Source organism: Moschus berezovskii, chromosome 21 (genome assembly GCF_049115385.1).
Source record: "Moschus berezovskii isolate FMDL1 chromosome 21, NW_MosBer_1.0, whole genome shotgun sequence".
NCBI classification, from domain to species: domain Eukaryota; kingdom Metazoa; phylum Chordata; class Mammalia; order Artiodactyla; family Moschidae; genus Moschus; species Moschus berezovskii.
The window spans coordinates 58,509,660-58,581,748 of record NC_142480.1 but is presented as its reverse complement, the minus strand read 5'-3'; positions in this window follow the sequence as shown (position 1 = coordinate 58,581,748).

Sequence of the window (72,089 nt, the reverse complement as noted above, 5' to 3'; positions counted from 1 at the left end):
GGCACATCTGCTTTAGTTTTTTCAGTTATGTATTTAAAGGGAAAGGCTTTCAAAGAAACCAGTCCTTTTTGTGCACTCACAAAATGCTGGACTCCTAAAGTTTATGTATTTATAAACTTTAAAAGGATCCTGGATAAACTTACCTTGTATAAAAGGTATTATTAGCATTTCCATGTGATAACAACAATCTTATTTGTATGTATTCGTATTGCGTTTATAATCATTTTGTTTGCAAATAAATGTATTTGCATTTCTTTGTAATTCAGACATGTACTGAGAAAGTATCTGATATGACTGAGACTTTATATTTAAGATGAGGGAACTCAAAGAGGTTAAATGTCTTGCCTTGTTAGAGGATAAATGCCCAGGGTGGCACAGTGACAAATACTATAGCCAGTGATTTGGGGTCCAAACCTCACCTTCCTTCCCCCTGTGCAATACTTCCTTTTAAATCTGGCTTGTTCAAATTTCGTTCTCCTTAATTCAGAAAACATGTTAAGTGATAAATAAATTTGATTGATTTAATACAGATGCTACTTGAAATCTTACAAGCAGGATTTCTTTTGGTCACTGGACTCACTGGGACACTTGAGCAAGGCAGACTGGATCCAATGTGTGTTAAGGAGGGTCTCTACAGAACCTGATACTTCAGTACTGGGATGGAGCTTTGAGGACTGAGAGGTCCAATGCTTACCATCTCTGGTTATTTCTGACTTAAAAGCTTTTTCTGACTGCTGCTGTTTAGTCACTAAATCATTTGCAACCCTTTGCGACCCCATGGACTATAGCCCACCAGGCTCCTCTGTCCATGGGATTTCCCAGGCCAGAATACTGGAGTGGGTTGCCATTTCCTTCTCCAGGGGATCTTCCCGACCCAGGGATTGAACCAGTGTTTCCTGCATTGCAGAAAGAATCTTTACCATCTGAGCCACCTGGGAAGCCTTTTGACTTTGAACATAACTAAAGAGATCCAACCAGTCCCTTCTAAAGGAGATCAATCCTGGGTGTTCATTGGAAGGAGTGATGCTAAAGCTGAAACTCCAATACTTTGACCACCTCATGCGACAAGTTGACTCACTGGAAAAGACTCTGATGCTGGGAAGGATTGGGGGCGGGAGGAGAAGGGGACGACAGAGAATGAGATGGCTGGATGGCATCACCGACTCAATGGACATGAGTTTGAGTGAACTCCGGGAGTTGGTGATGGACAGGGAGGCCTGGCGTGCTGTGATTCATGGGGTTGCAAAGAGTCAGACACGACTGAGCGACTGAACTGAACTGAACTGAAATAGTATTTAATCTTATTATCTTGTATTATAGAAAATATTATCAAGTATTTCTTTGCCAAGCTAGCATCTGATAGTAACTGCCTGTTTGTCTCTGGGACAGATTGAAAGAGTGGTCCAATTCCCTTCCCTCCCTTTGTCCATTCATTTCCCCCAAGTAAGTGTGCAGTCGTTTCCACAGAAGCAGAGTGTGCTTCTCCACCCCTGACTTTGAACTTGGCCAGATTACTTCTTTGTAAGTTATTTGACTCAGCACAAGCAGGGGATTGCACTGTGCCCATGTCCCTGGGCTCGCCAACTTGCGTTTCTGCCACACACATAACAGCTTCCTCCAGGTAATTCTTCTTGAGCTCCAGAAGGTCTTTGTGTGGAGCTCAGCGGAGCCCAAGCCATAGTAAGGTGAGAAGCCAAGTCCAGTCGGACCCACAGATTGAAGCAGGGTGGCCCAACTGACCCCCAGGTGACACTCAGCAGAATGACAGACACAAATGAAAATAAATACTTACCGTGTCCTCCATGATCTTGTGGTTGTTGTTCCATAGTAATTAATGATCAATACAGCCTCTGATTATATTTTGTTGATAAAGTACAATAGTACAACTGCAAAATGGATAGCCATCACTGATCTAATGTTTATAAATCTCAGGGTTTTTACAAATGAACAATTTCATTTGTAAACATGAATATTTATATTTATATTCATGTTTATATTTGAAATATATTCATATTTCATTTGTAAATATGAATATTTGTGTGTTACTGTTCTCTTACAGAAATTAGGCTCCCATTTTAAATAAGATTTAGAAAATATGACTCTTGGTTGAAGAGGTGGACTGAGAAGAAAAGAATTACTTTTTACAACATTATTATGTGTTTCATCCAAGTACTGAAAAAAAACTCTCATTTGTTCATTAATATATTCCACAAACTGTACTATTATGGGGCAGGTAGTAGCTTTATCCAGATGAGCTGCCCAGGTGCCAAAAAAGCTTCCAGCTTAAAAGGGAGACTGAGATTCAAAAGAACAATTGGTCTACAACCTGATAAAAGGCTAAAATGGGCACATGAGTTATAAAATTTGAAGAAAGCTTTTAAGTAACAATAGCTGAAATGAACTGTGTACGTATTGCAAACCCAGTACTGATCTGGTCCTTTATATCAATTTCTTATTTAATCTTTCAAACTCTCTGAAATAAAGTGGAAATAACCAATACTACTTCCATTTTACAGACAAAGAAATGAAGGTCCACAAAAGGTCAAGAACTTGTCCTGGGTCAGATAACCTATAATGGTAGTGACTGCATTGGAACTTGCACAGCCTGACTCCAGAGCCCAAGTTCATCACCAGTATACCACAGACTGAAGATCAGGTTATACCTAAGCCAATTCTTAAATGATAAATGAAGGGGCTGCAGCAAATAGCCACATTGTTTGGGGTGGTTTCTGGTAGACACAGCACGCTGGCAAAACTCAACATCCTAGGACCTGAGGAGACTCTTGATTCACCCTGATGTTCATATCTACAGGGGCCCAAAGTTCTTTCTTTTGAGAATCACGCTCAATAGTTAACCAACAAGCTTGTCTCGCCTTCCTATTCACAGAGAATTCTGACTCACATATTTTCCATCTCACTTTGTCCTACAAACTGCCAGTGTCCACAGGAATGACACAGTACATATCTTGACATGTAGCTCTTGACTTCAACTCCAGTTCACCCTCACCTCTATTTTATAGTTTGATGACCTTAACTTTGACTTATCACCATCAGGAACTGTGCTACCCATTAAAATATAACTATCCCATTCTCTGAACACAAGCTGTAATTACAACTCTCTAGATTCTCCAGTTCTATTCAATCTGCACACAATACCACATTCCTTAGAATCTTTCTTAAACTTTTTTTAGTCTCTTCTACTTTCGTCATTTATTTTAATATATCGCCTGACTTAGGAAGCACATTTCCTCAATCCTTTGGCCCTTTTAACACCTCGTCTCCCTATGATATCCATTCAAAACACTCACATCAGTGGACCAGTTACGGTCAGCTGTGTCCCACTACAAATTTGTGACTCTTCAACAGAACTAGATTGTGCAGCAAGGCAATTATCTCTATTTGTGTATTAAGTCATCTCTCCCTTCTTGACTGCAGTTATTCCAAAGTTTCATCTATGTTGTGGGTTGAATTATGTCCCCTCAAAATGTATGTATTGAAGTCCTACTCCCAGTACCTCAAAATGCAACTGTATATTACAGGCAAGAATACCTAGTGGATAGCTGATCTCTTTTCCAGGGGATCTTGCAGACAGATTCTTTGCCATCTGAGCCACCAGGGAAGCACATTGCTGACAGATTCTTTGCCACCTGAGCCACCAGGGAAGCCCATATATTAAGATAAGGCCTTTAAAGAGGTCATTAAGCTAATGTGAGTTCATAAGGGTAAACCCTAATCACATATGACCAACGTTTTGGTAAGAAGACTAAACTTGGACACAGATGTACACAGAGGGTAGAGCATACAGGGACTTAAGGAGAAGGTCTCCATCTCCAAGCCCAAGGGAGAGATCTCAGAAGAAACCAAGCCTTCCAACACCTTGGTCTCAGACTTCTAGCCTCCAAAATGTAAGAAGATAATTTCTGCTTTTGTAGCCACCCAATCTGTGGTACTATGTTAGGACAGCCCTAGAAAATTTATACAATTGTTATTGAAACTGACTTCATGTGCCCCATGCACAGTGATGCCAAACAAACCAAAACCTTGATGTTTGGAGCAGAGAAAGGCTCATTGTGAGGGCCAAGTAAGGACAATGAGCAACTTGTGCTTAAAGAGTCCAAACCCCCTGCTGGTTTCCAGGGAAGTGCTTGTAGAGGCAAAATTTGGGGAGAAAGCTGCTGGGTGTGTGATTTTCCTCTGATTGGTTACTGGTGGGTCACCGAGTGGAGTTTCTGGAGTCTCAGTCATCGCCTTCTAGTTCCAACCAGTCTAGGTTCCACTCGCGTGTGTGTAGCTTGAGGTTATCAGCACCCACTTGGGTGGAGGCATTAGTTCCTGTAGAAAAATTCAGAGGTCTGTATCAGATTGTTACAGGTATCTCTTGAGGAAGAACCTGGACTGTAGCTGATCATTCTTTTTTCTTGACTACTTTCCCTTTGTTTCTGCATTCCCCCAAACCCCTAATTTGTAACTCTTTGAATCTGCGCTTTGGAACTCAGCAAACATCTCAAAGGCTAAAAGCCTCTTCTCTACATATAAGAAACAGGGGACTTGGGAAGACTTTTGTACCCAAGAGGTTTCTGCATGGTTTCACAATCAGCCCCTATAAATCTCCCATTTCTTCTTCTCTTTTGTGTAGCAAGTAAGCTCATCTCCTATTTTGAGGGGAACATAGATGATTTCATGCCTGAATTATAACTGCCTACTGTTATACCTACAAAACCCATTCTTCTCACTTTCCGTCTCAAAGAAAGAACACCTTCTACCTCTTCTCAAAGCTGACCTTCTATTTTTCACTTTTGAGCATATGTCCTCTGGAGTGAGTCCAGTTAGGGAATTGTTGACCAAACCCACCTGCCTTGGCCAGGCATGATGACAACCACTCGCATGCGTTGTCTCAAAACAGGAGGTTCTGATAAGGACTATGGTGTTGCCACCAAAAACTAACTGGAATAATTCAGAATGTGCCAGGAGAAGGAAGGAGACTCCAGCCCATAATATTGTTTTACCATTTTCCCTCTGGAATTCACCTTGGCTGAGAGATGCACAACTGAAAAAGATACTGGGTCAGACCAAATATAGGTCAAGCAAGATGATTGACCAGACACAACCCAGCAGCTAACCCCATTACCTTAAAACCTATGACTGGCAGTCACGTGGCAGAATAGTTCTGGGTTCCCTCACCCTGCTGCTCTCTGCTCAGGCACCACTTCCCATGAAAGTCATTTGTCAGTATGTGTGTCTTCTCAAACAACTTATTTCTGAGTGTTAGACAAGACCACTCTCAGACCCTGGAATGGGTCCCCTTTCCTGAAACAATTCCATACATGACTACTGTTTCCCTCTCCTTTCTCCTAAACATTCCCATCTTTCTTGCCAACCAAGAATTATGCTAACATTACAGCTATACTTTAAACAGTGATATAAATAAAATCTTATTCCATCTTATAACACCCTAAAGAAATGATTATACATTCTCTTTCTTGTCCTAGTCAAACCAATTAAAAAAAGAAGTCAATATATCCTCCTCAGCCCATGACCCACTAAATCTAGCCAAATATCCATTTACTACACTGAAACTGCCTTGACAAGTCAACCTAGACTTCAAAAAAACTGGGTATGTTTCCATTTCAGTCTTTTCTGACTCCTCTTGTTCTCAAACTGTCCACTTTCTTTCCTTTTATGCTTTGTTTTTCTTCCTAACTTCCTAACAGACTGTTCTATCTCTACTTACTTCTAATGTCTCTTATTTCTTCTTATTTTTACATCTGTTGATATTCCCGTGAATTCTGCTTTTCTCCTTTTTCTTATTTCATTTTTATTCCCCTTTTCCCCTACTAATGTCTATCCTATATTCTACCAGAATTTCAACCCCTTGGAGCTATCCTTATGACTATTTTTTTTTTCCTCCAGTGACTATACTGTAGTGATTAAGAATGCAACTTCAAGAGCCAAGTTATTGGACTTACCTTATGGCTCCACTACTTCCTAGCCTTGCAACCATCAGGAAATCACCTAACCTCTTTTTTTGACTTTTTAGTCATCTTAAAATGGGTTTGATTGTTTTGAGGATGAAATGAGTTCAAATATGCTAAGCACTTAGAAATTTCTGGAACTTAACAGACCTCTAGTAAGTGTTATCTATTATTAAGTAACTGTCCAGAAATCCAATTCTATATTTAAAACCACAACCATCCCTGGATGTCCCATGAGTACCTCAGAATCTTATCAGAAGCTGAAGTCATCATCTCCTCACCACAATTTTTTTTTTTCCCCTGTTTTCTTTGAAAGATTTGTATCACTGTTTCCAGATAAGAAGCCAGAGTGTGGCTATCAGCTGAGATTTCTTCTGTCTCCTTCCTATCCATCTTCCAATAGTTAACAACTCCTATTATTTCTATTGTCAACTTTCCCTCCAGCCTGTCTCTTCCCTTTCAACCCTGCTACTGCTGCGATCACGTCTGCATCTTTGATGTGTGTGGTTATGTTGGAAGAGTGATCGTATAGACCATTACAACTAACATCCCTTGACTGGCTCCATTCTTCCAGAACGTTATTCACTTGGCACTCAGGGTATGCTTCTAACAACAAACATTCACGTCACTCCTCTGTTTGAATCCCTTCAACAGCTCTTCATCAGCTTCAACACAGTGTCCATCCTTTCAGGCTAATTTACAAGCCCCTCCACCCCATCCAGATTTAAACAAGGCTCTCAACCTTTCCAGCGTAAACTTGCGTCACCTCCCCAAAGTGCCCTACAGTTCAGTTAAATTCAACCACTTGCACCTGATGATTCCTGTTATCTTTCAAATACCTTTTTCCCACCTACAATATAGCTCTAATTAGAGACTAAGTATGAAGCTCAAATAAAAGTCCTAAATACGTAAGCAAAAATAAATTCAGATGAAAGGAAAACCCAGATGTAGTAAAACTATCTTGATGATATAATAATCTAATTATATAAAATCAAAAATATTTTGACTTCTTGTAATCGTCACTAATTTCTCTCCATTTAACAGAAAACTTCTTGTGAAAATACGTTTTCCTTTCCCCCTCTTTTTACAGCTTGATTCACACTATTATTCCATTTGGCAATCCCTCTCCCAAAACTAGGCTTTCGAGGTGGTGCTAGTTGGTAAAGAACCCACCTAACAATGCGGGAGACTTAAGAGATGTCAGTTTGATCCTCTGGTCGGGAAGATCCTCTGGAGGAGGGCATGGCAACCCACTCCAGTACCCTTGCCAGGAGAATCTCATGAACAAAGGAACCTGGTGGGCTACAGTCCATAGGGTTGAGAAGAGTCGGACAGACTGGAGTGACTTAGCATGCACGCACACACACTTCCAATACTAGGCTGAAAACACTCTGAATTTAGTTATAGCAGAAATGAATCCAATTCTGAAAAAAAATTAGAATCACATATCTTGACAGAAAGCAAAAACAATGAATAATATCATTGGAGTTGCCTTCATTTTGCCCTGTGTGTGTGTGCCTACATTTGTGTTCAAACCTATACATTTATTACATCAGTAATAAGAAAAATATGTCTAAAAATGAAATAATTACCAGGCAGTCAACAACTTATGTAATGGGATCCATATCCATGGTCCCTTAGCATAAAACGCTTGGAGTTAAGTGTTGCTGAATGCAAATGCTGAGACACCTGCTAGTTCAATGCGTACTTTAACACAGACCCCTGGGGATTCGCTATATTCTTGCCAGATGTAACTTTTAGATTTTCCCTCTGGTTTAGATAGCATAACGTAGTAGAAACAACCATATGACTTGGGGACTTTCTCAGTATCAGTGTTGATAGAATCACATTTGAACTTAACTCTCTTTAACAGGATTTGAGGAATCTTCCCACATCTTAGAGTGCACGATTCTAAGTGTTTCATTCTTGGCTTCAAGCACCCGGGCTTTCTCTGTCTTTTCTTTTCCCAACCAGTTCCCTGGCTCTGTCCCCACACATCTCTCTCTGTATCTCTATGAATGCTACTGCTTTGTTTATAGTATAGGTGACAAGACACAAACCAGGATTTGGAAAGAGTGCGTGGGATGGAACTGACTTTCAGTTGCCTTTTAGGAAATGTGCTATAATTGTAACATTTGATTCTGGCATTTTGCAGCCTGTAGCCCCCTCATCCTATGCTATGTGTGAATTCCAGGCGGGTGATTCATCCTGACATGGGAGTTCTTTGCTTCTTCTACTGCAAAAATGTGAGAGAATGAGGGGAGAAGTGTCTCATTCCTTCTGATTTCTCTAAGTAATCTTTATTTTTTTCCCATAGCTGGGAAAGAGATTTTCCGATGAGAAATCTTACAGTTATGACATAACAATTCCATGTTTCACAACCCAACTCACTTTTCTGGTTGCTCTTTTCTACCCTATTTCTCACAATTCAAAGTAAATTGTGAGATTACGAGGCTCAGGAAAGAGGAAAACTGCATATTACAGCCTTGATAACCCTTCATGGAGAACAAGTCACAACTGTGCCACAAATTCCAATTTTAGAGCTGGATTCAACAACAAGAGCGAATAGAAGAAACACAGGAAAGCAGATATGTGTTTTTAAATCATCCTGACCAGAAATGTTTATCTAGAAACATTGGGCTCCGACGAGATGTCTATCATGTCCTTCTTTGCATATATTCCAGTTTGGACAGAATAGTCCTTATCTATTATCTAAGTACTTTTACAACCTTATTTTGGAAAGGTCTCCCTGGTCACACGTACATTAAATTAGAGAGGAAGGCAGTTGATTGCATAGTTTTTTTTAACCGAAATAGTTTCTGTAAAACAATACAGAATTATATTTATACCATCACTTCCAAAGACAAAGATAAATGGAATTGTCACAGCTACTGGGATTGGGATTGAAAGCCTCTTTGTTTCATGGGAAATATATATATTTCATAACCCAGATAAAGCAGTGTGCTGAAGGTAAAACTAAAATTGCTAAGGCAAATAATCTATCCAGAGGTTAAATATTTTGAATTGGGATACTATACTTGTACACAGTCTGATTTCAAGCAAGTATTTAAAAGTCATAAGAATGTGCTGTCCTTCACTTTCAGAGATTCTGTAATAGATAAAAATATCACAAAGAAGTTTTCACAACCAGCATGTCACTTCTCTATACTTACTGGTAGATATCTTTCAAATCTATACCCCATTTCTATCTGTTTCCAAAATCACTGGTATAGGATTTCACTATTTTTTATTGGTAATGGTGATGGTTTAGTTGCCAAGTTCTACTCATTGTGACCCCATTGACCGTAGCCTGCCAGACTCCTCTGTACATGAAATTCTCCAGGCAAGTGTACTGGAGTGAGTTGCCATCTCCTTCTCCAGGGGATCTTCCTGATGCAGGGATTGAACCCTGGTCTCCAGGATTGCAAGCAGTCTCCTGAATTGCAGTCAGTTTCTTGACCAATTGAGCCACTGAGGAAGCTCATTTTTGATTTATTAGTCTTCTATCTTGTCTTCTTGCCTTCAAACTTCTCCAGCTCTTTTCTACAACCACCAAGCCTCTCCTTGTGCCTGAATTAATTCAAAAAATTAGTGAGGATTTTGTTGTTGTTCTTGTTGGAAGTGACAAAATGCTATTTAAAATTATCTAAACTGGGATAGTTTTGGCAGTTCAGTGGTTAAGACTCTGAATTTCCAATGCAGAGGGCATGGGTTTGATCCCTGGGAAGGGAACAAAGATCTCGCATACCTCATTGTGTGGCAATAAATAAATAAAAGTATCTAAACTGAAAAGGGAATTTATTTATTTATTTATTCCAGTGGGGAATGTGAATGGTTGATACAGATCTGGCTCTCAGATGATATTTTCAGGACTGTGTGGGTCTCTTAATTTCACGAGATTGATTAATTATTAATTAATTCTTTCACAGATAGAATTTCTCAATGTGATAACAAGATGTTTTCAAGAACCCTAACCTAAATTTCACTCTACCCAACCACACCATTAGAAAAAAATACGTTTGGTGGGGTGCGGGAGAGGGGTAAGCATACTTGGGAAAGTTTATGGCTAGTTTCACGTGGTTTATATTTCATTCTTAAGTAATCAGATGTTATGTCCATGAGCAGGGGGCTAAAAAAATGGATAAATCTGGATGAGAGGCCAGAATTAGAACTCTTATCAAATGTCCAATACACAATAATCAATGTAATAAATGAACAGACACATAGAGGAACTATGCAACATGATGAAAAAATAAAAAGTAAAAAACAACTAACAGTAAATGTTACAGGTATTCCCAATATTGGTATTATAAAATGTACAATTTAAACTATCTTTACCATGTTCAAAAGAGATAAAAGGAGATAAAAGACATAATGGAACACACAGGTAAGGAACTGAAAATTATAAAAATGAGTCCAATTAGAAATGTGAATTAGATTAATGACTTGATTGGTTTAAGAGGAGAGTGGACAAAACTAGAGAGTTTGTGAACTTGATACTGCTTTGAAAGAGCATGTACTCCCCATGCACCAGCCCCGAGCACGGGGATGACCCAGAGGGAGGATAAAGGGAGGAGGGAAATGGGAGGGGGGTTCAGGAGTGGGAACTCATGTACACCCGGGGAGGATTCATGACAATGTAAGGCAAAGCCAACCAATATAATATTGTAAAATAATTCAGTTCAGTTCAGTTCAGTCGCTCAGTCGTGTCCGACTCTCCGCGAGCCCATGAATCACAGCACACCAGGCCTCCCTGTCCATCACCAACTCCCGGAGTTCACTCAAACTCATGTCCACAGAGTCGGTGATGCCATCCAGCCATCTCATTCTCTGTCGACCCCTTCTCCTCCCGCCCCCAACCTTTCCCAGCATCAGAGTCTTTTCCAGTGAGTCAACTTGTCGCATGAGGTGGCCAAAGTATTGCAGTTTCAGCTTCAGCATCAGTCTTTCCAATAAAATAATTAGCCTCCAATAAAAAATAAAAAAAAAGAAAGAGCATGTACTGATTAAGAACAGAGAAACAAAACGTTATAAGAAATAATGAGATATGTACATTAGCGTGCATGCTCAGCTACTCAGTCCTATCTGACTCTTTGTGACCCCGTGGACTATAGCCTGCAGGCTCTTCTGTCCTTGGGAGTCTCAAGGCAAGAATACTGGAGTGGGTTGCCATGCCTTCCTCCAGGGGATCTTGCTGACCCAGGGATGGAACCCGAATCTCCTGCAGCTATTGCATTGCAGGTAGATTAATTGTCGCTGAGCTACTTGGGAAGCCCCAAAATATAGCATTTGAAATAAATTAGTTTCATCAGGTAAATAGTATAGGATAATCTTCATGCAAAAAAAGCAATTACATATGGAATCTCAGAAATGCAGAAACAAAAAGCAGTAGCTAAATGGTGAGCAAATGAAAATAATTATGGTACATATTAACAATGATAATTATAATAGTTTGTGGTTTTAAAATACAAATTATTAAATTACACAAAAATATTATATAAAAATTAGGAAATACAATGATCTAATTTCCTTTTACTGCCCAGAGTTCCAAAGAATAGCAAGGAGAGATAAGAAAGCCTTCCTCGGTGATCAATGCAAAGAAATAGAGGAAAACAACAGAATAGGAAAAACAAGAGATCTCTTCAAGAAAATTAGAGATTCCAAGGGAACATTTCATGCAAAGATGGGCTCGATAAAGGACAGAAATGGTATGGACCTAACAGAAGAGAAGATATTAAGAAGAGGTGGCAAGAATACACAGAAGAACTGTACAAAAAAGATCTTCACAACCAAAATAGTCACGATAACGTGATCACTGACCTAGAGCCAGACATCTTGGAATGTGAAGTCAAGTGGGCCTTAGAAAGCATCACTATGAACAAAGCTAGTGGAGGTGATGGAATTCCAGTTGAGCTATTTCAAATCTTGAAAGATGATGCTGTGAAAGTGCTGCACTCAATATGCCAGCAACTTTGAAAAACTCAGCAGTGGCCACAGGACTGTAAAAAGGTCAGTCTTCATTCCAATCCCAAAGAAAGGCAATGCCAAAGAATGCTCAAACTGCTGCACAATTGCACTCATCTCACACGCTAGTGAAGTCATGCTCAAAATTCTGCAAGCCAGACTTCAGCAATATGTGAAACGTGAACTCCCAGATGTTCAAGCAGGTTTTAGAAAAGGCAGAGGAACTAGAGATCAAATTGCCAACATCCGCTGGATCTTCAAAAAAGCAAGAGAGTTCCAGAAAAACATCTATTTCTGCTTCATTGACTATGCCAAAGCCTTTGACTGTGTGGATCACAATAAACTGTGGAAAATTCTGAAAGAGATCAGAATACCAGAGCACCTGACCTGCCTCTTGAGAAACCTGTATGCAGGTCAGGAAGCAACAGTCAAAACTGTACATGAAACAACAGACTGGTTCCAAATAGGAAAAGGAGTACGTCAAGGCTGTATATTGTCACCTTGCTTATTTAACTTCTATGCAGAGTACATCATGAGGAACGCTGGGCTGGAGGAAGCACAAGCTGGAATCAAGATTACCGGGAGAAATATCAATAACCTCAGATATGCAGATGACACTACCCTTATGGCAGAAAGTGAAGAGGAACTCAAAAGCCTCTTGATGAAAGTGAAAGAGGAGAGTGAAAAGGTTGGCTTGAAGCTCAACATTCAGAAAACAAAGATCATGGCATCTGGTCCCTTCACTTCATGGGAAATAAATGGAAAAACAGTGGAAACAGTGTCAGACTTTATTTTTTTGGGCTCCAAAATCACTGCAGATGCTGATTGCAGCCATGAAATTAAAAGACGCTTACTCCTTGGAAGGAAAGTTATGACCAACCTTGATAGTGTATTAAAAAGCAGAGACATTAATTTGCCAACAAAGGTCCGTCTGGTCAAGGCTATGGTTTTTCCTGTGGTCATGTAGCTGATTGCCGAAGAATTGATGCTTTTGAACTGTGGTGTTGGAGAAGACTCTTGACAGTCCCTTGTACTGCAAGGAGATCCAACCAGTCCATTCTAAGGGAGATCAATCCTGGGTGTTCATTGGAAGGACTGATGCTAAAGCTGAAACTCCAATAGTTTGGCCACCTCATGCGACGATTTGACTCACTGGAAAAGACTCTGATGCTGGGAAAAGTTGGGGGCGGGAGGAGAAGGGGATGACAGAGAATGAGATGGCTGGATGGCATCACCGACTCTGTGGACATGAGTTTGAGTGAACTCTGGGAGTTGGTGATGGACAGGGAGGCCTGGCGTGCTGTGATTCATGGGGTCACAGAGAGCTGGACACGACTGAGCGACTGAACTGAACTGAACTGAAGAGGGTAACACGGAGAAGGCAATGGCACCCCACTCCAGGACTCTTGCCTGGAAAATCCCATGGACGGAGGAGCCTGGTAGGCTGCAGTCCATGGGGTCGTGAAGAGTCAGACAGGACTGAGCGACTTCACTTTCACTTTTCTCTTTCATGCATTGGAGAAGGAAATGGCAACCCACTCGAGTGTTCTTGCCTGGAGAATCCCAGGGACGGGGAAGCCTGGTGGGCTGCCGTCTATGGGGTCGCACAGAGTTGGACACGACTGCAGCGACTTGGCAGCAGCAGCAGCAAGAGGGTAACAATGACTAAAATTTGATTTTGAAAACTCAAGCAGTCATAGTGTGATTCTATGACAACTATAAGAAAATTGTAAAAGGTACAGTTTGCAAGGTAATAGAGAAAAGATTTGGATGAAATAAAGATAACTAATCAACGTAAAAACAGGAGTAGAAAAAAGGAACATGAAATTAGCAAAATGATATGTTCAATCTCAGATATATCAGAAAATATACTGAATATAATTTGACTAAATTATTTGATTAAAATACAAAGATTGCTGGTCTTTCAGAAACATAAAAAGCAAATTCTGTACTAGGAAGAAAAGACATTTAAAGCATAGGGATATAGAAATATTCAAAGCAAATGAGTGATAAAATCACGCAATACAAATACTAACTAAAAGAATATTTTCATGTCATATTTAAAAAACAAAGTAGACTTTACAAAAAATACTAATACACATGATGACGGATAATTTTGCATAATAAAAGTGTCAATTAAATGGTCTCTCAATTAAGTGGGATGATAATTTTGATATGAATTGCATTTTATTTGTAGATTGCTTTGAGCATTTTAACAATATTCTTCTAATCTCTTGAGCACAAAATATATTTCCATTTATTTTTGCCTTCTTCAATTATTTTCATCAATATCTTAAGAGTTTCAATATCTTTACCTCCTTGGCTAAATTTTTTTCATAGTTTTTTTTTTTTGATGTTGAAAGTTTTTATCATAAATAGATGTCACATTTTGCCGAATGCTTTTCCTCCATCTATTGAGTTGATCATATGATTTTTATCCTTCATTTAGTTAACATGGTATATCATGATGATTGATTTGAAGATACTGAGCCATCCTTGAATCCCTGGAATAATTCTCACTTGATCATAATTTAGGATTCTTTCAGTATACTGTTGAATTCTGTTTGATAATATTTTGTTGAAGATTTTTACATTTATGTTTATCAGGGATATGGGCCAGTGATTTCTTTTTATTTTTTTCCTTGTTGTATCTCTGTCTGGTTTTGGTATCAGGGTAATCTTGCATTGCAAAACAAATTTGGAAGTATTACTTCTCTACACTGGGTTTTTGTTTTTTTGGAGGGGGGGCAGCTATTGATTCTTCTTTGAATGCTTGGCAGAATTCACCAGTAAAGCCATCTGGTCTTGGAATTTGGTTTTTTGAAGGTTTTTAATTACTTATTCAATCTGTTCGGTAGTAATTCTCCTACTCAGATTTTGTGTTTTTTCATGATTCAATCTTGGGAGTTTGTGTGTTTCTAGGAATGCATCCATTTATTCTAGGTTGTTCAATTCATTGGTATGTAATTGATCACAGTGATCTCATATGATCCGGTGTATTTCTGTGGTATCAGTTGTAATGTCCCTTCCTTCATTTCTGACTTTATCTATTTGAACTCTATTTTTTATAAGTCCAACTAAAGGTTTGTCAATTTTGTTTACCTTTACAAAACCTAGCTTTTATTTTCATTCATTTTTCTATTTTCTTTTTCAGTCTCTATTTCATTTGTATATGTTCTGATCTTTGTTATTTCTTTCCTTCTACTCATTTTGAGCTTTTTTATTTTTTTCCCTAGTCCCTCAAGGGGTAAAGTGAGATTAATTTTTTTTTTCCCATGTAAAAGGCATGTATCTCTATGAATATCCCTTTTTAGAGCTAATTTTGTTGCATCTCATAAATTTGGATATGTTGTATTTCCATTTTAATTTGTCGCAAGGTATTTTCTATTTATCCTTCACTATTTTTATTGAAGTTGTTCAGTAGCATGTTGTTTGATCACTAGATATTCATGACTTTTTTCTAGTTTTTTCCTTGGAATTGTTTCTAGTTTAATACCATTACTGTAGGGAAGAATGCTTGATATGATTTCAATCTTCTTAAATTTATTAAGAATTGTTCTGTGGCTTAGACTTAGATCTTATGATCTATCATTCAGAGTGTTCCAAGTGCATTGAGAAAAATGTGTATTCTATGACTTTTGGATGAAATGTTCTCTGTATATCTATTAAATCACTTTATTCCAATGTTTTGTGTAAGGCACATATTTCCGTATTGATTTTCTGTCTGGATAATTTATACATTGATGTAAGTGGGGTATTAAAATCCCCTAATATTATACTACTGTCTTTTTCACCTTTTACATATGTTAATATACGTTTTATAAATATAGGTGCTCCTATGTTGGCTACATGGGCTTCCCCGGTGGCTCAGAGGTTGAAGTGTCCATCTCCGATGCGGGAGACCTGGGTTCAATACCTGGGTAGGGAATATCCCCTGGAGAAGGAAATGGTAACCCACTCCAGTATTCTTGCCTGGAGAATCCCATGGATGGAGAAGCCTGGTGGGCTACAGTCCATGGGGTCGCAAAGAGTCGGACACGACTGAGCGACTTCACTTTCACTATTTTGGGTACATAAATATTTATATGCAATATCCTCGTGTTGGGTTCACCCTTTTTTCACTATATAATGTCCTTTTTTACCTTTTCCATAGTCTTTGTTTTAAGTCTGCTGCTTTTCTGAAATGAGCGCAGCTGCCTCAGACTTGCCTTGGTTTTCATTTTCATGAAACAACTTCTTCAGTCCCCTCTCTTGCAGTCTGTCTGTCCCTACTGAAACAAGGCTCTTGTAGAAGTGCAAAGACGTAGGTGGGTCTTGTCTTTTACCCATTCAGCAACTCCATGTTTTTGATCCTAAATTTTTGACAGCTATTATTAAATCTCACTAGGAAAATATTTGTTTCATCTAATAAGGTGCAATTGCTTCTAAAGAGACCTCTTCTCACGACCTAGATTTTTCTGGGTTAAAATGCATTCTGTGTTCTAAGTATTCTTTCTTTGCCACTGTATAATCATCTATCTAAACCAGTCATCCACCACAAGCCTTGGGCTGAAAGTTAGTAATCTGTCAGTACTTAAAGAATGCTATCTTATTATTGGTGTATTTAGTCAACGTGAGATTTATTTTTCCAATCCATAGATGTCCGCATCAAAAAGTATGTTCATTCTTCTTACCACTGTCATTTCACTAGAAAGAGCAGAAGACAATTAGTCATAACAGACTGTGATCTCTTACAAATACATGACAACCATTAAGTGTCTGGCACACATATGCTAGTGACTATGATCTGTAAAGTCAGTGAGCAGATTTCCCACAATACCTGACAACCTAAGCCTTTCAAGTATATCATATGCTTGCCATGAATGGTAGTTTTAGAGGGAACAAATAACACAGTAAAATATAATCAACTCTTCAAAATTGGTATCTTGTAAAAGGACCTTTTTATTTATACTTTATCTTCACAGGATAATTCTCAGAATAAATGGTGAAATATAGGTATTAAAGAAATGAGGTAATAGACTCTTTTTTTCCCCATCACTGAGGTTTCCTTATAAGTCCGAGTATCCTCTATTACTGGTTCTCTCTGACTGAATTTCCTTTTATTGGAGTATCCAAATATCAGTGATAAGAGAAGAATTTCTATGGATCAGTTAAGACTCGAAGATTTGTTTAATTTATATTTATGTGCTTTGTTCAGAGAAGGCAATGGAGAGCCACTCCAGTACTATTGCCTAGAAAATCCCGTGGATGGAGGAGCCTGGTAGGCTGCAGTCTGTGGGGTCGCTAAGGGTCGGACACGACTGAGCGACTTCACTTTCACTTTTCACTTTCACACATTGGAGAAGGAAATGGCAACCCACTCCAGTGTTCTTGCTTGGAGAATCCCAGGGACAGGACAGCCTGGTGGGCTTCCGTCTGTGGGGTCACACAGAGTCGGACACAACCGAAGTGACTTAGCAGCAGCAGAAGCATATGCTTTTTTACTAGTGATCCTGTGAATACTATGGTTTTGGTCTAGCTTTATTTCTAGCCTATGCCCACTCTCCTCCATCATTTCTTTTCACATCAGTATGTTGAATATTTAATATGTACTTATATTTATGCAAAGAACTTGGAGATACAAAGACAAGTAAAACAATTTCACTTCCCTCAAAGAGTGTCTAGGCCTGGGGACATTCAAGGATAAAAATAGCTACTCATGGTCACCAATAAGATTCTTCCCTTCTCACACTCACTTATATAAGTCTAGAAGCAAATAGAATGCAAAAGGCCCTAAAGTTCACTGTAAATATTCACTTAAAAGGAAAACAAAATACTTCTTCTGTGTTATCAAGGTATTTAACAACTCCAGATAGAAATAAAACTGTCTAGTAGCAAAATACTTCTGTGTTATCAAGGTATTTAACAACTCCAGATAGAAATAAAACTGTCTAGTTGGCAAATTTACAATTTTAACAATAATCTAGTCTTCAAAAGATTATATATTTTTTGTTAGATATGCTTTAAACATCATTGAATTTAAACTAAATATTTTGATACTGAATATTTATAAGTTGCCAATGAGACGATTTTGGCCATATTACTATTATTTCTGACCAAGCAAGAACTTAAAATTTTCTTTCATGGTTTTGAATAGATGTTTTTACACATAGATATTCATCTTAATTTTTAAAAAGCTGAAACTGATCATATATGTCCTAAACCTTGACAGAAATGTACACATTAATTGTATATAATAGATGTATTCACAAGATAGGCTAAAACAGATTCCTCACAACTCTCAGGCTTGCCAAAAGCTGATTTAGACACACCCAAAGTTTAACTCAAGTTTCTCATACCTAATTAAATTTAAGGCAAAGTTATATAGGCTTAATTTAATCAAGCATCCATCAATTCCATCCCTACTCCATATCTAGGCTTGCATCACGAGCAACATAAATATGGTTGTTTGAGACCCATCCCTATAAAGAAGGAAGAGAAGGAAGACATTGTGATAAACCAAATACACAGCCAGAACCATCGATTTCATTTCCTTATTTGAAGGGTGAGCAAATCTTTCACTTTTCCCAGAAGATTCCACTTTTATACATAATATTCTCATATAATTATTAACAGTATTCTCTTTTACTGCTAAAGACAATATGTTGCTTTTGATAAGAACAACCTGATATATTTAGACTTTATTTATATGATATAAATTGACTTTTCTAAATTAGACTTTCTTTTGGCTATGATTACTAGTTTGGGGCCATAAAATGAGATTGTTTCTAAGATATTAGTTTAGCAAATGCATAAGGAATGCCTATAAGTATGCATAGGCAGATTAAAATTTAGATGACCAGCAAAAATATAAACTCACGTTATCCCAGAATTCAGTTCAGTTCAGTGGCTTAGTCATGTCCAACTCTTTGCAACCCCATGAATCGCAGCATGCCAGACCTCCCTGTCATTCACCAGCTCCCAGAGTTCACCCAAACTCATATGCATCGAGTCAGTGATAACGTCCAGCCATCTTATCCTCTGTCATCCCCTTCTTCTCCTGCCTCCAATCCCTCCCAGCATCAGGGTCTTTTCCAATGAGTCAACTCTTCCAATGACGTGTTCAAAGTATTGGAGCTTCAGCTTCAACATCAGTTCTTCCAATGAACACCCAGGACTGATCTCCTTTAGAATGGACTGGATGGATCTCCTTTCAGTCCAAGGGATTCTCAAGAGTCTTCTCCAGCACCACAGTTCAAAAGCATTAATTCTTCGGTGCTCAGCTTTCTTAACAGTCCAACTCTCACATCCATACATGACCACTGGAAAAACCATAGCCTTGACTAGATGGACCTTGGTTGGCAAAGTAATGTCTATGCTATCTAGGTTGGTCATAACTTTCCTTTCAAGGAGTAAACTCTTTTAATTTCATGTCTGCAATCACCATAGGCAGTGACTTTGGAGACCCCCAAAATAAAGTCTGACACTGTTTCCACTGTTTCCCCATCTATTTCCCATGAAGTGATGGGACCAGATGCCATGATCTTTGTTTTCTGAATGTTGAGGTTTAAGCCAACTTTTTCACTCTCCTCTTGCACTTTCATCAAGAGGCTTTTGAGTTCCTCTTCACTTTCTGCCATAAGGGTGGTGTCATCTCCATATCTGAGGTTATTGATATTTCTCCCAGCAATCTTGATTCCAGCTTGTGCTTCTTCCAGCCCAGCAATCCTCATGATGTACTTTGAATAGAAGTTAAATAAGCAGGGTGACAATATACAGCCTTGACGTACTCCTTTTCCTATTTGGAACCAGTCTGTTGTTCCATGTCCAGTTCTAACTGTTGCTTCCTGACCTGCATACAGGTTTCTCAAGAGGCAGGTCAGGTGGTCTGGTATTCCCATCTCTTTCAGAATTTTCCACAGTTTATTGTGACCCACACAGTCAAAGGCTTTGGTATAGTCAATAAAGCAGAAATAGATGTTTTTCTGGAACTCTCTTGCTTTTTTGAAGATCCAGCGGATGTTGGCAATTTGATCTCTGGTTCTTCTGCCTCTTCTAAAACCAGCTTGAATATCTGGAATTTCACGGTTCATGTATTGCTGAAGCCTGGTTTGGAGAATTCTGAACATTACTTTACTAGCATGTGAGATGAGTGCAACTGGGCAGTAGTTTGAGCATTCTTTGGCATTGCCTTTCTTTGGGATTGGAATGAAAACTGACCTTTTCCAGTCCTGTGGCCACTGCTGAGTTTTCCAAAGTTGCTGGCGTATTGAGTGCAGCACTTTCACAGCATCATCTCTCAGGATTTGGAAATAGCTCAACTGGAATTCCATCACCCATCACCTCCACTAGCTTTGTTCGTAGCAATGCTTTCTAAGGCCCACTTGACTTCACATTCCAGGATGTCTGACTCTAGGTGAGTGATCACACCATCGTGATTATCTGGGTCGTGAAGATCTTTCTGGTACAGTTCTTCTGTGTATTCTTGCCACCTCTTCTTAATATCTTCTGCTTCTGTTAGGTCCATACCATTTCTGTCCTGTATCAAGCCCATCTTTGCATGAAATGTTCCCTTGGTATCTCTCATTTTCTTCAAGAGATCTCTAGTCTTTCCCATTCTGTTGTTTTCCTCTATTTCTTTGCACTGATCACTGAGGAAGGCTTTCTTATCTCTCCTTGCTATTCTTTGGAACTCTGCATTCAGATGCTTATATCTTTCTTTTTCTCCTTTGCTTTTCGCTTCTTTTCTTTTCTCAGCTATATGTAAGGCCTCCTCAGACAGCCATTTTGCTTTTTTGCATTTCATTTCCATGGGGATGGTCTTGATCCCTGTCTCCTGTACAATGTCATGAACCTCCACCCATAGTTCATCAGGCACTCTGTCTATCAGATCTAGTCCCTTAAATCTATTTCTCACTTCCACTGTATAATCATAAGGGATTTTATTTAGGTCATACCTGAATGGTCAAGTGGTTTTCCCTACTTTCTTCAATTTAAGTCTGAATTTGGCAATAAGGAGTTCATGATCTGAGCCATGGTCAGCTTCCATTCCTGTTTTTGCTGACTGCATAGAGTTTCTCCTTCTTTGGCTGAAAGAATATAAATCAATCTGATTTCGGTGTTGACCATCTTGTGATGTCCATGTGTAGAGTCTTCTCTTGTGTTGTTGGAAGAGGGTGTTTGCTATGACCAGTGAATTCTCTTGGCAGAACTTTATTAGCCTTTGCCCTGCTTCATTCCGTGCTCCAAGGCTAAATTTGCCTGTTACTCCAGGTGTTTCTTGACTTGCTACTTTTGCATTCCAGTCCCCTGTAATGAAAAGGACATCTTTTTTGGGTATTAGTTCTAAAAGGTCTTGTAAGTCTTTATAGAACCATTCAACTTCAGCTTCTTCAGCATTACTGGTTGGGTCATAGGCTTGGATTACTGTAATATTGAATGGTTTGCCTTGGAACTTAACAGAGATCATTCTGTCATTTTTGAGATTGCATCCAAGTAGTGTATTTTGGACTCTCTTGTTGACCATGATGGCTACTCCATTTCTTCTAAGGGATTCCTGCCCACAGTAGTAGATATAATGGTCATCCGAGTTAAATTCACCCATTCCAGTCCATTTTAATTCACTGATTCCTAGAATGTCTACGTTCACTCTTGCCATCTCCTGTTTGACCACTTCCAATTTGCCTTGATTCATAGACCTAACATTCCAGGTTCCTATGCAATATTGCTCTTTACAGCATCGGACCTTGCTTCTATCACCAGTCACATCCACAACTGGGTATTGTTTTTGCTTTGGCTCCACCCCTTCATTCTTTCTGGAGTTATTTCTCCACTGATCTCCAGTAGCATACTGGGCACCTACCGACCTGGGGAGTTCCTCTTTCAGTATCCTACCATTTTGCTTTTTCATACTGTTCATGGGGTTCTCAAGGCAAGAATACTGAAGTGGTTTGCCATTCCCTTCTCCAGTGGACCACATTCTGTCAGACCTCTCCACCATGACCCATCCATCTTGGTGGCCCCACATGGCATGCCTTAGTTTCACTGAGATAGACAAGGCTGTGGTCTGTATGATCAGATCGACTAGTTTTCTATAATTATGATTTCAGTGTGTCTGCCCTCTGATGCCCTCTCGCAACGTCTACCGTCTTACTTGGGTTTCTCTTACCTTGGACATATATTATCCCAAAATATTACATTAATATCCCAGACTATTTACATGTAAATCAAGCTAAGAAATAATTATCCAATTTTTCAAATATTTATAATCTATGACCAGAAAGATAAACCACTGAGATCCTACCTAGTATTTATTACAGGTTTTCTAGATTTCAGGAAGTCATGTTGGTTTTTTTAAGGTATATTTTCACGATTCTTTATCATGGCTCTCCCTATTTTAAAACAACTCGCATCTAAACACAGAAAGTAGCCATACTATTCAAAGAAATGGGGACTAGGTGAAGTTTTCCTGGAAAGGATGTGTCAGTTTTATCAATAAATAGAATTTTAGCTTGTTTGTTACTGTTTGTTCAGCACGGCTGACTAACAATGGAAGATTTAGAATTAGCCATTCATATAAAATAATTGATTTTGGCATACATGTTAAGCACAGGGAGAAGGAAACAATCAAGATATAAAGTCTTCTAAGAAGACATTCCTTAGAAAATTGTTTTGCAAATTTTGAAAGAGGTGTTGGCAGCTTTTTAATGGGTGCTAAAGATAGGAGTGTCAGAATACACTTCTCCTGGGCTCAGAACATTATTATCTGCAAAAACCTGGGTTAATATTAAGAAACTCAGTGAAAATTTTGCTTCTCTGATCATAGAACTGTGTACCTTTCACTCTGGTTTCATTTTCTTACTTCAGTGCCAAGAGGAGAGAAGAGAACCAGATATGCAAATTGAAACCAAAACATAAACAAGGATTCAGTCCCAGGGTGCAATCCTCAGAGGAAAAAAGGAAGTTTATGAACTCCACATTCAGTGGAAGCAGGCTACAAAAGAGTTTAGTTGTCCTTCTAGAAAACAAAAATTAATTTGCTTTGGCCAAATTAAAATTAATTAAAATTATGCAATGTTGCCCTTGTGTTAATTTTAACGGTGAGGTTGTTGTGATTTAAGGCTACAATTAGTTCTAGTGTTTGAAAGAGAAGCTCTGTAATCGAGACAGGACATTTTAATAATCCTGGTTATAAACATTTAATACATCATCTTTAGGGACTCACAAACACATTGTAATTAACTTTTACAACTGAAATAAATCAGATTGCATTAGCATATTGCAAAGGAAAAAATCATTTGCATGATTGAAAACAGCTTCAGAAAATTATGTATAACAGGCTTCATGCAAACACCAGCATAACTTTTACCAGGTTTCTTATATGGGGATTCTTTTTAACAAGTACAATTTAGGATTCTTCAACTAATTATAACTTTCACCATAAAAGGAAATATCCTGGTTTTGAAGAAGCAGCAAGAGTCATACTCTGGTCAGTAGAACTATGTCCAACTTTATTATACACTAATTGGGAAATGCTCAAATAAAAATATGATGACTTGGTCTGAGGCTTCTTCTATGATACAAGCAAGTAATTTGGTCAGGAGAAAAGAAATTTTATTCATGTGTTATTCATCTGTCTAGTGCTAAAATCTTTAGCAGGAAGAGGGATGCTGATATTGGACAAACAAGTGCTCCTTTGTCCAAAACTCAATCTGCTTCATGGAACTACCAATGCCTTCCTGACTGGTTGAGCTGTGACTGACATACAAGCTGTGACAGTCTGCATGTTCACTTTGAAACTGAGCCAATGGAACAAGTTCTTGTTAAATATTGGCTATTATTTTTACCAAAGAGATTTCAGGTCAGTTGTACCAGTTGGATGCCCCATTCATCCTTGGGCTTTGGTCAATTATTTTGTCTACTAAGTGATCACTGAGGCCTGGTAGTTATTAAAAGCATAGATTCTGTAGTCACAGAATTTGGGTTTACTAGGTTCGAATCCTAGTTCCATCACTTAGTGACATTGTATTCCTTGCCTCAGTTTCTCTCTATAAAAACAGGATAGTAAAACATGTGCTAAAAAGTACTCTTGTGAGGAATAAATTAGATAATGCATGTCAGTCATCTTAGAACGATGTCCAGAACACTCAATTAGTAAGCACTCAATATTAATGATTATCACCGTCATTAATATTTCTATGGCTACACTTAGGCCAATGCCTAAGCCAAGAGGGGAATCAGTTCTTTATGGTCTGGAAGCTGGTGACTTTCCTGTATTGACTCTAACCAGGGCTTTAACAAATATGCAATTTCCATTCATTTATTCAATTAATATTGTGCCTCTACTATGTACAAAGCATTATCAGATTTGCAAGAGAGGACATGTTTGTGACATTGGGACTGCAGACAAAAGACAGCAGAGTCAGGGATCAATTAACTGGTCAGAAGTCTCACCAAGTTATGAAATTAGGGTGAGGAGCGTGGCAAGTTTATATTCCAGGTGTCTAGGCAAAGTAACTAGAAGCCTTCCTTCCGCCCTTTCCCAATGTTCCCTCCAAATGGGAAACAGATAAAAAAAAAACTAAGAATCCCCAAGTAGAGTACGACAAAAGTCAATAATTATGGCTCAATCTTTGTTCAAAGGAAAGGAAGCACGGTAAGGAGTGCTGGTGAGAGTACTCTGAGTTGCACTGAGACTGTTCCCAGGATGGTTCTGAAATAGTCCTTTCTCCCTGTTACTCAAATCAATGATTAACAATTAAATGACAAGGATAATGACAGCATTTTGGAAGACAGGTTAAAGCTTATCATTTTGATACAAAGCAAGAGAGAGATTGTTGATTGTACAAAAACAGGTTAGTGGTTCTCTTCAAGTATTTCTACTAAGATTTGCATTTAATCTTGACTCTAGAAATGGACCATGAATGAACTGAAAATGCAATTTGCTCTTATAAGTTCTTCTTCATTTGGGTCTTTGTTTTAAAAGCAGAAGGGTCCCTATTCTGTCCCTTTCTGGGGGAGGTACTTGGACTCTTTCAATGGGAATCTTCTCATTCTCCTGAGGCTATAGTTTATTGACTTAAAAGAGCAGTAGTTTAATTAACAGAAGAAATGAAGCCTATTGCATAATTAACTAGACATTTACCTAAAATCAATAATCTAATTGCCACACCTACAGAGGGGATAATGTTTATCCTATTGAAAACAATTCATTTGTATCTACATGTTAACAAGGTGATTGGTGGTTTGTTTAAGAGACTAACCTGATCTGTAAAGTGATAATTTATTGAACAATCAATTAATCTTTTTAGTACTACAAATATAAACAAGCAAGGAAGAGCCACAGTGTGTCTGCTTATGAAAGGTCAAGTTTAACAGATCCCCATCTTGAGCTCTTTCTCAATCAGCACAAAGACGTAGAGGCAATGAATAAAAATTTTAGTTTCACACTATCCCCTTGGACGTGACACTTTCACAGGGGGCCAATAAGATGCAAAACATTTGCAAATACATAAAGTAGTTTAGACCTGTATCCTGTCTTTTCATGAATTCTTACTCTCAATTGCATTTACCTTGTGACAGATACACATCAGCCTGCCCCAGTGATTCTGGTTTACCCAGCTGTGAATACTCACATATTCTCTAGGCTTTTAACTCAACAGAAGGAAGAATTGTTTCCTACCTAGAAAAACAGATTATTACATTTATGTAAGACTATGGGTCAATGTCAAAAAGCTTTAAGTTGAATTAAGTAGCCCACAGTCTGCATGATTGTCCAAAGTTTATTTCAATTTTTTCATCCTGAATAATTGAATGTGAGGTTTCCCAAGATGTAAGGTACTCCTTGTTTTATAACTGTTTTCAAAGCACTTCATTTCTTAAAATAGTCATAGCCTAGTATGAATTTTCTTGCATCTATCTTCAAATTTGACTAACATTTAAATTCCAGGATTTATACCAAGATAGTCCAATCTGTTAAAAATGTAATTGCTATAATAATTTTATCAACCTGTGTCCAGGTATGAAGAGCAATTTAAATATCCTAAAGATTTCAAAGACTTGGACTCAGTGTCTTTACAAACTTCATAAAATGGGTGTATATCTGCAGAAGGGCAAACAAGGAGGTGATTATGGAGAAACACAGTATGCCAAGTTCATCAAGTGAAAAAAAAAAAGTTTCAGGCTTTAGACAAGGGGTTTTAACTTTGGGTTTTAAGCAGAGTCATTCTTCATTTGGGGTTCCAGAGCAAGGGGTCTAGAAGAAACTGCATGGGCAAAAGTTACATATTTTCCCTGATTTCTAACTGAAAGGTAGCATTCCCTTTCATTATGAATATAGATAAGGCATCATAACAGTACTAACAATACCTGTGAAATGTCACCAAGAGATATCACATATATGTTCCCATCATATTCCATGTGTTACAGATAACTCAGAGTATTATGTGTGCACAATACATCTTTGAACCATAGTGGATGGGTAGATATGAGACCTGTGACTAGATCCCATTATTTACTATCCTAACAAAGAAAAGTGTATATTGCAGTATGATGTTTGTCTTTTTAAACATTTTAATGATGGTTTTTTAAAATGCATTTTAAAAATGTATTTAATGTATCATTTTTTAAGTTTTTGTTTGTTTGTTTTATGAGAAAGTTTCATAGGATTCATCAATCTTCCAGAAGAATCCATGGGCCGATTTTTTGGAAAGACTCCTGGCTTGGAGTTCCATATCATCGTAATAAACTTCCTCATATAGTGCACAAGGCAGACCTGTTCATGGGTCAGGGACCATTTCCTTGACTGTGGGCTCAGAATCCTTCTTATCCAAGCATTATTACCAACTATTGGCTTCACAGGTGGCTCAGAGGTAAAGAACCCCCTGCCAAATGCAGGAGCCATGGTTTCAGTCCTTGCACTGGGAAAATCCCCTGGAGAAGGCAGTGGCAACTCACTCCAGTGTTCTTGCCTGGAGAATCTCATGGACAGAGGAACCTGGCAGGCTACAGTCCATGGGGTCGCAGAGTCAAACATGACTGAGCACACTCATACACACACTAACATCAACTATAAGCACAGCTGTCACTCACTGATGGCTCCTCTTTCATTCCCACAGAAACTATTTCAGGTGAAATTTTCTACAAATAATTACTGTAACAACAGCTATCATTTATTGAGTACCAGTACTTTACATATGTTATCTAATCAGACTCACCAGGATCCCACGGAGTGGGTGTTATCATTGAATAGATATGAAAAACAGCTTAGAAGGGGACGGAGCTGGTTTTCTAAAATCTCTGCCTTTTCCAGTATCCTAATACCAACAAATGCAATTTTTAAGAGAAGAAATGAGGTCATGTATGTTTATAGACCTTCATATTAGCCAATAAGTGAAAACACAAAGTATATATTTTATCATTATTGTAATATGTGGCTCTTACCAGTCTATCTTCCACATGGCTTTGTATGACAATTATCTAATGCTTTATTGTTGCTATTAAAAACAAAAAAACTAGATTATTAAGAAAATCAAAGCACGGAGAGTGAAAGGAATATTCTAGTCAGAAGACGTTGGCATGACTTCAGTTCAGTTCAGTTCAGTCGCTCAGTCGTGTCCGACTCTCCGCGAGCCCATGAATCACAGCACACCAGGCTTCCCTGTCCATCACCAACTCCCGGAGTTCACCCAAACTCATGTCCATCGAGGCGGTGATGCCATCCAGCCATCTCATTCTCTGTCGTCCCCTTCTCCTCCCACCCCCAGTCCCTCCCAGCATCAGAGTCTTTTCCAGTGAGTCAATTTTTAGTAGCGCTTTTGTGCTTAGTACTGAGATGTCATGGAGTTGAATAAAACTATTCCTGGGTCTTCAGGGGACTCATGAGGGAAACAGAGATGGCAAAAAACTACCCAAAACAAAAGATAAAGTGATAGAGCTGAGGTTTATGGTGTAAGCCATATGTCAAATGCTTTTCTGAGAGATCTCTATATACTAAATCACTTAATCAAAATAATTTCAAGAAGTAAACACTAATTTTCCTCATGTGTGCAATAGGGAACTAAGGCAAAGAGTGGTTAGGTTAGTTGCCTGAGGACATACAGTATGTGGTGGCAGAGCTGGGATTCTGACCAGGGGGCATGCTCTAAATCCCTGCCACTCATAATGAACCAAATGTTCTTAGTATGGTGGCACCAGTGATGAAATAAAGATGGATTCTGATTGAAAAACCGCTGATCATTTTCTCAACCTGTGTTATATACACTTGAACACTCATCTGAGTCACCTGACTTAGTCTACTATGATAGTATTAGCCACTTCTGACAATACATCATCTCTATTGTTACAGAGATTTATAACCATTTCGGATCTGACCTGTGAAAGCAAAGAGCTGATGAGGAGGATCAAAGGACAATTTACATTTCGCATAAATATTAAAAATTCCCATAAACATTTTCCATTGAAAAAGTGGCCAAAGCACTTATTACAAATAAGGAGATTATCATCCAGGAAGAAAAAAATTCCAATGACTTTGGGAGGTAAATATGTTCATAGTGGTGTCCCCTTCCACATTCATATACATAGATTTTTTAATATAAATTTTTAAAATTCTGGAGATACATTTAGAATAAGGATAGAGCACCTGTGATTTACTTACTCACATTTTTGGGATTTTTCTATTATATTATACTTGGAGGTAAGAGAACTTAAGTCCAAATGAATGTTTTGCCTCTTCATTGATTCTCAGTATAAGAATTTATTTTTTATAAGAACTTATTTTTTCTTGAGAAATTATTTCTCTATTCAACCAGGAACAGTATTTTTTTATTGTTTAATTTTTAAATTTATTTTATGCTTGTTCCTAACATAATTTAAGATATTTAAATAATTTTGGTTATTGGAATGCCTTTTTAAGATGCACGTTCTTCGTTTTCTCATTGGGTTTCTAAAGTCATCTATTTCGACTATACTGCTACTGTTATCCAATGATTTTTCTTCTTTTAAGAGTGTACTCAACAGAATGCCCTGTGTGCATGGTTGTGCTTAATCACTCAGGTGTTTCCGACTCTTTGCAACCCCATGGACTGTAGCCCTCCAGACTCCTTTGTTCATGGGATTCTCTAAGCAAGAATACTAGAGTGAGTTGCCATTCCCTTCTCCAGGGGATCTTCCTGACCCAGGGATGGAACCGTGGTCTCCTCTGTGGCTTCAGAGTCTTTACTCTCTGAGCCACCTGGGAAGCCCATAAAATGCCCTACTAATGATAAAAGACTAATTTTCTATCTTGACTCAGATGGGTCCTTCAGGAGTATATATATATATACTAGAATAAGAGTTTTCATAACATATTTCAAGTATTGGAACAGAGTTTGCTCATGTCTAAATAGGTATCTATTTCTGGACCAGAGTGAAATGTGAGACCCTCCAAGGTTTAGTGTTGAAATCATAACAGAGATCTTAGGCAAAGTCCTGGTAAGAATTGGAGCAATGAGCAGAAGAAGCCAAGTAAAGCCAGAGCAAATAGCAGATTGGCCACAAGTCTGAAATGAGAGTTTAGAACTAAGATCAAGCAAGAAAAGACAAACTATAATTTGCACACTGGAGACTGGACAAAAGTTAGGATTCCAGAGTAATGAAGCCTTTTTTCAAAATCCATAGATCAGCTCATGAGAATGTCCCCTTGACGAATATTAAAACCTTTGTATTAAACACTCCCCCTACTTTCTTTTACTTTGAATTCTCCTTAACCTATCAGAACTCCTCACACCTTTGCTGGAATCGAATCTGTAATTTCCTTTCGTTCCTTGAAAGTGGACAAAAGGTAGGTTTCTGATATTAAAGAAGCTAGGGAAAGATCCAGGAGGTAAGAGTCAGCCCACATAGGTAGACCATATCAATATCTTTTTAATCATTATACAGGGATGAGTTATCATTGAGATTTATTTATTTATTTTTTATTGGAGGCTAATTATTTTACAATATTATATTGGTTGGTTTTGCCATACATTGACATGAATCTAACTGCCGTTGAGAGTTTGTTTCCAATAGTTTGCCCATTATCAATTCTGGCCTTCCATTTTTCAGAGGACTATTGTCTTGATGCATTTAACCCTTTCTAGGTTTTGCTTCTTCATCTCTCTTTTACTTTTATTCTATTGGACTTTAGCCATCCACAAACATCCCAGCTAATCTTTCCAAATTAGCACAGCACCAGCTCTGGAGGGTCTCATTAGATGTGCAGCTGAGATTTATCAGCTCTCATTTGCCTAATATGGAGCCTAACTTTGGGCACCTGGCCCTTGCAGTGGGGGGTAAGGGAGAATAGGAACGGGTCTTTTGTCACTGCTATGCAGACTCACTAATTTGCTCCGCGTAATAAAATTACAAATGAATACAGCTTTATTCACATTGCCTTTACAGGTTATAATAACCTTGGTACCCCATAACCTCCTGCTAGCTGAATTAATCAGATCATATTAATATTTCTTCTTACTTTCTTTTAACTGGTTCTTCTCTTAATTAAAGGGGCCAAAGACGTAAACAGGGTAGGTGACTAGAAACATGGCGTCAGGTTATAAACAAGGCTCATTAAAAAGATGGATGTGCAAGCCGACTGCAAAAATTGCTTACTTCGCAAGTGTATATTTTGTAATTTCCTGACGACTAAAAGAACTAATGCCAGACCCCACCCCCTCCCTTTTTTCCACATGTATAAAAGATGATAATTTTTGAATGCTGGGGTGGGAATGGCAAAGCCCAGGAACCTATTCATCAACTAGAATAAGGTCTTTCATGTTATAAAACTCCGCTCCTTTCCGATGAGCCTCCAAATGTGAAATATATTTGAAAATGGAGGAAAGGAAACAAACAAATAACAAAAACCAGTTAGTGATCCAAGAAGAAAAAAAAAAAAGATGAGGAACTTTTAAAAGAGAACATTAAAATGTATTAAACCACAGTCAAATTTGAAAGAGAAAATCAGGAATTTCTTAAAAGACAGATAAGCCTTCTGAACTTGCAAATATCCAAGGATGCATAGGACCTGGACACATTGGTTTTCTTGGACACAGAGGGCAGTGAGAGCTTGATCTTTATGTGTGAAAACAACTGTCAAAGTGGACAGTCCATGATACCAAGCTTGCACGAAGTTTTAAGGGCAACAATCCAGTAGAGCTTGGAATGGTATGAGTTAGGAAATTGAATTCTGGTGTATTTTCCACTGTTGTAAATACTTTGAACCCAATCATGCACTGAAATGACGGCACACCTAGACAATGCTGATAAATAAATAGGTTCTCACAGATGGAATGATCTTTTCATATTGCACATGTATTAGACAAAATGTATACATTATGCATATTATGTATTTATAATATATGAATATGCATATGTATAACATATGTGTCTATTGGTATACTCACACAAATGTAGAGGCTCATTCAATTACGGTCCTGGTTTTTGAAACTTTTGCTCACGTTCACTGGCCCAAGCAAGAAGGCACCAGCATTTTTATTCTCACAGCAATTACCAGCAAAGCCCAAGCCCACAGTTTCCTGTCCTTCCATCTCCCTTCTTGACAAAAGAGAAAGTGATTCTGACAGGTTGATGCACAGCATGACCAGGCAAGACCTCGCTCTTTCATGAATAAATTAGAGATGAAAGTTTAACTGATCCCCTTGCATTATTATGGAGGGACCTCATCCTAATTTACCTAAATGCTTTGAGTAGAAGGAAAGAAAATGTAAGAGGCTAAGGTGGAAAGGTTAAAATCCGTGTTTAAATGGAGGGTTTTTTTTTTCCAACATACCACAACACATGGATGCCTGCAACTATACTGATGATTCCTTATTCAAACGTTTGAGGCAGAAACCAAAGAAAGGAAGTTTTTTTTTTTTCCTGCCACTATTGCTTTTCATATGAGCTGCTGCAGGTGTGACCAATAATTCTTAGTTCAAGAAATCCAGTTCAGATAAGTTGTATATAAAAATATATAATGCAGGATTGGAGACTCTGAACAATCTGTATTTAAGATCATTTTTCTCAATGGAGCTCAAACTCTGTGCAAATGACATTTTTTTTTTTCCTTCAAGCACTTCTAGGATATGCTTCAGCGAGTGACCTATTTCAGCATGTTCCTCACCAATGCATTTTTAGTACTCGGTGGGCGTACCAGGAGATGGTGGGGTATGGTCGAAATATACGGCTTTCCCATATAGGATCAGACCAGTGGGCTAATGGCTTTGGAATCCTCCCGCTGGCGGTGGCCATTACCTGATGCTTCAGAAGCCAGGAATGAATTTGCATGACCCCAGCCCTTCAGATGTCCCCTGTGGAAAAAGAGGAAATTGGCAAGGAGGATCATTTCACGGATGTGCTGAAGTTGTCATTCCTAGAAAATCTCTGACTTCAGCCCTGTGCCTGGTAAGTTCACCTACAAATGTCTTCTGAGCTGTTCCTGTTGGCAGTTGATCATTTTACAGGGAGAAGAGCCCTAAACTCATTCTTAATCCTCCTTGCCTTTGGCTCTTGAAAAGGTTGCTAGAACTGATAATATTGGGATTGAACATACAAACTTGTCAGGCGTGACTGAAACCATGAGGGAGAATACATTTAAAGAAGGGTCAATGAAGAAAATTAGATCATTTCAATCACTTATTTTTTTAAATGGCAATTTAATATTCAGCTATAAAATAGTAGAGGAAAAATAGAGGCTCATCTCTTCATTTTGTAATTTCACTATTCCCTTAAAACTTAACCAGATATTCTTAAGGTTTAAATATGTGCTTCATGTTTTAAATGATGCTTTCTTGGCATAAAATCATTTTGACATCTCACTGAACTTTGTCTGAATAAGGAAAATTCTAGTCCATGGCACATCACATAAACATTTTTATAGAAAGTCTTCTGATTTTACTTGTTTTTTGTAATTGCCATATGTGTTTCAAAAATAAATAAACCTCAAGGATAAAGTATACTATTTTCATCCCAGCGATTCTGAATTTTAATAACCATTATTCTAATTTAGTATTAACTAAAAACTTTAGTAAAAACTAAAATTATTTCTGTTTCACAAAAATAATTGTGAGACACAACTATTTCACATTGCGTTTTTTGCTGAAATGACTAAAGTTTTGGAAATATTTTCCACGATCCAGCATTAAAATTTCTGACAACACCTTAAAGAGCTTTTGGGCTCACCCAAGATGATTTCTACTAAACAGAAGCACAGCATTTTCAGAGTCCTGCAGACTAGCTGTGTATATTTTTCTGAATTAAAATTCTTTTTTCCCCCCTTCTCTTTTGATCATCTTTCTGCAATGGATTGTCTTTCTTTCTCTCTCTCCATTTGTCATAAGAGGAGTGTAATTTCAAGACCCTTTTATTCTACTTGCAACTTCCTCTAAACAAAAAGACACAATAAATAAACACAGGAGATAAGACGGTTCCCCCCCACCCCCACCCACTCTTTTCCCTTGAATCTCTTGGGCCATCAGAACCACTTTAGTCCTTCAAATATTGCCCTGAACTAATATTTACGCTTATATAGGAGGCAAGAGTGTATGATAATAATAAACACCAAATGGGGTCCCAACTGTAATATGCGTATTGATATATATTTTTCCAGTACTTTTGGCAAACCTGTCTTGCTGACTATACTGATGAAGGTTGCAAGTAATTGTGTATGCGTTTCTGTGAAAGATAAATGACCTTCCTTCCCAAGGACGCTTGGCCAGGCCTTAATCCTGAGAGTGTATGTATGTGTGCGTGTGTGTAACTGTTTTTTTGAAGGCCTGACAAGGCATCTTGATCATTTCCTCATTTTGAGGCCTACCCACAGCCTCGCACACGGCCCCCCTCTCTGAAATGTTATTATTCTGTCATGAGGCCTTCTACGACCAGGATGTTACTTCATTTCCACGTTTTGTCTCAGCCCGAATGTGAATGATGCTCTTTCAGCAATATACAGCCGCTTGAACTCCCCGCTGCTGGCTTACATAAATATACAACACCCGTCTCGCCCTATAACTCACGTTAGGCCTGGAAAAATAGTGACTTCCTTTATTGGTCAGATTCTCTCGCAATTCCCAACAGCTGTACGTTCTCACCTCTGGGGATCCTTATCTCCAAGTTTCCATTTGTCTCAGCACTATTCCAGTGGATTGCCAATAAAAATGATTCCCATTTTTATAACCCTTGAGAACACAGGAGCCAGCTTTCCAGAGAACCCGATCCTCCCACCCGTGCCCCCCACATACACACACAATCAAACAAACAAAACCTTCTTTCGACTTAACAAAAAAAAAAAAGATGTGTTTTGTGTTTAGGAGAGATGGCCTTAAAACTGAGCAAGTTGGAGGGTTCGGGAAAATGTGAAGTATGGTTCTGAAACATTAATTATAATCCAGAAAATCTGTAGTTTTCTTCCTCCAGAGAACAAATTGGGAAATTTGGCACGTAATCATTAAAATAACACATGTTCAGAGGTGTATTTAATATCCATAGAGGTAAGAAACTGTATCAAAAAGGAATACCATGTTCATATTACATTAGTTACTTTATCTTCCCCAAGAAAACTTAATCACTTCCCTGTGCCTCTAAACTGAGAGAGATTTTAAAACTGCATGGGTTCTTTGAATTTATTATTAAAAGAGATGAGGTAGGAAAGAAGAGTGCTTTTGAAATGGAAATTTCTATACAGTTAAGTGGTGATATAATGGCTGCTGGCTGGAGGTTCAGTTGCTAAGTCATGTCCAACTCTGGGACCCCATGGACTGTCAGCCACCAGTGTCCTCCATCCATGAGATTTCCCAGGCAAGAATACTGGAGTGGGTTGCCATTTCCTTCTCCAGGGGATCTTCTCCACCCAGGGATTGAATCCAGGTCCCCTGGATTACAAGCAGTCTCCTCACTGCAGGTGGATTCTTTACTGACTGGCCCACAAGGAAAGCCCAATGTAATAGTTAAAGGCACTTGTCCCCTGGACTGCAAGGAGATCCAACCAGTCCATCCTAAAGGAGATCAGTCCTGGGTGTTCATTGGAAGGACTGATGCTAAAACTGAAACTCCAATACTTTGGCCACCTCATGTGACGAGTTGACTCACTGGAAAAGACTCTGATGCTGGGAGGGATTGGGGGCGGGAGGAGACGGGGACGACAGAGAATGAGATGGCTGGATGGCATCACCGACTCTATGGACATGAGTTTGAGTGAACTCCAGGAGTTGGTGATGGACAGGGAGGCCTGGCATGCTGTGATTCATGGGGTCACAAAGAGTCGGACATGACTGAGCGACTGAACTGAACTGAACTGAATTTAGTTACTGATGCCAGTGAGTGATGAACTTGAGGGAGGGCTCTGCTATTTAGTGCTGTGGAATTTGGGATAACTTGCTACTTATCTCTGAGCCTCAGTTGCTACATCTGTCAAATGGGGGCTAATTTTCTCCCTCTCAAGATGTTTTGAGAATGAAAAGAGATGCAATAGCTAGTAAAATTCAAAGTGCTCTCCAAATGAAAGATTTTTGTTATTTTATTCCCTCCATAATAAAGTTGTGGTTACTCTTGGCAGTTTTTAAATAAAACTGTTCTGGAGGAGTTGGTCCATGAGATAAAGAGCATGAGCAGTGTGGGTAGCAGTATCCGTTCCACAAAACCATACACTCAATGGAAGGGCAAGAACAGTAAATATTGATGTGTTAAAGCTACATTTAGAAAAAAGAGATGTGGATATAAGAAACAGAAAAATGACCAGATTAAAGTGAGTGATACCCCTCTCTTTAATGACCTCACAAGTTTCCATAAGAGGAAGCAAGATGGTTGCAGACATACAGCATGTGTTCAGTTCAGTTCAGTCACTCAGTCGTGTCCAACTCTTTTTAACCCCATGGACTGCAGCAAGCTGGGCTTCCCTATCCATCATCAACTCCCAGAATTTACTCACACTCATGTCCATTGAGTCGGTGATGCCAGCCAACCATCTCATCCTCTGTTATCCCCTTCTCTTCCCATCTTCAATCTTTCCCAGCATCAGGGTTGTTTCCAATGAGTCAGTTTTTCACATCAGGTGGTCAAAGTACTGGAGTTTCAACTGCAGCATCAGTCCTTCCAATGAATATTCAGGACTGATTTCCTTTATGATGGACTGGTTGGATATACTTGCAGTCCAATGGACTCTCCGAGTGTTTTCCAACATCACAGTTCAAAAGCATCAATTCTTCAGTGCTCAGTTTTCTTTATAGTCCAATTCTCACATCCATACATGACCATTGGAAAATCCATAGCTTTGACTAGATGGACCTTTGTTGGCAAAGTAATATCTCTGCTTTTTAATATGCTGTCTAGGTTAGTCATAAATTTTCTTCCAAGGAGCAAGCATCTTTTAATTTCATGGCTGCAGTCACCATCTGCAGTGATTTTGGAGCCCCCAAAATAAAGTCTGTCACTGTTTCCATTGTTTCTCCATCTATTTGCCATTAAATGATGGAACCAGATGCCTGATCTTAGTTTACTGAATGTTGAGCTTTAAGCCAGCTTTTTCACTCTCCTCTTTCACTTTCATTAAGAGGCTCTTTAGTTCTTCTTTGCCTTCTGCCATAAGGGTGGTGTCATCTGCATATCTGAGATTATTGATATTTTTCCGACAATCTTGATTCCAGCTTGTGCTTCATCCAGTCCAGCTTTTCTCATGATTACTCTGCATGTAAGTTAAATAAGCAGGGTGACAATATACAGCTTTGATGTACTCCTTTCCCGATTTGGAGCCAGTCTGCCATTCCATGTCCAGTTCTAACTGTTGCTTCTTGACCTGCATACAGATTTCTCAGGAGGCAGGTCAGATGGTCTGGTATTCCCATGTCTTGAAGAATTTTCCACAGTTTGTTGTGATCCGCATAGTCAAAGGCTTTGGCATAGTCAATAAAGCAGAAATAGATGTTTTTCTGGAACTCTCTTGCTTTTCAATGATCCAGTGGATGTTGGCAATTTGATCTCTGGTTCCTCTACCTTTTCTAAACCCAGCGTGAATATCTGGAAGTTTATGGTTCACATACTGTCGAAGCCTGGCTTGGAGAATTTTGAGCATTGCTTTGCTAGTGTGTGAGATGAGTGCAATTGTGCGGTAGTTTGAGCATTCTTTGACACTGCCTTTCTTTGGGATTGGAATGAAAACTGACTTTTTCCAGTCCTGTGGCCACTGCTGAGTTTTCCAAATTTGCTGGTATATTGAGTGCAGCACTTTCACAGCATCATCTTTCAGGATTTGAAATAGCTCCACTGGAATTCCATCACCTCCACTAGCTTTGTTCGTAGTGATGCTTCCTAACGCCCACTTGACTTCGCATTCCAGGATGTCTGGCTTTAGGTGAGTGATCACATCATTGTGGTTATCTGGGTCATGAAGACTTTTTTTGTAAAGTTCTTATGTATATTCTTGCCACCTCTTCTTAATATCTTTTGCTTCTGTTAGGTCCATACCATTTCTATCCTTTATTGTGCCCGTCTTTGCATGAAAAGTTCACTTGATATCTCTAATTTTCCTGAAGAGGTCTCTAGTTTTTCCAGCATGTGTCAGCAGATGGAATTCTGGGGGTAGCTTTGTGCTCAGTGGAAAGTGACAATTTCTTATGCAAAATTCTCACTTCTGGAATAATTTTCCTTTCCCGCTTGCACTGTCCACCATTGCCCCAAAGCAGGAATGGTTATCTTGGACAGTAACCTAGCTGTATTCAACATAGTAAACCCACCCCCAATGACAGCTCCCAAATTAGTTAAAACCTTTCACCATTTACTGCTCAATACATCCCAGAATACCTTGGCCACCTCTAGCAAAGAGCTCACTCATTGAAAAAAATCCTGATGCTGGGATAGATTGAGGGCAGGAGGAGAAGGGGACGACAGAGGATGAGATGGTTGGATGGCATCACCGGCTTGATGGACATGAGTTTGAACAAGCTCCGGGCTATGGGGACAGGGAAGCTTGGCCTGCTGCAATCCATGGGGTCGCAAAGAGTTGGACATGACTGAGCGACTGAACATCCCAGCAACGTATACGTTCTTCCTTCCTGCTCTCTTTCCTTGGATGTACATGCAAAAGTTGCTTTTTATACATTCTCCTTGACACTCTCACATTAGACCCAAATCTCCAAAACTGTCTCTCTGAATGGGAGGTGGTTGTAATCTTAAAGCCCACAGCACTGAGCAGCTCTGTCTTCTATTGCCCATTACCTCAAACAGTTGTGGGTAGAACTTGACATTTTCTTTTTTTTTTTTGTTTTGTTTTACAATATTATATTGGTTGGTTTTGCCATACATTGACATGAATGGGGAATTTTTTCTGCTCTAAATGAAATGTTACAAAATATATTTTCCCCCCACAAAGCTCTGGAGCTGTTTTATTTATCTGACCATTCTGAAGACTGTAAAACATGCTGTTTCACATTGTAACATAAGCTCTTTTTTAAAGTGTACCCTGAGTATTTGCAATTGTTATCAGGCCCAGATGTATCCAAGTGTCAGCGTGAAGCTCGGGTAGTTGGCTCAGATATACAGAACATACTTAGCTCAAAGGCCTCTCTGCTAAGTTTGTGGTAGGAGCATTGCTTTGGAATAACCATTTGCTTTTCTTCCCTCCTCTTCTCCCCGAAACTCCCCACAACACCCCCCCCAAAAAAATTGTGGCAGATTAGACTTTTTCCTGACACTGAAGCTGTTCAGAGAAGTGAAAATGTATGTCTCTGAGATTTTTGAGAGAGAGAGCCAATGGCAAAAGTTAGCTGGAATAAAGAAGCAAGATGAATAAAACCTGGGACTGGAAGTAGACAGGTTTAGAGGGTCTCAAATAGAAAGTGTGAGTGTTAGGCCTGTGTGCTTGAAATCCCAAATAATATTATTTTTCTTTCTTCTCCATTCAGTTTTCTCATTCCAGACCTTCAGCACTAAAAATAGACCCAAGAAGGGACATTTACATTTTATAGGCAGTATTTCCCAACCAATGCTCTATCCAATCTGATATGATGCAACCAAGGAGGGGCATGGGCTAACCAGAGTTCCATTCTTCAGAAAACTGATCAGTATATTCGTTTCAGAAAAAAAGGGCAAAACCAAACAAAAATAGGTAAGTCAGTTACCCAACGCAGTCCACACTGGTGAAGGCAGCATAATTCCTTCCTGACCCTTGCAGGAAATCAGTTTATGCCCTGAAGCATGAAATTTGATTGTAATTATTTTAGCTTGCTCCGCTACATATGTTATTGATGATCTTTCCTAAAAATCACCAGCCTTTTAGAAATCCTGCCATAGTACTTGACTCAATGACCTGTAAGGTATACATAATAGAAAATAAACCATGCAGGGTTTTGCTATTGATTGTTCCACAGAACATGCTTCCTAAAGAGCAAAGCACCCATGTTATGCAAAAATGGTATATAAAGCAAGATTGTGTTTACAAATGTCTAAATATTTATAAAATGTGCAAATTCCACAGGCAATAACCAACAGCCTGGAAATCTTGAGTGTCTTAAAAACTCAAAGTTCAAGTTCAAGTAGACATTTTGCCCTTAACTTATAAAAAGCTGTGTTTTTTTTTTTCTTTTTTTAAGTTCACTGAAGTGATAAGTTGAGATAATTATCTTGCTGATACAGGTTTTCAAACCCATTGCTGAAAATACACATTGTGGTGAAGACCGCAGCTAGTCATATGCACATAGCAAAGTTCTAAATAACCTTTAGATCCCTCACTTTGCTTTCCTGCTCAATAAATGAGTAAAAAGACTAGATATGTAAATAAAGAATAAAGCAATCAAGAAGCCAGGTAGTACAAAATTAGAACTTCCTAGCGGTGGTCCACTCCAGTATTCTTGCCTGGAGAATCCCATGGACGGAGAAGCCTGGTAAGCTACAGTCCACGGGGTCTCAAAGAGTCGGACACAACTGAGCGATGGAACGGAATGGAACGGAGCGGAGCGGTGGTCCCTGAGTTCCAACATGGAGACTTGTGATATTTATGCGTTTGTTATGGTATTTATGGGTCTGGTGGCAGAACTGGTCTCCTCTAGCAGTGTCTTATCTTAAGAAAATCATAGACTTGTCTTGGTAGGCAGGAAAGTTCTTTTTCATAATACAGGAAATGCATGACAGCATATATAAGTTTTCTGTTATTTTTCCCTTTGGAGAATGTTGCCTTCCGTTCTGAATAAGAAAACCTAATTGAGAGATTTAAATCTTAATTGCAACTTGAATTCCCACCCACATCCCCTGCTAGATCAGGTTTTACTCGGGGTTTGAAATGGCTTCAGGTACATGTCTCTTTCTCTTTATTCTCAGCTTCCAAAAATATAATGCAAACCCACTATACGGTGTATGAACAAACATGTACAGTTATTAAGGGGAAAAGGGGGGATGGATAGTTAGGGAGTTTGAACATTTACTCACTGCTGCAGCCATGAAATTAAAAGACGCTTACTCCTTGGAAGGAAAGTTTTGACCAACCTAGATAGCATATTAAAAAGCAGAGATATTACTTTGCCAACAAAGGTCCATCTAGTCAAGGCTATGGTTTTTCCCGTGGTCATGTATGGATGTGAGAGTTGGACTGTGAAGAAAGCTGATCGCCGAAGAATTGATGCTTTTGAACTGCGGTGCTGGAGAAGATTCTTGAGAGTCCCTTGGACTGCAAGGAGATCCAACCAGTCCATTCTAAAGGAGATCAATCCTGAGTGTTCATTGGAAGGACTGATGCTAAAACTGAAACTCCAATACTTTGGCCACCTCATGCGACGAGTTGACTCACTGGAAGAGTCTGATGCTAGGAAGGATTGGGGGCGGGAGGAGAAAGGGGCGACAGAGAATGAGATGGTTGGATGGCATCACTGACTCAATGGACATAAGTTTGAGTGAACTCCGGGATTTGGTGATGGACAGGGAGGCCTGGTGTGCTGTGATTCATGGGGTCGCAAAGAGTCGGAAACGACTGAGTGACTGAACTGAACTGAACTGATATTTAAAATGGGTAACCAACAAGGGCCTACTGTATGCACAGGAAACTCTGCTCAATGTTATGTAACAACTTAAATGCAAAAAAAAGAATTGCAAAAGAATCGATGTGTGTATAATTGAATCACTCTGCTGTACATCTGAAATGAACACAACTTGTGAATCCACTGGGCTCCAATATAAAATTTTTTTTTAACTAGTAATGTAAGGAATTCTTGATAATCCTGTAATAAGTAGGAAGGGGGAGCAGGGAAGAGTGTGCTCTGAGGGAACATCCAGAGAAACAGGATCCTAGATTGACAGGTGGAGGGAAGGAGGTTCTTGGGGACGGATATTGAATGAGATTTAAAGCTCCAATAGGAGCTGCAAGGTCACGTGAGAGGTAAGACACGTTTCACACAGCAGTATTTCTCAGTGAAAGGCACTTGAATTTGCTTGAAGTTCTGAACTCTTCATTCAGAGAAAAAGTCAGCCTTAGTGCGTTCAGGACAAGACACCTGCTCTGTGATTTGTCCCAGGGGCACTCAGTCTCGTGGGTGTCCCTGTAATTCTTTCTAATTCCACTGTGATTCTTTTTTTCCCTAGATTTCACTCCCACAGCCCCTGATTTTGCTCTGATTAGAAAGCCTCTCATTAAGGGCTAGGATACCCCAAAGGTACAACTCAAACCAGGTCAATTTCAATACAAAAAGGTAGAAGGAAGATTTTATAAGATATCATTCTATTCAAAGAATAGGATGAAAAAGAAGTGGCAGATAACAGAGGCAAAGTGGGGTCTCCTCTAAAGATGTTTCCTACATTGTTAAGAAAATAAATAAAAGAAAGAGGCACCCAAATGCTTCAAGGAACGACAGCAGGTAAACAACTGCAAGAGAATGGGAAAGAGCACAGACATCTTTGCAGGTGAAGATGCGCTCCTACCCTCCCCTACCATACCCACCTGGTGAGATTTTGCAAGACCTTACCCCTCCTCTTATGAGATAATTTTTCCCTGCAGCTTCAGTTCTGCAAAGTCAACATGGCTTATGAAAATCAAGTTGTAGTCTGTATATTTAATACATCATCTCTAAGATAATCATCCTGGAATCTGAACTTGTTTCTGTTATCTAGCTCCTCTTGACAATGATTTATGAACCAGAAAACAAGATGGCTTCATTTTCATAAAGCAAACGGAACCTTCTGGGCCAGGAGGAGCTGAGAAACTTGTTTTGACTAGTAAACTGAAACAAACATGACATAAAAGTCAATACAACTGCACCACTGGGCTCTCATTTTATAGGATAACTTTTCCCCCCAACCCAGCAGGATGACAGTTGAAATGGGGCATTATCCAATAGCAATTTTTATCTTACTAATTACTAGCCTGGCGTGATCATGAAGGGTGCTGAAAAATGGAAATGAGCACATGACAATCATCTCCTAGAGCTGTCAGTCTGACTCAGGAAGTGGGAGCTTAAAACAATGTTTTTAAATAAATATTTTACAGTTTCTATTTAAAAACCCTTTGATGCCTTTCACTTAAAGAGATGTCAACATTATTCACCTGATGTGGGCATAAATATTAGCCACAATGAACATTTTCAAAATCATTTAATGGTGGACATGCAATACAGTAAACATTGTGAAAACAGACCTTTTCCTGCAAACATATATAACATATGCATAATTGCATATAGAGTAATTTTGCACATTCATATGGTTGGAGGGCAATTTATCAGAATGGTAGAAAAGGCAAAATGCCACAGTTCAAATCTGAGCATAGCCATTTATTTTGGGAAGTCTTTGTGTTTCCTGTGCATTATTTTTCTCCTCTGTAAGAAGGGGATAATTAAGACCAGTATGACCCTTACAGAGCTGTTGAGAGAGGATAAAAGGAGATATTATGCTCTGTGTACCTTCATTGCTCTTGATGAGTTATTCAGCAAGCATTATGGTTTGTCTGTCACCTTCTTCCATTTCCTGTTGGAAAATAAGATAAAGGTAAAAACTATTCAAACTGTATCTACTATTTTAACATGTGAGAGTACGATTTATCTAAATCTCCTAAAATTATACAACAATGGTGACTTTTAAATTACATCATGAACACATCTGGGGGAAATGGGATGATAGTGGCTAAAGTGTCTGATACAGTCTTTGAAAATTGTCTTAAAAGGAGACAGGAACATAAAACAATGGGCATTTTAATGGACTGCACTTGGCTAACTTCAACGTCTGAATAATTGATTTAAAATCATAATCCTTAGACATGCTGCTAACTATTAAACATATATGCAAAGTATTATACAGAACATGTGAGATCTCCTATAATGTTAATGTATATTAGATAATCTCTGTCTAGATTTGATTTAAAGCTGATACGCTACAGAAACACATTTCTGTTTGTGAGATAAAATGCACAGGTTAGAGGGGTACCCATGTTTGCCTACACCGAGCACTGCTGAATGGTTTTGTCAGTCTTTTTAAGTGAAAATGGGAGAAAGGAACAGTGGTGTCTTTGAAGTCACCTCCCCCTCTTTTCCTTCTATTATCATTTGTCACTTTTTAAAGTTTATATTTAAAAAATGCATAACTAATACATGTACATGTAAAATAATGTGTGGTTGTTATTTTTAAAATCCTTATACCTACCTTCCCTGGTGGCTCAGAGGTTAAAAGCATCTGCCTGCAATGCGGGAGACCTGGGTTCGATCCCTGGGTCGGGAAGATCCCCTGGAGAAGGAAATGGCAACCCACTCCAGTACTCTTGCCTGGAGAATCCCATAGAGGAAGGAGCCTGGTAGGCTACGGTCCATGGGGTCGCAAAAAGTCAGACACGACTGAGCTACTTCAGTTCACTTCTCCTACCTTCCAAGACTAATATTTCCATGTAAGAAATACCCCATGGCCAGTGTGGGAGGAGTACTGCTACACTGTCTGCCTTCTTCCACCAGATACCCGTCCCTTAGCCCACCTACTCAAAATGCTGCTGTCTTGAATTTTGTGTTAATTATTTTCTTTTTTTCTTTAAAGAGTTTTCACCTTCATATGAATCCCTAATCAGTGTGAAATTTAGATTTGCTTTTTAAATCTTTTATGAAAATGGAACAAGATGTGTGCCTCTTTCTCTGTCTTCCTGCTTTCCTTCCTGTTTCTCTGATGTTTATTGATGGTCATACACATAGCTGTTCATTCCTTTTAATTCAGTGTATAGTTGCCCTTGTATGAGCATGTCACAGTTTATTTTTTAATTCTACCACTGATGAAATTTTATTTCTTTCCAATTTCAGATTAGTTTGGCTAGGCAGAGTTATAAGAATTTCTGCAGGTATACATTAGAAATCAACTAATTATGTTGGGGGAATACACATATTTCCACATGGCTTGATAATGTCAAAACATTGTCCAAAATTGTGACATCGATATTTTCTCCATTCAGCAATGAATGAAATATCAATTCACCAAGTCAAAATAAGTACTATATTCACTGAAAAGTGATTCAGTCTAGGGATATTGAACCAGGAGGGTATCATTTTGATTTTACAATCAGTTGTCTTAGTCTTATAATAGCATTGCAACTAACATGTTCTTGGCTAATTAAGTCAATAATAGTGTTTGCTGTGGAACACTAAAAACTGAGTCAAGATGCTTGGCCAGGACTCTGCCCAGAACAATCCAAGCAAATGAAATGTCATACAGTCTTTAGAACCTCAAAGATGAAGACAGAGATAAATAAAGACACCAGAGTCCAACTTTCCCTCCTGCATGCTTCATTTGAACTTGGGGGAAAAGAAATGGGACAACACTTGTGCAGTGTGTATATCAAGGAAAGGAGAACTCAAACAATAAAATTTGAATCCAATGTTTCCTGTTTTATTGATTCAGAAAGCCCATCCAGGTGATGCTGAAATTTCCTTTCAGGCCTAAGTATTATAATGTCAATACAAGGGTAGAGAAGCTATAGAGATGTTTAGATACATGAATTTGTTGTTCAGTTGCTAAGTTGTGTCTGACTCTTTGCGACCCCATGGACTGCAGCACGCCAGGCTTCCCTAACCTTCATTATCTCCTGGAGTTGGCTCAGACTACTCCAACCATTGAGTCGGTGATGCCATCCAACCATCTCATCCTTTGTTGCCCCCTTCTCCTCCCACCTTCAATCTTTCCCAGCATCAGAGGCTTTTCCAATGAGTTAGCTCTTCACATCAGGAGGCCAAGTATTGGAGCTTCAGCATCAGTCCTTCCAATGAATATTCAGAGTTGATTTCCTTTAGGATTGACTAAAGTTTGATCTTGCTGTCCAAGGGACTCTCAAGAGATTTCTCTAGCACCACAATTCAAAGGCCTCAATTCTTTGGCACTCCTATACACCACTGGCCATAAATCCTTAGTCAATGATTTTGACTAATTGTTCTGCTGTTTTACACATAAATACTTTATCAAAAGATATTTTCTCTGATAGGATCAAATTTTGTAAGCTTAGTAAATGAACAGACTCAAATGAATCTAATTCTTAATGATTTCTAGCAATTAATAGACTAAATGATTTTATGACCAGTCATGTGACTGATGGGGAATTGTCACATATCAACAGATATTAAAATCATATTCATGTTAACAAAAATGTATGAACAGTAGCATTTTCACAGGGCAATTTCTCAGCACATCAACTTAATGGTTTTCCTTCAGATGAAGAGGCATAAAATACTTAAAAAAGGTTAGGTCAGGTCCTCATGTGGTGACCAGACCCCACTGAAAAATACATGATTTAGTCATTTCCTTTCTAAGAAAAATCAGCAGTAATTACTATATAATTAATCCATCACAGGCAATGATTAAACTGAATATAAAAATAGACAAAAATATTGGGTTGACCCTGCCCTGTCTTCTTGTTCAGGTGAGTAGAGAAACGGTCCAAAGTATGAATTGTCTCCTTCTCACCTAAATTAGGCAAATGTAATGGGAATATAGCATTTAGGGAGGCACTTCTAATCAAAATGAAGCAAAAATATTAAACTGACAAAATTGCATCTAGTCATCCCATTTTGTGAAGTACAGTATATCTTGGAATATCTGTATAACCATAGGCCATAAAAGCCATAAATGGAGATGGAGATAAAAGTGTAAATCTTCTTGGGTTGTTTATTCTCAAAACACATTTTTGAATGATTAACAATCAATGTTTTAGATTCACTCATATAATTTGTTAACAAGAATTTTGGATTGCCCAAAATCTATTTGCCAATATGTAGTGCTGTTGTCTGACAGCATCTGAGTATGGACTTGTATAAATGCAGAAGCAATTACATGAGTTAATAAAGAAAAGCATGGACTAAATTAATCTCAGATGCAGTTGCTATAGCTCCTCTCCATCTGATACATATTTTTTTTTTCTTGCAAGTAACCCATGTTGATGGCCATGGGCCGAAAACCTCAGTGTAAGGTGGAAGAAGTTATAGATTCATTTCACACTCTTCCAGTCAATATATTTTGATTACCTACTATGTGCCAGGGTCTGAACTAGGTGCAATGATTTTGACTGAAAGGAAAATACTCACAGATTCCTTCATGTCTTCTTTTTTTGTTGCATTTTTTAAAAATTTAATTGAAATATATTTGATTCACAATGTTGATTAATTATTGCTATCTAACAAAGTAAGTTATATATGTATATACATTCTTTTCTATATTCTTTTCTATTTTGATTTATCATAGAATATTGAATATCGTTCTCTGCGCTGTACAGTAGGATCTTGTGTATTCATTTTAGCAATAAAAGTTTACATCTGCTAAACCCAACCTTCCACTCCATTTCTCCTCCAGCCCTCTTCCCTTGGCAAGCACGTCTCTTCTCTATTTCTGTGGCTCTGTTTCTGCTTCATAGATAGGTTCATCTGCACCTATTTTAGATTACACGTAAAAATGATGTCATATAATATTTGTCTTCCTCTTCCTGATTTACTTCACAGATAATCTCCAACTGCATCCCTGTTGCTGCAAATGGCATTAATTTGTCATTTTTTAGAGCTGAATAGTATTCTATTGTATATGAAAGCGAAAGTTGCTCAGTTGTGTCTGAGTCTTTGCAACTCCTTGCCTTGTCTCTTGCACTGCAGGCAGATACTCTAACATCTGAGCCACCAGGGAAATAGTAAAGAATCTGCCTGCAGTGCAGGAGATCAGGGTTCAATCCCTGGGTCAGGAAGACCCCCTAGAGAAGGGAATGGCTACTCACTCCATATTCTTACCTGGAGAATTCCATGGACAGAGGAACCTGGCAGGCTACAGTCCACGGGGTCGCAGATTCAGACACAACTGAGTGTTTAGATCAGGTATTCCGTTCTATATATCCTTCATTTTTCATTTGAGGTAGTCATGGTAGGGAGGTAGGGCACACATCCTGTAACTAGTTGAATACACATCTGGGGCAATGTGTAGTAAATTACATGATATCGGTACTGCACACACAAGGTTGATGTTTTGTTCTTAGCCCTGGCACAGAACTGAATTGTGTATTTGACTTTAACCTTAAGTCATGGAACAATTTGAGGTTCTACTAGAGATAATAAAATTCCTTTTTAGTGTGTTATTTGTGTCCAGCCTTAGTTTTGATATCAATTTAAGGCTATTGTTTACAGTAATTAAAATTTAATGATCAAGGCCACATATGAGGAAATTTACAATGTTAAGAACAGACATGATCCCTATTAAGATGTATGTCCTGTTTAAACATGAGATCTAAATCAAGCTTATAATTTTATTACATTCACCAAGCAATATATGTTTATTTTTGATATTTAAAACATATAAAACTCTTTCAAGTGTTGAGTCTCTAGGTTTACGTTAGTATTATAGATAGGCATATGTAAGTCAAATATCTCATCGTGTAAAGGAAGAAAGCGCCTTACACAATTTCTGTACTTCAAAACAAATGTGGGTCCTTTCGAAATGCACCAATGACTACAGAATATATTGTAACTTGGGGCTTCCTAGGTGGCTCAATGGGTAAGGAATCCACTTGCAATGCAGGAGACGTGGGTTCAGTCCTTGGATAGGGAAGATACCCTGGAGGAGGTCATGGCAACCCACACTATTCTTGCTTGGAGAATCCAATGGACAGAAAACCCTGGAAGGCTATAGTTCACAGAATTGCAGAGTCGGACATGACTGAAGCGACTGAGCATGCACGCATGCTTATTGTAGTTTGCTAAAAGAAAAACATGTATATTCAGAAATTACAAAAGCATCTAAGTTAGAACTTACCTACCTAGGACATTCCTCCAGAGTTTCAGTTCTGACCCTCATGCCTCCTTCCTGCATGTGAACTTCAGAGATCTTTGGGCAAGCAGAACAGAATGGAAAACCTCCAGGCATACAGCATAACGGAAGTAAGCAGGCAGCAAGATTACCCTAGAAAGCCATTCATTATATGTTTTCAATATCCCTTAAAAGGGTTGCCCACCCCTAACTACATATTTATACGTATTTACTTGATAATCAATAAAGGAAAATGGCTGCATTATTCTGATTAAAATATCAACTCTACGTGTTACTATAAAATCACATTTAAGAAGCCAGAAAAGGGGAGATAGCAGTTCAGGCTACCCTCCAGCCCATGATATATGATATTTTCAGGCTGCAAGGAGAATAGACACATTAAGAAAATAGTGCTAATGATATTAAAGTACTTTACAAGGCTTGTTACTAAGAGCTGACAAACCTGTCAAGTGTATAATGTAGGAGGCTATCGTAACGTTCTCAGAAAACCATACCTCTACCCCATTTCACTGCAATCTCCTAATAATGGAGCTGCTATAAATTCTAGCCAGCAATGGGACAGCCATGGCTTCTCACCCCAATGTGAGGACATGATAAATATAAAAGAAAATGGCTGTCAGTTTTGGCGCCCGAACCTTATTACAAAGTCTTAATCTTACTGGCCTCAGCACCTTTTATCACCGCCTTGTTATGAGCTGATGGCTTTTTTATTTGCTAGGAGATGGAGGATGTGTCATTTGATGTCCTTTTATGTAGCCACTGCTCTGTCCTCTCATGAAAAAAAAAACACATTTTATATGTTTATTACAGTAACCGATTAAATGCAAGACTCTCGCTGTTGGCTCAGGTACTGTGGGTTTAGGATTTAACAGACTCTGGATTTAAATACATCATTATCAGTATTTATGTGAATGGAACTCAAATAGGAAATTAATTTTTCTCAGCACGAGAGAGAGCGCATTGCAATATTCCTGCTTGTTTATTCTTGCTATTATTGTTATTGGGATTGGCCAGTTTTGGTTCCAAGGTTAGCCGGAAATCCCAGCTCTCGCTTTTCTCCTTTCTTTAAACATCTAGCCCAGAGGAAGAAGGCCTTGTAAACACAGTCCAGTTCAAACTCGGCTCGCGTTCAATCAGCTTGATCCTTAAGATGAGATAAATTGCAGTGATCTAAATATTAGTCTAAAAATCTCACAGCTCACTTCCCATCTTCTTCATTTATGGCAAATGAGACTCTCAGCTTCACTGGAGACACTGACCCTGCCAGAACCTTTATCCACCGGAAGTTCTGCAAAGTGCCGGCATCAGGTGCTTAACGAAACCTGACATTGATGGGCTGGTCTCAGGCTGTGACCGGAGACTCCATCAGTAGATCTTATCTTCAGTTTGTGTTCATAAAATGCGATGGCTCAAGTGTCTAAACACAAAGAGCCTTATCCTGTCTGTTGTGCCTGCCAGCTGAAAATCAACCACCCCTTTCCCACCCTCCGTGGGGAAATTCGCAATTTCATTCAAGGATGGGTCTTGCATGGCTGTTGTCTGCAGACGCTGGAGCACATGCTCACCATACGTTTCTCTTCTCCCAAAGCGTTTGCATTCCAAAGTCAAAGGCCAAGGGTCCCCCGAGATTTATTTCTATCTCGGAAATTGCCAAGTTGGTTGCTCTAGTTACTCCGTTTGTGCATCTGTCTTCTAGCTCTGAGGCAGTGTCTATAGGAAGCTCGCAAAACTGGTTTAAAAATAAACATTCAGTTGTATGACTGAGACTTCATTTAACTACGTCCTACCAAATAAATGATCTCACTAAGTTTTTGCCTTATGAGTTATTAATTTTACAAAAGGACAGAATTAGCTAGTAAATTGGGCATTATAAGAGTACAAGTCACATTCTCTCCTTTAATAAATAATATCTTGAGAAATTGCCTAGGTTACACCAGAATACATTTTGTTCTGGGGTCTAGTTTTGGCCCATGAAAAAGGATGGAAAAGACCTTATGTTCTTTTCTTTGAAAATGAAAGCATTTGAGTACTTGCATTTCCTGAATGCACCTGACACAGGAGAGTTAAAATCTCTTTGAGTATTTTTAGAACCTTGACTTTCACTTGGAATTTTCTGTCCAAGGAGTCTTTATGCTTAAAATGCAGCTTGGACATGAGTGGGCACCCAAACGGCCCCTTCTGTGATTATTCCTGAAATAAGCTGTTCGTGATTTGCCACTCTCCGAGGAAAAAGCTGATGAAAAATGTAATACATCGAAAAAGGCAAATTACATGTCTAGAAATTTAATTAAAAAGGAAATAACCCTCCCTGTATAAAGGTTGGCAGTCTCCTGCCCAATCCTCTTCATACTCTTCTTCTTCCTTCTCAATCCAAGTACAAAAAGTCCTTACCAATGATATCCACACATGCATATTAATGAGAAAAGGCAGTCTGCTGCAAGTAACTCAGAGGTTCTTGGCCCCTGAGAAGAGGTGAACAGGTTAACTGGTCTCTAATTTACAGTATCTCCTCTCATTGACTTCCACTCTGCATCCTTCAACCTGTTCCTGAACTGGTGATGATTTCAAAGCCCACACTAATAATCGCAGCATTCCCACGTATCTGAATCACATGTTCTAATTTATAAAACTTTTGCATGTATATTTTTTATGTCATCCTCACCATCACCCTATAATACAAATGAGTAAACACCAATATCGTCTTTATCAGACAAGGGGATTGATGCTAAGTTTGCCAGATAAAACTCAGGATGACCAGTTCAATTTCAATTTCAAATAAACAATAAATTTTTTTAGCATAAGTTATATCCTGATATTTCCTGGATTTTTTTATCCTAAAAATTATTTCTTATTTATCTTGAATTCAAAATTTACCCAGGCACTATGGATTTTTATCTGCTAAATACATAAGTTTCAACTGAGGTCCAAAGAAGAATTGGACAGTTCATATAAGTAATAGATGTCAGGGTTGTTCCAAGACATTATAAGAGTTGCAGACTCTAATATTTGTATATATTGTCTCATTTAATCCTGACAGTGTGAGGGTATTCTCCCCATTTCCCAGATAAGGAAACTGAGGTCTCAGGGAATAAGTAACTTACTGAATGTGACAGAATAGGGGTATAGTTCCAGACCCATGTTTTTTAAGCACTCCACTGTTTTCAATTCTCTGTCATATTTGGGAGCTGAGATTCTGGCTCTTTCTTGTAGAGCCTCTTTGGTTACATGTTTCAGGCAACTGCTTTGTGGCTTGCATGCCAGATGTTGCAGAGTCCATAAAGGCACTAGGAGAAATTCACCCACGGATGCCCGGTGTGTACTGGAGTGTCAGCTCCCCTTAATAGAAGTTTCTGCATGAGATTTTGCAGTAAGGGCATCCTCAGTGAACTCCTTGACCCTATCCTGAGAAAGACACCATCATCAAATGAAGTCTGACTTGCACCAAATGAGAAGTAAGGCACAGATAAGGGTTCCTTACCATATGCCACTGGTTCACACTCCTGTGGAGGTCTTGTGGAGAAAAAAGAGCTGTGGCAGTGGGCTTACTCTGCAGAGTCAGAAAGCTGAAAGATCTTCAATGTGGGCTTCCCTGATGGCTCAGTGGGTAAAGAATCCACCCGCAATGCAGGAGACACAGGAGACACAGGTTCAATTCCTGGGTTGGGAAGATACCCTGGAGAAAGAAATGGTGACCCACTACATTATTCTTGCCTGAAAAATCTCATGGACAGAGGAGCCTGGCTGACCACTGTCCATGGGGTCACAAAGAGCCAGGCATGACTGAGAGAATGAGCATAGCACAGCAAAACAACTTCATATGTAAAACACAAATGAAACAAAACAAAAAAGCCCCAAATCTATAGATAGGATTGTTGGGTCAGAAATCAAATTACTGCTATACATATTATTTCCAAAATGGGGAAAAAGGTGAAAAGGGGAATGAGCTTAAAAAGGTTGAAAACATGTTGCAGTTTTTACATCTGTTCAACATCTGTACTTAAAGGTAGACTTCGGAGCTTTTATTTTTTGCTTCAAAGCTTTAGATCCTGTTCCCTGTAAACTGCCAACAAATACACAGTATGGGATCTCTGGATACTCAGAGAAGACACATGAATTGTACTCTTACTGAGCGATCCCTGCACTTATTTATCTGTCAGTATGTCACTGAGTGTTTGAAACAGCAGCTCTGAGCCAAAGTTTCGGAGGCTCCAGCACGCTTCCCAGTGGTTTTATTAAACCATCAGTGCATGTTCTTTCTCTACTTTCTGAGTAGCTCCCTTTTTAAAATGTCACTGTCGTGATTAATTTTCTGTTCCCTTTCACGTTCAGATGACATTTGGAAAACAATTCTCTCTGGAGAACCAACTTCCCCGATTCCTGACCACTCCATGGCACTTGAAGTCAAGATGAAAATTAGACTCCCCTCAGAATCGCCACACTCAGAAAAGTGTAAGATGCTTTAATTACCGTGTGGTGAGTACCTTGTAATCATGTGACTAGCACTATGGCCATGTGTTAACGAAGTGAGAGAACACACTGAAAACAACACTAAATGGTATGTCCGTGGCTTTTTACAAGAAGGATCACTCTCTTCTCCCTATTGTGGGAGTTATAGAATTGAATGCAACTTCTTCTTTGAATGTAAAATAAAATTGTACTGTAAATATGCATATCTGGTGAAATATTTTAGAATTTTCACTAGTTGCCCTTACTCCTACCTCCACCCCCTCAAGGTTATGATTTAACCCTGAGGCTGGAATCTGAATAGAGGAGAAAATTTCATGAGGGATGTTAAAGAAAAGTGTGATCCTGTAAGGCAAGGGAGGGAAGATAGGAGAGATCAGAAGGAAAGGGGATTAGGCATTGATATCCTAATCGTCCTTCTTCTAAAAAAAAAAAAAAAAGGGTGAAAGTGTTAGTCAATCAGTCGTGTCCATGTCTGACTCTTTGCGACCCCATGTACTGTAGCCTGCCAGGCGCCTTTACATTTAAGCCAGAAATGGAAGTTTACATGATAAATTGAGAGGAATATCAAGGATGGAGGTCCTTTTCCCAGCTCTGTGTCTGGACCTGGTAAGAGGTTATTCATAGCCTTCATACACAGCATCTCAGGGCTGTCATTTCACAGTGAACTCAGTGGTGGCAGAGTCAGAGAGGAGGGCACAGTTTACTTTTCCCAGTCTACCTTCCCATACACCTGGAATGGACCTAATTTACAGAAGCACCCACATGCCCCCTGGAGATAAATTGAGGGACAGTCAGCCGGCTGTGCGGCGCTCTGGGATTCCAGCGCAATGCCGCAACTCTGAAGTACAAGCCATCAGGTGCACAGACCAGACTCAGGGCCAGATGAATGATGTGCTGGCAACTCAGAGGAGCCAGTCACACCGTGAGAAGGACGGTGTGAAGCTGACTGTGGAGCACCAGTGGGCTTGACGAGCCTGAATGAGACAGACTGTAAGTTAGATCAAAGGGTGCAGACAACACATGTAGCCTTCATGCTGAGACTCACCTATGCAGGAAGCAGCCCAGAGCAGCACCTTGCTGAAAGAGGCCAGAGATGCCCTGAGAACGCAGGGCCTCGTCTCTCCTTGAACCATGAGAACAGAAGATGTTTAGACACCAACTCAGAGAAGAGATAGGAGGATGGCGTACCTCCAAATGACTGGAAATTTTATCTAAAGGAGATTACATTGTCTAAAAAACTCTGCAAACTATACTGTTAAATTGAGATCATTTATGCTGTTAGATTGTTCTCCATTGTTGGACCATTTCCCCTCCATCAAGCAGAGGAAGAAAGGACTCATGAGAACAATCAAACAAATTAGTTCAAAAAATAAAATAAGTAAATGAACCTCTAGGTCTGTTTTGTGCTTAGTCTCTCGGTTGTGTCCGACTCTTTGCGACCCCGTGAACTGCAGCCCATCAGGCTCCTCTGTCCATGGGGATTCTCCAGGCAAGAATACTGGAGTGGGTTGCCATGCCCTCCTCCAGGGGTTCTTCCCAACCCAGGGATTGAATCCAAGTCTCCTGCATTGCTGATGGATTCTTTACCATCAGAGCCACCAGGAAAGTCCACGTGAACTTGCATAATATTTTGCAAGACATTGGGTGATACTGTTACACATGTTTATGTGATATGCAAATGTGCATTTCAAAGATCTCAATGCTTTGTGAACCAAGAGTTTACCTACTCAAAGCATACTTGGAGGAAACCAATAGTCTAATTAGAAATATTAAGTACCTATGTGAACAAAACAATAAACAGAAACTTTACCAGATAACATAAAACACTTTAATCAAATGAAAAGTGGAGATGTATGTTACATACAAAAATTCAATATTATGAAGATATATTTTAAATAAATATAAATAAATAAATAAAAAATAAATCAAAATTGCAGTACAATATTTAATGGCACATGTCATGTTTATGCTAAAAGAACATGTACAAAAATAGTCAAGAAAGTTTAGCAAACAAGAGCATAAATGGAACCTTACTCTATTAGATTGCCAACCATACTGCAAACTTATAATAAAACTGTGGTACTGGAAAAGCAATAGATATATAAATGGAATATATCAATATAATATATATATCAATATTATATATATATATATCAATGGAAGAGAAAAATATTTTAAAAAGGCCCATGTGCATTTGATCACTTATTTATGATAATGTTTGTATTTTATATTTACCTGCTTTCCTAATGGCTCAGACAATAAATAATCTACCTGTAATGCAGATGACCCTGGTTTGATGCCTGGGTTGAAAAGATCCCCAAGAGAAATAAATGGCAACCCACTCCAGTATTATTGTCTGCAAAATTCCATGGACAGAGGAGCCTGGAGAACTACAGTCCATGGGGTCGCAAAGAGTCACACAAAACTGAGTGACTGACACTTCTGCATACATTTTATATTAATAGGAAAAAGAAAACTTTAATTTTTTAATTGAATAATTAATTAGAGCCTTAAGAAAAAACAAAATTCAAAGTAAAACTCTACTTTACAGCAGAAAAAAAAAAAATCATTGTAGGTGTACCAGAGAAGTACATGCATTTGAAACCATAAAATATTAAAAATATTAGAATAAAGTTCTGAGCTACTTTCATAGTTTTACATGTACATGAAATGTACTTGTTTGGAAGAATTTATTAAACTAATACATTATACTAAGAGAACATATGAACATATAAAGAGTTACCACACATCATTAAGAAGATAATATACTTCTTTGATAAGATTCATTAAGCTGAATTGAAATAACTTAATTTCTCCTTGTTTTTAAATATAAAATATCAAAATAGATTCTATCGTCAAAAGATTGAAACGATCAGGATTACACCTATGTGAGACTCTCCTTTCTCTTTTCACAGACTCCTTATTAACACCTTCTCCCCTGCCACCAAGAAACATCACTTTTCTACAGTTTGCTTTGTGTCCTTTCAAGTGCTCCTTTGGCACATTTATATATGATCTTTTTTGCATGTGAGCATACATGCATTACTTGTTGACTTCAGTTTTTTTTTTTCACTTGACGTATCTTGGAGATCTTTCCCTGCTAGGCATTTTTAAGGGGTGTCTAGAATCCTAGGCGGAGAAGGCAATGGCAAGCCATTCAAGTACTCTTGCCTAGAAAATCCCATGGATGGAAGAGCCTGGTAGGCTGCAGTCCATGGGGTCGCTAAGGGTCGGACACGACTGAGTGACTTCACTTTCACTTTTCACTTTCACACATTGGAGAAGGAAATGGCAACCCACTCCAGTGTTCTTGCCTGGAGAATCCCAGGGACAGGGGAGCCTGGTGGACTTCCATCTACGGGGTCACACAGAGTCGGACACGACTGAAGTGACTTAGCAGCAGCAGCAGCAGCAGAATCCTATGGCTGGAGAAGGAAATGGCAACCCACTCCAGTACTCTTGCCTAGAGAATCCCAGGGATGGGGGAGCCGAGTGGGTTGCCATCTATGGGGTCGCAATCTATGGGGTCGCACAGAGTCAGACACAACTGAGGTGATTTAGCAGCAGCAGCAAAATCCTATGGCAAGACACATCAAAACTTCATTGCTGTTGTTGTTGTTTAGTTGCTAAGTCGTGTCTGACTCTTGTGTGACCCTATAGACTGTAGCCCACCAGGTTCCTCTGTCCATGAGATTTCCCAGGTAAGAATACTGGAGTGGGCTGCCATTTCTTGCTCCAGGGATCTTTCCAACCCAGGGATCGAACACATGGCTCCTGCATTGGCAGGATTCTTCACCACCGAACCACTAAGGAAGCCCACCTCAAAACTTGAATAATCACTTACCAGCTTCATGAGCATTGAGACTATTTGTAGTGTTTTACTGTTACTAACAAATCTACTTTGAAAATACTCATGAACAATGTTTCTGTGGCCATGGTAGTAGTTTTTTACAACACATTTCTAGAAGTAAGATTCCTGGGTCCATTTCTATTTGAGAGTACAAAACTTCCTGTCAGTTCCTTTCAACAGTAAATGAGTGTGTATCCTTGCCAAACTCTACTTATTAATATCTTGGTAATTATTGTTAAAATGAAAAACAAAAATTGATGTTTCTTTATTTGCTTCTGTCTGGTGACTTGTTTCATAAACATATTATCTTGTAAATTATGTTATTTTACTGTTTCATACATTTATTGTCTTTTTCCTGATAATTCACTCATCATGATTTGCTCATTCTCCTATGGAATTTCTTACTGATTTGTAAGAACTCTTCATATACTAGAATATTAATATTTTGTCTCAAAGCATTACAAATATTTCCTCACAATGAATTTTCAAAAACAAGTAGGAGTTTATGTTAGGAGTTATGACCAACCTAGACAGCACATTGAAAAACAGAGACATTACTTTGCCAACAAAAGTCTGGCAAGGCTATGGTTTTTCCAGTAGTCATGTATGGATATTAGAGTTGTACTATAAAGAAAGCTGAGCGCAGAAGAATTGATGCTTTTGAACTGTGGTGTTGGAGAAGACTCTTGAGAGTCTCTTGGACTGCAAGGAAATCCAACCATTCCATCCTCAAGGAAATCAGTCCTGAATATTAATTGGAAGGACTGATGTTGAAGCTGAAGCTCCAATACTTTGGCCACCTGATGTGAAGAACTGACTCATTTGAAAAGACCCTGATGCTGGGAAAGATTGAAGGCAGGAGGAGAAGGGGACGACAGAGGATGAGATGGTTGGATGGCATCATCAACTCAATGGACATGAGTTTGAATCAACTCCGGGAGTTGGTGATGGACAGGGAAGCCTGGTATGCTGCAATCTATGGGATCACAAAGAGTCACACACAACTGAGTGACTGAACTGAACTGACTGAGGACTTTATTACGTGATAAAGAGAACATATTTAGGCATGAAAAATATCGATTATTTATTTGAATCGAAGTGTTATATAATACACTTAATTTGTATCAATTCAGGTAAAATGTTTTATGTATAGAGACAGTCTTACCAAAATATAAATACAAGAGAGTTCCTTTAGTCATCTTGTACTAGCCAAGTCTTATAAGGTAGAAGAGCATGGCATATGGCTGCCTATACTACATTGTCCACACTATGAAAGGTCTGAATAATCAGACCTACTCAAAAATAATAACTATCATCTGTCTGCCATGTTCTGTATAATTTCTTTCAGTAAGGTTGTATATGTGTGTTTTGGGAGAGGGAGGTTTTGTTGAACTGAAAGTGGGAAGGGAAGATGGAAAGGTGGTTAAAGCAAGGTGTGCGTGGGCATGCTGCTGACATCTTAAGGGTTTCTGGCATCGCCCACATGTTTCCACACATGTCTTAGCCCTCAAAGATGACATTTTTGAGATGTGTAAGGCCAGTTTGTTCTCTTAGATGATATTAAACGACTTGTTCAAACTCAAGAACTGGTAAAGAGGATGCTTCTTTCCTTCCCCCTCCCTCTTTTCTACATCATATGCCTGTAAAGGTAACTGCTTATCCAATAGGACATTAAAAAAAATTAGTTGATCAGATTACTGAATTGATAACCGTAGTGATCATATAATCATAAAAACATGACACAGATCTTTTGTTAACCAATTCAAAAGACATTTTATTTTTTCAGTTCAGTGACTCAGTCATGTCCAACTCTTTGCAACCCCATGCACTGCAGCATGCCAGGCTTCCCTCTCGATCACCAACTCCCAGAGCATGCTCAAACTCATGTCCATTGATTTGGTGATGCCATCCATCCATTTCATCCTCTGTTATCCCTTTCTCTTCCTGCCTTCTATCTTTCCCAGCATCAGGGTCATTTCCAATGCAACAGTTCTTCCCATCAGGTGGCCAAAGTATTGGAGATCCAACTTCAGCATCAGTTCTTCCAATGAACATTCAAGACTGATTTCCTTCAGGATTGACTGGTTTGATCTCCTTGCAGTCCAAAGGACTCTCAAGAGTGCTCTCCAACACCACAGTTCAAAAGTATCTTATTTTTTTAATCACCCACTGTGACTTAGGCAAGTAGTGAACAGAGGTGGGAGAAGCAAATAAATTGTCTGCCTTGACTTCAAGAAGTTGACCTAGAGGAGCAGGCGTCCTGTCCTTGGCTCAGTCCTGAGTTTGGTTCCAGTTCAGAACATGGCATCTGCCATTTAACAGGAGGGCTGTAAATATGTGTTTGGTCAGTGGGACTCAGATTTAGGATTCAATGGTCCAGTAACAAAAGAAAGACAAAAATAAGTCATAAGTGACACACAGTTGATTGTCAATATTCTAATTTAGCAAGTAAGGTTATTTCAGTTCAGTTCAGTTCAGTCGCTCAGTCGTGTCCGACTCTCCGTGACCCCATGAATCACAGCACGCCAGGCCTCCCTGTCCATCACCAACTCCCGGAGTTCACTCAAACTCATGTCCATCGAGTCGGTGATGTCATCCAGCCATGTCCCTCTCTGTCGTCCCCTTCTCCTTCCTCCCCTAATCCCTCCCAGCATCAGAGTCTTTTCCAGTGAGTCAACTCTTCGCATGAGGTGGCCAAAGTATTGGAGTTTCAGCTTTAGCATCAATCCCTCCAGTGAACACCCAGGATTGATCTCCTTTAGAATGGACTGGTTGGATCTCCTTGCAGTATAAGGGACTGTCAAGAGTCTTCTCCAACACCTCAGTTTAAAAGCATCAATTCTTTGGCGATCAGCTTTCTTCACAGTCCAACTCTCACATCCATACATGACCACTGGAAAAACCATAGCCTTGACTAGACGGACCTTGGTTGGCAAAGTAATGTCTCTGTTTTTTAATATGCTATCTAGGTTGGTCATAACTTTCCTTCCAAGGAGTAAGCATCTTTTAATTTCAGGACTGCAATCGGCATCTGCAGTGATTTTGGAGCCCCAAAAAATAAAGTCTGACACTGTTTCCACTGTTTCCCCATCTATTTCCCATGAAGTGATGGGACCAGATGTCATGATCTTTGTTTTCTGAATGTTGAGCTTCAAGCCAATGTTTTCACCCTCTTCTTTCACTTTCATCAAGAGGCTTTTTAGTTCCTCTTCACTCTCTGCCATAAGGGTGGTGTCATCTGCATATCTGAGGTTATTGATATGTCTCCCAGCAATCTTGATTCCAGCTTGTGCTTCTTCCAGTCCAGCGTTCCTCATGATGTACTCTGCATAGAAATTAAATAAGCAGGGTGACAATATACAACCTTGACGTACTCCTTTTCCTATTTGGAACCACTCTGTTGTTCCATGTCCAGTTCTAACTCTTGCTTCCTGACCTGCATACAGGTTTCTCAAGAGGCAGGTCAGGTGGCCTGGTATTCCCATCTCTTTCAGAATGTTCCACAGTTTATTGTGATCCACACAGTCAAAGACTTTGGAACTATTAATTAGATAGAAATAGTAAATATATTTGGACCCAACATTGGAGCACTTAAATAACTAAAGCAAATATTAACAGAACCAAAAGGAGTCACATTATTGTATTTCTGTCTCTACAATAACAGTTCAGTTCAGTTCAGTCACTCAGTTGTGTCCGACTCTTTGCGACCCCACGAACCACAGCACGCCAGGCCTCCCTGTCCATCATCAACTCCTGGAGTTCACTCAACCTCATGTCCATAGAGTCGGTGATGCCATCCAGCCATCTCATTCTCTGTCGTCCCCGTCTCCTCCCACCCCCAATTCCTCCCAGCATCAGAGTCTTTTCCAGTGAGTCAACTCGTCGCATGAGGTGGCCAAAGTATTGCAGTTTCAGCTTTAGCATCAGTCCTTCCAATGAACACCCAGGATTGATCTCCTTTAGAATGGACTGATTGGATCTCCGTGTAGTCCAAGGGACTCTCAAGAGTTTTCTCCAGCACCACAGTTCAAAAGCATCAATTCTTCGGCGATCAGCTTTCTTCACAGTCCAACTCTCCCATCCATACATGACCACTGGGAAAACCATAGCCTTGACTAGATGGACCTTTGTTGGCAAAGTAATATCTCTTCTTTAGAATTCAATACAATATTACTACAGTAATAGTATGGGATTACAATACCCCACTTTCAACTTTGGATAGATCATCTAGACAGAAAATTAATAAGCAAACAGAGTGCTGGAATAATACTATAGACTAAATGTACCTAATAGACACATGCAACTAATTACATCCTAATAGACACATACAGCACATTACATCCAATAGCACCGGAATACACATTCTTCTCAAACTCACACAGAACATCATCCAGTATAGGTCATATTTTGGAACACAAAACAAGCACTAACAAATTTTAAATTATTGAATTAAAATTTAGGATCTCTCCAGACCAAAATAGTAAGAAACTAGACCAGAAGGAAAACTTAAATACTCATAAATGCATGTAAATTTATCTACACACTTCTTAACAGCTGATGGGTCAATGAAGAATTCAAAAGAAAAATCAGAAACTATGTTGACACACATAAAAATGAAAAACACATGAAAACTTATGTGGCAGAGCAAAAATGTGTTTAGGGGAATGTTTACAGAAATAAATACATCAAAAAAAAGAAAATTTTCATTTAAACACCTTTAAAATTTTCATATAAACTACCTTTACACCTCAAGAAATTAAATAGAGAAATAACTAAGCCCAACATTAGCAACAGGAAAGGTATAAAAAGATAAAAGCACAAATAAAGAAATGAAAACAAGAAAGACAATAGAAAAAAATCAAGGAAACTAGTTTTTTTGAAAGGTAAAGAAAATTGACTAATCTTTAACTAGACTAACCAAGAAAAAAGAGAGAATGCTAAAATAAAATTATAAATAAAATAAGAGAGAATACAACTGACCACAGAAATACAAAGCAACAAAAGAGGTTATTATGAACAGTGATATGCCAAAAATTGGATAATCTAGAAGAAATTAATAAATTCCTATAATACACAATCTTCCAAGATTTAATCAAGAAAGAACAGAAAATCTGAGCAGATCAATAAAGACCAAGGAAGTGGAAGCAGTAATTAAAATCCTACCAAGAAAGGATAGTCCAGATCCAGACAGTTTCCCTGGTAAATTATATTCTAAAGAAGAATTAACATCAATCCTCCTCAAATCCTAACAAAAAAATTGAAGAGTCTGGAACACTTTTGAATTCATTTTATGAGGCCAGCATTACCCTGACAGCAAAGACAGGTAATTACAATATAAGAAAATAAAAAAAAAACCCTACAGGCTGAAAGTCCCTAATGAATATAAATGAAAAACATTCTGAACTAAATTCTAGCAAATCAAATTCAACAGCACTTTAAAAGGATCATATGCCATGGTTAAATGAGAATGATCCCTGGCATGCCAGTTTGGTTCAATTTATGCAAATCAATAAAGGTGATATACCACATTAATAGAACGAAGAATAAAAAATCACATGATATTCTCAATAGATGTACAAAGAAACATTTGACAAAACTCAACACTCTTCTATGATAAAAGCTTTTAAAAGTTGTGAACAGGAAAGTTATACATGAATATATAAAGGCTGTATACGACAAACCCATAACGAACAAAATCAATGGTGGAAAACTGAAAGCTTCTCCTCTAAAATTAAGAATAAGATATGGGTGCCTGCTCTTACCATTCCTATTCAACATAGTACTAGAAATTCAAGTCAGAGCACTTAGGCAAGAAAAAAAAAGTAAAGTCATCCAAATCAGAAAGGAAGAAATAAAATGGTTTCTATTGTGGATGCTATGATATTATAGATGCAGCAACCCTAAAGATTTTCACCAAAAGCTTTTAGAACTAATAAATGATTTCAGTAGTTGAAGGATACAAAATCAGCATTCAAAGATCAGTTGTACTACTATATACTAACAATAAAATATCTGAAAAAGAAACAAAATAACATTATTTACAATCATATCAAAAGTGATAAAATACTTAGGAATAAATTTAACTAAGGAGGTGGAATATCTGTACATGGAAAACTGTGACACTGAGGAAAGAAGTTAAAGAAGAAACGAAAAGATATTTCTCACTCATGTATTGGAAGAATATTGTTAAATTGGCTGTACTACTCAAAGCCATCTGTAGACTGAACAGTCTCTATCAAAATTCCGATAACATGTTTCAGAGAAATAGAAAAAACAGTCCTAAGATTCATATGGAACCACAGAAGACCCTGAATACTCAAAAAATTTTTGAGAAAAAAAGAACAAAGTTGGAGGCATCCCTCCCTCATAATTTCAAATATGCCAGAAAACAATAGAAATCAAAAGAACGGTAGTGGCATAAACACACACATGGAGTACAATAGATAGAATAGAAATAAACTCACAAATTCAGGGCCAATTAATATTTGTAAAATGAGCCAAGAACACTCAAAGGGGAAAAGACAGTCTCTTCAAGAAGTGATGCTGGAAAAAACTAAATATTTACCTGCCAAAGAATGAAACTGGATCCCTACCTTATATCACTGAAGAAAAAAATACTTTGAAATGGATTAAAGACTATAATATACTACCTGAAACTATAAAAACCCTAAAATAAAATATGGAGGCACTCCTTGACACTGATGCTGGTAATGAGTTTTTAAATATGATGCCAAAAGCACAAGCAACAGAAGCAAAAACATACAAGTGGAGCTACATCAGACTGACGAGTTTCTGTACAGCAAAATCAACAAAAGACAGTGAACAAGCAACCTACTGAATGGCAAAAAAAAAAAAAAAAAATCTGCATATATCAGATAAGAGGTTAATATCTCAAACATGTAAGGAACTCATACAACTCAATAGCAAAAAAAGTTTAAAAATTGAGAAGACTTGGATAGACATTTTTCTAAAGAATGTAGGCAAACAGACAAGAGATACATGAAAGTACAGTGAAAATTTCTAATCATCATGGAAATGTGAATGAAAGCCACAGTAAGATGGCTCCCCACACCTGTTAGAATGGTTCAGTGTTGGTGAGGGTGTGCAGCAAAGGGGAACTTGGCACACTGTTGATGGGAAAGTAAACTGGCCCATCCACTTGGAAAGCATATGGAGTTTTCTCACACAATTAGAGACAGAACTATCCTATGATCCAGTCATCCCAATTCTGAGTTTATATCTGAAGGAAATTAAATTGCTGTCTCAAAGAGATAGCTGTGGATTTATGTTCATCGCAGCATATTTTCACAATAGCCAAGACATAAAATTCTAGGGCTTCCCTGTAGCTCAGTTGGTAAAGAATCTACATGTAGTGCAGGAGACCCGGGTTTGTTTCCTGGGTCGGGAAGATCCCCTGGAGAAGAAATGGCAACCCACTCCAGTATTTTTGCCTGGAGAATCCCATGGAAGGAGGACACAACTTAGCGACTAAACCATCGCAGCCACCAACACATAAAGTTAATCTAAGTGTTCATCAACAGATAAATGGATAAAGAAAGTGGAATATTATTTGGGCATAAAAAAGAAATCCTGTCACTTAAAATGAACTGCATGGACCTTGAGAGCTTTATGATAATAAGTGAGACAGAGAAACACAAGTTCTGTACACTCTTTCTTGTATTTAGGATCTAAAATGGAAAGTCAAATTCGCAGAAACAGAGTGGACTGCTGGTTGCCAGAGGCTGCAAGGGGTGGGTGGTAGGGAGACGTTGCTCAAAGTGAGACATCCAATTGTGAGGTAAGTAGATACCGGGGATCAAATGTACAGCACGGCAACTATAGTTATCAATATTGTATTACTGGCTAGGAAGTTACTGAGAGAGTAAATCTTATGTGCTCTTATAATACACACACAAAACTTTAATTATGTGAGAAAATGGATGTGCTGGGTTTCCCTGGTGGCTGAGCAGTAAAGAATCCACCTGCAATGCAGGCAACTTGGGTTCGATCCCTGGGTCAGGAAGAACCCCTGGAGAAGGAAATGGAAACCCACTCTAGTATTCTTGCCTGGGAAATCCCTTGACAGAGGAGGCTGGTGGGCTGTGATTAAACAGCAACAATAATGAATATGTTAACTAACCTTACTGTGGTAATCATTTTGCAAGATATATATCAAATCACCACACTGTATACCTTAAATTTACACAAAGTTACATGGCCATTTTTTCTCAATAACAATAAAGTACAAGTTTGAAAAATTAAAAAAAAACACAACTTGTTCATACAAGCAGGCTAAAAATAGAAAAAGAAAATCACTTGATGTATCAATAGAAGCAGAAAAAACACTGGACAAAATCTAATCCATTTGTGATTTTTAAAAAATCTAAACTTGGAATGGAGAGGAATTTTCTCAACTTGATAAAGGATATTTGCAAAAAAAATGCAAATATTCCATGTTTTTTATTGCACTTTGCAGATATTGCATCTTTTACAAATTGAAGAGTTGTGAGTTGTGACAACCAGTGTCAAAGAAATGTATCACCACCATTTTTCCAACAGCATTTGCTCACTCTGTGTCTCTAGGTCATATTTTGGTAATGCATGAAACATCTTATACTTTTTAATTAGTATCATATTTATTATGGTTATCTGTGGTCAGTCATCTTTGATGTTGCGGTTGTAATTGATCTGGGCTGTCACAAATCATGCCCTTATATATAAGACTGGAAACTTATTAGATAAATGTTGTCTGTGTTCTGACTGCTCCACCAACTGGCTGTTCCTCCATCTTTTCTCTATCTTTGGGCATCCCTCTAACCTGAGACACAACAATATTAAAATCAGGCCAATTAATAATCTTATAATGGTATTTAAGTGTTCAAGTGAAAGGAACAGTCACGTGTCTTTCTTTTTATATTAAATGTCTGACTCTTTGCAACCCCATGGACTGTAAACTTCCAGGTTCCTCTGTCCATGGAATTCTCCAGGTAAGAATACTGGAGTGGGTAGCTGTTCCCTTCTCCAGGGGATCTTCTCAACCCAGGGAATGAACCCAGGTCTCCCACACTGCAGGCAGATTCTTTTCTGTCTGAGCCACCAGGAAAGTTGAGAAATGGTTGAACTTAGTTAGGAAGGCATATATAAAGCTGAGATAGGCAGAAAAGAAATGAAAAGTACCTACTCCAGTGAATACATGAGTGATAAGAAAGCAAACAGCCTTATTGCTGATATGGATAAAGTTTTAGCTGTCTGGAGAGAGTATCAAACCAGCCACAACAGTCCCTTCAGCCAAAGCACAATCCATAGCAAACCCCTAACTCTCTTCAATTCTATGAACGCTAAGAGAGGTGAAGAAGCTGCAGAACAAAAGTTTGAAGCTAGCAGAAGCTGATTCATTAGGTTTAAGGAAGAAGCTATCTTCATAATGTAAAAAAAAAAAAGTTAAGTAGCAATTGCTGATATAGAAGTTGCTACAAACTATCCAGAAGATCTAGCTAAGAAAATGAATGAAGATGGCTACACTAAACAACAGATTTTCAGTGCAGCCAAAACATCCTTCTATAGGAAGAAGATGTCATCTAGGACTTCCATAGCTAGAGAGGAGAAATCAATGCTGAATTCAAAGCTTCAAATTATTGTGGTAATCATTTTGCAAGATACATGCATATCAAATCATCACACTATATACCTTGAACTTACACAAAGTTACATGTGAGTTTTTTCTCAATGACATTGGAAAGAGAGATAAAGTGCAGGGGCAAATTTCAAAAAAACTTTTAAAAAAATCTATTAATCATACAAGCAGACTAAGAAAGAAAAAAATCACATGATCATATCAACAGAAGCAGAAAAAGCACTGGACAAATATCTGCAGGATTTTTTTGCTTACTCTCCTATTAGGAACTACTGCAGCTGGTGACTAAATTGAGGCCAATGCTCATTTACCATTCTAAAACATCTAGGGCCCTTAAGTATCATGTTAAATCTGTCTGCCTGTGCTCTATAAATGGAAAAACAAAGCCTGGATGACAGCACATCTGTTTACAACATGGTTTACTGAATATTTTAAGCCCATTATTGAGATCTACTGCTTAGGGAAGGAAAAAAAGATTCCTCTCAAAGTATTTCTGCTCATGGACAATGCACTTGCTTGCCCAAGAGCTCTAATGGAGATGTACAAAGAGATTAATACTGTTTTCATGCCTGCTATCACAAATCCATTCTGTAGCCTATGGAATCAAGGAGTCTTTTTGACTTTAAAGTCTTATTATTTAAGAAATATATGTGAGGCTATAGCTGCCTTAGATCCTCTGATGCATCTGAGAAAATTCGATTTAAAATATTCTGGATAGGATTCACCATTCTAGTTGTCATTGAAAACATTTGTCATTCAAGGAAAGAGGTCACAATATCAGCATACACAGGCATATGGAATAAGTTGATGCCCATTTTCATGGATAACTTTGATGTGTTCAAGACTTCATGCAGATGTGGTAGAAATCACAAGAGAACCAGAATTAGAGGTAAAGTCTGAAGTTGTGACTCAGTTGCAATTTCATGATAAAATTTGAACAGATAAATTGCTTCTTATGGATGAACAAGGGAAATGATCTCTTGCAATAGAGTCTACTCCTGGTGAACGTGCTACGAAGATTATTGAAATGACAACAAGGAATTTAGAGTATTACATAAGCTTCGTTGACAACGCAGTAGCAGAGTTTGAAAGGATTGACTCCAATCTTGATGGAGATTCTACTGCAGGTACTGTAGGTAAAACAGCACTACATGTTACAGAGAAATCTTTCATGAAAGGAAGAGTTGATAAATGCAGCAAAATTTATGGTGTCTCATTTTAAAAACTGCAACAGCCACCTCAACAATGATGTCCTTCAGTAGGTGAATGGATATATAAACTGTGATACATCCAGAGAGTGGAACATTATCCAGCACTAAAAATAAATGACCTATTAAATTATGAAAAGACACAGAAGAATTTTCAATGCATATTACTAAATGAAATAAGCCAATCTGAAAAGAGTACATACTGTATGACTCCAAGTATGATACAATAATAAAGTCAGTGGTCAAGAGAAGTGACCATGGGGGGCTCCCCTGGTGGCTCAGCAGTAAAGAATCTTCCTGCCAATGCAGGAGACATGGGTTTGACCCTTGGGTAAGGAAGATCCTCTGGAGGAGGAAATGATAACCCACTCTAGTATTCTTGCCTGGGAAATCCCACGGACAGAGGAGCCTGACGGGATGCAATCCATAGGGTTGAAAAAAAGTCGGACACAACTTAGTGACTTAACAAGGGTTGGCCATGGGGGAGAAAGATGGTTTGGTAGAGCACAGAGGATTTGAGTGCAGTGAAAATACTTTTATATGATGCTATAACAATTAATAAGTGTCATCATAGATTAGTCCAAATCCATAAACTGTACATCACCTTGGGTGAATGAACTCAAAGATAGATGACGAACTTTTGGCGATTATGATGTGTCAGTATACAGTCATCACGGGGCGGGGGAACACTATTCTGGTGAGTAATATTGATAATGGGGGAAGCCATGCATGTATGCGGAGAGGGGTATACATCTCTGTTCCTTCTTTTCAACCTTCCAAAAACTGTTCCAAAAATTATCTTTAATTTTTTAAAACTATCATCTACTATTACCATTATTTTAAAATCTCCTCCAGAACTTGGGCGGATAGGGCAAGCTTGTCCCCACTCCTAGCCAGTGGCTGATTCAGCTTCTCTTCTCACCTATGTTCCTTCTACAGTGTAAAGACTTCTAACACTTCTTTGGACACAGGGCCCGCTCTGCCCATCTCTGCCCACCACCACCCTCAAAGGCATTCAGAATACTGGACCTGACATCTGGACCTGAAGGTTTGAAGGGCCAAATTATATAGCTTTTCTTTCTACATTATTAAATATAAATGACACTCTTGGTTAGTCTTCATGGACATAGGACCTATGGAAGACATCTGGAATGATTAAACAAGTTATACACGAGAGTGTATACCTTACGATTCAAAAAAAGGTGCATTTGTATTATGTGTTTATTATATGTTTTTTAATGTGCTATGCTTAATAATTAATGTGGGTTTTTTGATATATGATAATTGGATTAGAACATCAAATATATGATTGAGTTCATGGTGGCACTTGAAATGTCAATGGTCACTTTTGGAGACTGCTACTGAAAATGTCTTTATTCTGAAAACTAGTTTTTAATGAAATGTTTAATAAAGAGTGTTTAATTAAATGTGACCCAAATTTCCTTTTATTTTGTGCCTAGTGATTCATGGGGTCGCAAAGAGTCGGACACGACTAAGCGACTGAACTGAACTGAACTGAAGCTTAACGGAGAAGGCAATGGCACCCCACTCCAGTATTCTTGCCTGGAAAATCCCATGGATGGAGGAACTTGGTAGGCTGCAGTCCATTGGGTTGCTAAGAGATGGACACGACTGAGCGACTTCACTTTCACTTTTCACTTGCATGCATTGGAGAAGGAAATGGCAACCCACTCCAATGTTCTTGCCTGGAGAATCCCAGGGACGGGGGAGCCTGGTGCGCTGCCGTCTATAGGGTCGCACAGAGTTGGACACGACTGAAGCGATTTAGCAGCAGCAGCGGCAGCAGCAGTAAGCTTAGATCTATCCTGAAAAAATGAGGGTGAACTAGACAGCACTGACAAAATCAAATCAGCTCATCCACCTCACAACTCATGCAATGATGGGACATATGACAAGAACTCTAATAGTACCAACAGGAGTGTCCTAAGGTCATGATGAACAGATAGAGTTGCACCCTTTGTCTGGTTGATTTCTCCTTGGCAGCCATGGAGGCAGATCTTAGAAAAGAAAACAAGCATCATAATGAACCAGAAGGCACAACAGGCTCATCTCTAAATCGGATTCATCCAGTTCGCTCTAAGCAGTGAGATGTGCAAACTTTCAAGGTTTCCACCCTCAGATGATGAGGGCTCTAAAACAAGCGAAGTGCTAGAAACTCATATGTAGAGAACCAGCTTGATGTGGTTAAAATTATGTCATTTCAGGAACTTCATCTCTAATATCTTATAGTATACAATATCTGAAACCCAGAGCACTAAAATTATAATGCCAGTTGGTAGAAAAGTTAACAATAAAAATATAAGAAAATGATAATAATACAGATTGAAACCAACAATGAAATCATGGACAGCAACAATGACTTTCAGATTATGAGTGTCCTTCCTCTAAGCCAGGCTCTGTCCTACATACCTTGTTAAGTTCTGATAAACACAAGTGATTATCCTTATTTCACTTGCGAGGTAACCAGTGACCACAGATAAATTTAGTAACTTTCTCATAAGGGCAGACATGGGATTTGAACCCAGCTGTGTCTGGCTCAAATTCTGTGTTAACAAACACTGGAAGCCACTCCTTCTGTCAATTACAATCTCAGGAAGAAGCTGAGAATTATGAAAGAAAAAAAAAACTTGCATTTTATTTCCAATGATAAAAATTCATTTCTTCAAGGAAAAGGGCCAGCACTTAATCAGTATTTGCCACATGCCATCAAGCTCATTTTCACAATGGTAATATCTACTTGACAACCAGAGATAAAAGTGATCTTCTTTGAAAACGAGGCCACAATCCAGTTAAAATAAAAATGTCTGATACAAGGTAAGCTTTAATTTAATTTAAGTCTTGGTAAACAACAGCTTGCCTAAAAATGACTTTTGCAAGTCACGTACAGTTTTTCAATCTGTCATTTTGTATTGACCTTCACAGTCATGAAATATATTGCACTGGACTTGTGAAGCTTATGAGAATGATATTAAAGTTGGTAATATTTTTAAAATCTTATTTTATATCCACTCTCACTTTTACTTCACTGAGTACAGTTCTTGGGAGGAATGATTTTATAGAGTGTTCTTAGATATCTACCAGTTTTCCTGTTAATTAGAATTTATGGAAGCTGATTCAATAAATCACTGTAAAGGTAGAATGTTTATTCAAGTCAAATGCAGCGAATCACATATCCAAAAGAAGAGTCTCCACAATATTTCAATGCTAGGTAGTATGTTTTGTTTTAAGGTTTTAAGAAAGTGTGTTTAAGGCCTAGCACTCAGCTTATCAAAATTTGCATATGCAAGTAGGATTTGGAATAACTTACTTTAATTAAATTTTATCTTGTTGAATATAACTCTTCTATAATATAATCTATTTCTTCTAATTCAATTTTCACTTTTCAGTAATCTCATAATAGAAATTAATCTTCTTTAAGGTGTGGTACCTTTTGCTTTGTTGGTCAACGTGGAGCTCAATTCAGCATCATACATTCATATCATACATGTTTCACTTTATAGCTAGCAATCCTCTACTAATTTTGGGAATAATCAATTGCTGAGATAATCAATAACATGCTACATAAAAAATGACATATAAATAATATAAATATTAAAATGATGTTAAGAAAACACGAGGACATGTGGTATGCACAATTAGAATCTTCTAGAAAGGTGGAATACTTTGGTCACCTCATGCGACGAGTTGACTCACTGGAAAAGACTCTGATGCTGGGAAGGATTGGGGGCAGGAGGAGAAGGGGACGACAGAGAATGAGATGGCTGGATGGCATCACCGACTTGATGGACATGAGTTTGAGTGAACTCCGGGAGTTGGTGATGGACAGGGAGGCCTGGCGTGCTGTGATTCATGGGGTCGCAGAGTCGGACATGACTGAGCGACTGAACTGAACTGAACTGACCGAGAAAGGTGGAAAATTATACACCACAGTACTGTAGTCTTTCTAAGTAAAAATTTTTTAAAAAACTACAAGGTGCTTTATAATCACAAATAAAATAATAAAACTCTTTTTTTGGGGTGTCATGTCTTTAAATTTCATTTTAATAGACTATATTGATTACCTAATCATTGATTTGTATTTTTAAAAAATGATCCCAAATTGACTTTTTGATAAAGATACCTATAAAAGTAGAAAGGAAAAGGTTTTCTATCCTAGAATTCTAGTCCAAGAAGATTACTAGTTAACAGGGTGGCTAAAACAAGAATACTTTTCGACTGCAACGCCCCCCTCCTTTTTATAGTTAGCCATAGGGGGATGGCTGCCACAAACTAAGAGACTAAAGCAAGGAAAAGAAAGAAAAGTGAAACAGTAATAGAAGACCCAACACAGCAGACTGGTGGAGCACAGGTCTGACGGGAGAGTCCAGAAGGACAGCAGTGCCAGATGATAAGGGCTGCTGGTCTGGACGGAGGTAGAAGTTTCCAGAATGAAACTCTTGAAAAAGTAACTGAAGTCTATGAATGTCTTGAGAGGAGACTTCCAGAGAATTTAGTGGCTACTAAAGAGACTTAGTGGTGACTACGTAGAAAGTAAAAGGACAAAAAAAGTAAACTAAATTAAAAACAAAGGAATTATTAACTATGAAAAACAGAAAATGTGTAAGAAAAGTTTTGTTTATTCCCTAGCACAGTCCTCGGCAGAATTTATTAGTAATATTACACACTGAATATTAATAAAAAATACAATATAACAGTATTAAGAATAAGAAAGACATAAGTATAGTTGGGGGCCAGGGTGGTAAAGAGAGACA